This window comes from Nicotiana sylvestris, chromosome 9 (genome assembly GCF_000393655.2).
Source record: "Nicotiana sylvestris chromosome 9, ASM39365v2, whole genome shotgun sequence".
Classification (NCBI taxonomy): domain Eukaryota; kingdom Viridiplantae; phylum Streptophyta; class Magnoliopsida; order Solanales; family Solanaceae; genus Nicotiana; species Nicotiana sylvestris.
In genome coordinates this window covers 47,735,324-47,807,412 of record NC_091065.1, presented here as the reverse complement: position 1 = coordinate 47,807,412, position 72,089 = coordinate 47,735,324, and the positions used below count along the sequence as shown (strand labels likewise).

At 39.0% G+C, this 72,089-nt stretch overlaps 2 protein-coding genes across 3 annotated transcripts; one reads left to right on the top strand and one right to left on the bottom strand.

Annotated features, from left to right (window-relative positions):
- Positions 1 to 42,448: 42,448 nt before the first annotated feature.
- On the top strand, positions 42,449 to 60,093 carry LOC104237810 (uncharacterized). 2 transcript variants are annotated; one of them, XM_009792035.2, is made up of 9 exons: positions 42,449 to 42,673; positions 42,900 to 42,987; positions 44,262 to 44,341; positions 45,047 to 45,149; positions 45,247 to 45,403; positions 46,171 to 46,299; positions 46,460 to 46,546; positions 57,771 to 57,815; positions 59,447 to 60,093. In XM_009792035.2, the coding sequence occupies exons 1-9, from the start codon at positions 42,556 to 42,558 to the stop codon at positions 59,597 to 59,599; spliced, it is 960 nt and encodes a 319-aa protein (XP_009790337.1). In that variant the 5' UTR covers positions 42,449 to 42,555; the 3' UTR covers positions 59,600 to 60,093. The 2 variants fall into 2 exon arrangements, with proteins under 2 accessions (XP_009790337.1, XP_070012640.1); XM_070156539.1 differs by having other exon boundaries at positions 42,453 to 42,673; positions 45,042 to 45,149.
- A 1,317-nt stretch (positions 60,094 to 61,410) lies between these two features.
- On the bottom strand, positions 61,411 to 64,629 carry LOC104237809 (ubiquitin-like-conjugating enzyme ATG10). The gene is made up of 6 exons (XM_009792032.2): positions 64,441 to 64,629; positions 64,303 to 64,353; positions 64,118 to 64,201; positions 63,308 to 63,407; positions 62,667 to 62,764; positions 61,411 to 61,748 (listed from the first exon to the last, which is right to left on the bottom strand). Exons 1-6 carry the CDS (start codon positions 64,612 to 64,614, stop codon positions 61,515 to 61,517), a joined length of 741 nt encoding a protein of 246 aa, XP_009790334.1. The 5' UTR covers positions 64,615 to 64,629; the 3' UTR covers positions 61,411 to 61,514.
- Positions 64,630 to 72,089: the final 7,460 nt, after the last annotated feature.

Here is a 72,089-nt window from a genome sequence, read left to right as displayed (position 1 = left end):
AAACTTGATTCCAAAATAGGGTAATCAAAGAAAAATAACACAGGCTCAAAAAAGGGTAGCGAAGGATATAAAGTGTTTGGATAGCATAAAGAGGGTCTCCCAGCCTCGAGAATGCCAAACATAGTATCTTTCGCGATCACAACATTGACAAACATGGCTGTTCTCTTGGTGTGTCATGGTCATAAGGCACTTTCCATCCCTTAATGTCAAAATTTCTAACAAACTTCAATTGATTAAACATCCTCAAGCCCTATCTTCACAATGATTTGAAGGTAATTCCAAAGTATTTCAACTCTTTATTCATCCTCAAAAATGCCTTTTCCTCAGTTATCCAATTCAAACTTAAATCAATTTTCTAAGATCTGGCCAAAAATTCTACATGCATGGCATGTCATTAAAACTAGCGGGAAAAGAACTAAGCATGAAATGACACAAAAGGACAAACTGTATTTCATTGAGTAAACAACAAGACAAACAACCTAAAATCTGAGTTACAACCCTAAATAACCCGGCTAATGAAAATAGCAACAGAATAGAAAAACAAGACTCACACAAACAGAATGGAGGGATAGAAGGGTTTGACTAAATAAAACAAATAAAATATGGATCACAACCCTAAAATAACCTAGATAATAGAAAAACATCAAAACAAACTATCAAGATTCCTTCCTAGTGAGGAGGGAATGACTTTTCAATTGCTAGGCTTGACATTTACCTGCAAATTTGCTCATCATAATCAGCAGAGCCTTCTCCAATTTCAACATCATTAACTTCAGTTAGCAAGTTCCCGAGAGGATTCTCATACTCCATGTCACCAGGCATCATCCCCACAAAGTGTGCATCATGATGTGCAGGTAAAGGATTCTACGCGATATTCTAGGTGTAACTATCTTGGATCACAATCATGTTTTCCCGGATCATCCTTTCTATTTCTCTTTTCACATCCCGACAACTTTCAACATTGTGCCCCTGGGCATTGGAATGGTATTCACACCTTTTAGAATGGTCAAAGCTTCTTGCACGGGGGTCCACATGATTTGGAGGAATAGGTGCAATCATGTCATACTACTTTAATTTCTCAAACAAGCTTGCATAGGACTCTCCTATTGGTGTAAAATTATATTTCATCCTTTGTTCCCTTCTATACCTCTGGCCTGGATGTGGGTTATAGGGCATTTGAAAATTTGTGGAGGCTGGTGGAGATTTTGCGGTACTGGTGCTCGCCTTCTGGAATGTCTTAGTGGCTGGACAACATACTGAGGTGGAGCGACAGAGTATTGTAGGTTCTGAGGGGGATAGTAATGCTCAGGGGAGTCATGGGAAACCCAATGAGGCTGCGCATACCTTTGAGATGTTCTCCTGGAACTTCTTCTCGACCCTGTTGTCATCATGATTTCTTCATCCTTCTCATTTGTATCACTAAAATTATCAGATTCAGCCTGGACAGCCTGAGTTGTGGCTTTAAGAACTGCTTGACTTATAATTTTACCTGTCTTAAGACCATTCTCAATCATTTCCCCCCATTTTGATTGCTTCCGAGAAGGATTTACCCACTACTGACATCATGTTTTAAAAATAATCTGGCTCTTGAGCTTGAAGGAAGACAGTGATTAACTCGTGCTCATCCATGGGTGGCTTAACTCTGGCCGCTTGCTCTCTCCATTTAATGGCATATTCCCTGAAACTTTCAGTTGGTTTCTTCTTCAATTTTGAAAGGGAATTGCGGTCTGGAGCAATGTCAATATTGTATTGGATATGTCTGACAAAGGCCTGTGTCATGTCATCCCAGACATACCAGCGAGACGTGTCTTGATCCATAAACCATTCGGAGGCTACTACCGTAAGGCTTTCCCCAAAATAAGCCATCAACAATTCTTCATTTCTTCCTGCACCTCTCAGTTGATTGCAATACCTTTTCAGGTGGGCCATGGGATCTCCATGTCCATCATATTTTTCAAATTTGGGAGTCTTGAAACCAGGCAGCAAGTGGACATCGGGGAACATACATAGATCTTTGAAGGCAACACTCTTTTGACCTGCCAACTTTTGCATGTTTTTCAACCATTGTTCTAAGCTTTTCACTCTTTAGGTCATTTCATCTTATACCATCTTTCGGGCAGGCTTCTCAATGTTTGCAGGAATATCAAACGAGTACGAGTGGTACTCAGGATAGTGGTACTGCTCTTGCTATGTAGCAAATTGTGACTCATGACGAGGCTGTTCTTGACCTCTGGCCTATGCTCGACACATTTCGGTCATTTGCTGTTTCAGTGTTCTATTTTTCTCAAACACATCAAACTCTTGTTGAACCCTCTGACCCTGAGTCTTTTGAGCACTTGTAACAGCTTCGATGTCAGTTATCATTTTTCCTTGGATCTTGTGTTTTCAGCTTACCACAAACCGACCACCTCAACTTTCTTCACAATTCAAAACAAAACATGTTAGAATGGACTTAGTCGGTCCTTATTATTATCCATATTTTTTCATTTCTTCATTCTTTTTCATTTCTTTTTAATGGTGATCGAACCTGATGTGGGTTGCCTATGTATCATGTGGGAACATGAATCAGATCTTGCGTAGTTCGGGAAGATCATGAATAAAGTAAATAAACTAACTTTTTTGAATTTTTTATTTTATTTTTTCGAAAGAAAGACTTATAAAGAACAAAGGGAATATTTTTGGATTTTGATTTTTCTTCAGCATTTTTGCAAAGAAAGACTTCTAAAGAAGAAAGATTTTTTTTTGAATTTGTTTTCTGGAATTTCGAAAGAAAAACTTCTAAAGAAGAAAGAAAATATTTTGGAATTTTATTTTGAATTTATGAAAGAAATGCTTCTAGAAAAAGAAAATATTTTTGAATTTTGAATTTTGAATTTTCTTTTCAATTTTGAAAGAAGAATGAAAATATTTTTGGATTTTTGGAAGAAATTAAAAGAAAATATTTTTGAATATTTTTTTAAAAAAAACAATTAGGGTCTAAAAGAAAGGCTTTCTAAAGAAGCAAGTAATGAAAAATATTTTTGAATTTTTTGAAAATTGGGGTCTCAAAAAAAAACTTTTCTAGAGAGGAAGTAAAGGAAAATATTTTTGGATTTTTTTTTTAAAATTATGGGCTAGAACCAATGAGGTTTGCCTACTATCTCACATCCGGTGAGAATCAGACCCGCGTAGTTTGCCGGTTTTGACGGAACAGGAAAATACGACTTATTTTGAAATGACTTTTTCTCTTTTTTTCCTTTCCCTATTTTAGAAGCCAGTCAACATGCAAGCCGAAATAGATAAATACGCAAGTAGCATGTAAGATGCATCAGGATGGTCTTTTCATTTTGGGTACCCCTGTCCTAGACAGACCCAACCCCTGTGTCGAGTCTCCAAAGTCAAATGCACATGATGCAAACAAACGTTCCTACTAGGGATCTGGCATGAGGCTGAGTAATTCTAGATTTAAAACCTGGGTATATTGTTCTAGACCTGGCTTACCCGAGCGGACAACTCGAGCCGAGGGGGGCAGCGTACCGGTAACCAAAAGATCATCTGACTTTGCAACTTGTCCGAACCTCGTTCTATTTGGGATATGACACTAACAAAAAGAGAGGGGTTTCGTAGCAGTTTATATACAGTTTAAATAATATCAAAGCGGTAAAAAGCAACATTTAGCACATTAGGCCCAAACATGTAATAAAATCAGATAATAAATATAGCCAAATATAACAATTATTCTAAGCTCGAATTCTTGAACCCTGAACCAGAGATTCTAAACGATGAAATATGCAAATCAGTGATGTCCACCCATCAAGTAAACACATGAATATAAATCTTAACTCATACAATTTGTAATAATGCTCTTGGACAAAACACAGGCAACTAAACAATTTAATAAGCTATCAAAGGCATTCAAACAAGATAGAGCACTGAAAGACTAAGCAAACACATTATATTAAACCAAAAATGGATCAAATAAGAAAGTGACCTCTGTTGAGATGAACTTTTCAATTTGTTAATAAAGAACCTCCGAGTGTTGAATTATAAGTAAGAAAGATTGGTCAAACTCGCCCGCGGACCGGAGCATCAGCAGAAACGAAACAACAAACTTCTCCCTCGACTGAAACTCGTGAGTTTTAATGGGTAAGTGCTATTGCATTTTTGCAGCAATTTCAGCCGCGATTTCGGCTGATTTTCATGCATGTTTCTTAGATTTTTAAGAGTGTTTCAGGGCTGCTTCATTGACTGTATTTGGAGCTGATTTCGGGACTGTTTGATGCTGTTTTTCAACTGATTTTACAGCAGATTTTTTCTGAAAAACGAGCTGATTTTTGGACTGTTTTTGGACATTTTTATAGCTGTTTTTGAGATGATTTAAGGGCTGGTTTATGGGCAGTGTTTAGCCCGTTTTGGAGCTGAAATGGGATAGCGTTAGAGGTCGTTTTGGGTGAGTTTTGGTGCATTTTTGGAGATGGTTTAGCTGTCTTTCATGGCTGAAAACTTAGAAGTGAACATTGGCTTTTATGGTGAAGCTCGGTGAGGAAAACGAAGTTTCGGGAGGGGGGGAGGTTCTTTTGTCTGTGGCTGTCAGCCCTTTTCAGATGCCTCTTTCTTTTGATTTTTTCCCAGGCATATTTTTTGTGTCCCCCTTCTTTTAGACCTTACTTCCCCTACGTATAGGTTTAGGTCTAATGTGTATTTTTTGTTTATTTTGTTAACTAGTCCCTAGGTCTTTTTGTGTTAAGTCCTTAGGGTCTTTTTATTTATTTTTTATTCCAAAGAAGAGTCTAGAAGGGTTCCTAGGATTAGCTTAATGGGTATTGGATATTGAGCTTAAGGAATATGCTAGGAACTTGGGTCTTTATGACTAGCTATGTTTAAAATTAGCTTAATTAACTAAAAGTATTATCAAAAATATTAATTAGCTCTACTTAAGTAAAAATAATTATTAAAATAAGACCGACCATTAAAACAAAACTATTTTTTGATATTTTTTCAAGATTAAAAATGACACAAAATATTTAATGAACCTATTTTTTTGTAAATTTCGTTTTCTTGTAATAAAATAAAAGTAAAAGAGTAAAAATGAGTTGAAATAGCTATATTAGGCCCAAATTAAATATTTACGTGCTAAAATATGAAACAATTTGGGGATGGTCAAAAATCACATGTCTACAAAATGGAAACAAAGGTTTCACTATAAATTGATTTATTATGTGTGACTTCCTATTAATTTGCATTCCTAACCACTATTGATTGTTACATTTTTGTCTTGGGCCTATATTAGTGTCACATATGTTTAAATATTATATTGAGCCATGTATCTAATAAACTTTTCTTTTTTATGCATGTGTCTAAATTGGGCTTATCGAGTTCTCCAAAAATTCAGGCCCAAATTCTTGCCTGAATCTTGGAGTCATTTCAAGTTGTCATTGTTCGCTCATTGTGTGCTGGGTCTAATTCTTCTCAGGCCCAAACCATGAGTCCATTTCCTTTTTCCTATTGATTTTATAAGTCATTTGTTGTTCATATATGTATCAACACTGACAATATTGATTGAATATTTTACTTTTATTTTCTTTGAGTTATGTTAACTACCTAGGCAAGCCTTAAAGATGTAGGTAAAAACAAAGGTATTGTTAATTGTTAATCACTTATATTATTCAACTTTCGTTCTTATTCTTACTAACAATTTTCATGAATTGTTTGAAACTAAGACAGATTTGCAAAGTCAACAACCTTCTCTTTTTTAGAACAAAAAAACTGAAAACAGGAGAAAACAATTTTTCAAAAGTGAATTATTTCTACAAGTCAACAAAACACTACTGCAATTATAAGATCTTCAAACGATTTCTTCAAATTCGAATATGAGGTTAGAAATCAAATCGTCAAGTTATATCTAAACCCCGCTTTCTCAAATGGTTCTTACTTTATACAAATAACCATTTTATTTCAAAGTTAATATTTTAAAACTCAACTCCATTTATTAGTAGAGCAAGTGTTATAAACTCATTCTTCTAAACACTCTTTTAATTTTGTAGATATTTTAAAAGTTTTTTCTCTAAGATAAAGTTTACACCTTTTCAAAGAATATACATTACTTCTCTTTCAAAATTAATAGGTTTTAAAATATAACATAAGGTAAGTCGCACATCTTTAAGCACTAACTAAGTAGATACAAACATTTTAATTCTTTGAACCTAGTCTAAGTCTTATGGAGCTACCTCAGATAGATTCTAGGGGGTGCCTAATACCTTCCCCTTATAAGAACAAGAACCCATACCCAAAATCTCACTAGTTAGCAGACTAATAGGAAAATGATCTTAACAATTAAACAAGTATCCTAGTATACCTTTAAATATTAGGTGGCTACTCTCTTTTATCATCAACAGGGAAACCACTAGTTGAATCTTGTTTTGATTCGTGCAAAATAGGGTGCAACATATATCAGTTACCCACTTTTATTTGAAAGCTAAATTAGGTTATTTAGAGTTTTTTTCTTGAGTGTTTACCTTAACACCACTTTAAACTCCTTGTGGATTCGACCCCGACTCCCGTTGGGGTATTATTATTGTAATGACCGTTTCATGCTCCTTGGTTGGGTGTGAATTATACGTGATCAATTTTTGGCGTCGTTGCTAGGGAGCTTATAGTGTTAGCTATATACTTGAGTTTGTTTCTTGAAGTATCTTCTTTTAATTTCATGATTCTAATTTGTTAAAGTGATTGTAGGTTTCAAATGGCGAACAATGAAATTGGAAATTTTGCCATTGGGAGAGGTGGATGGAGAAGAGATCAACTTGATGAAATGCCTCAAGTTTCACAATAAAACCGTCGTCGTCATGGGAAACAAGACAATGTGCCTCCACCTCCACCACCACCACAAGCGGCGCACCATCCAATTTTGTCCAATGAAGGTTATACAAGTGCCATAGTCCCCCTAGCATTAGGACGGGAAGCTTTTAAATTACCAATGTGATGCTTACCTTGTTCGAGCAACGAGGTTTCATTAGGGCACCAAGTCAAAATGCTTACAAGTATTTAAAAGGTTTTGTGGATACGTGTTGGGAAGAAAACAAACAAATATTTCGGAAGATGCTTTGCGGTTAAGGCTTTTTCCCTTCTCACCATGGGGTAAGGCTTTGGATTGATTGGAACTCTTGCCTAATCATTCTATCCATACTTGGGATGAATTGGCACGAAGTTTATTTCAATGTTCTTCTCTCTCAGGTACATGGCTATTTTACGGGATAAAATATTGGCTTTTACGTAAGGTACCAATGAACCTTTGCATAAAATTTGGGAGCGATATCGGACAATGGTGAAAGAGTGCCCGAACAATGATATGATCGACAACATGTCCTACAAAATTTCTACCATGGTATCAATACTATGAATCAATTCATTGTCAATCAATTAGCTGGACGAAATTTTATGACAACACCTTATGCAGAGGCATGTGATATTCTTGATAAGATGGCAAAAATTTCTTCGATTTGGCAATCTCGAGCTAATGTTCCCCAAGGTTATCCTAACATGATCCATCTTCATAAAGAGTTGCAATACTATGGGCAAGCTATTGCCGAATTGACCACAACCATGACTCAACTTGCTAAGGCTCAACTTCATCAAACCCAAGCTCCTAATCAAGTTCATTCTATGGAGGGAGTGAATGTCTTGGCCAACAAGAAAAGTACTAAAGGTCCACAATTTTAATCCCGGGTGGAGAATTATGCACATGATGATGGTAGCTATGACCAAGATGACTCTTATCAAGATTAAGAAGAAGAGATACAATTTGTAAATAATTACCAAGGGAAATAGAGCAATTTTAAAGGCTTCAATCAAAATCAATGGCGTTCTCAAAATAACCAAGGAAATTGGGGTTCTAATAATCAAGGAAATTGATATAACACCAATAATAACCAAGGGAATTTAGGAGACAACAATAAAGGAAGTTGGAAAACAATAATAATCATGAAAATCGAGGTTCGGATTTTCAAAGGTCCCCAATGTACCAACAACTGAGCAACCCACCTCCTTATCCTTTCCACGGTTCAAGTTATTAAAGTAATGAAATGGGCCGTATTGAGAACATGTTCAAGCAACTGATGGAAAAGATTGCGGATTCGGATGCGCAACTTGCCTCACATATCACATCAATTCATAATTTTGAAGTTCAAATGGGAAAAATCTCTCAAGCTCATAATACTCGTCCTAAGGGCTCAATACTAAGTGATATAGTAGTGGACCCAAAGGATGGCAACAACACAGGGCATGCTATGACGATCATTACAAAAAGTGGAAAATGCGGGTATGCACCCACCTCAAACAAAAGGAAACTTAGGGATGATGACCAAATGATCCAAGAGGAGGAAATCCCCTGAAATGATGTTCAAGTACATGCTGGTATTTATATTGATATTGATGATAGCATGGATGAGACTCAAGAAGAGGTGAACTCTTCTAGGAAATAAATTATTGACATACTGGAACCGGTAGTGCAAAAGGCTAAGGCACTCTTGTCAAAGCCTCCACATCCCCACCCTCAAAGGCTTGCTAAGCAAAATGGTGAGAATTAATTCAAAAAGTTTATTCAAATGATTAAATGTTTCTCTATCAATGTGCCATTGGTGGAAGCTTTGGAATAAACACTCGGTTATGCCAAGTTTATAAAAGATTTTGTGACCAAAAATATGTCGATGAATTTTGAAACAATCAAGGTCACTCATCAAGTTAGTACAATTTTTCATTCCATAGCTCCTAAGTTGGAGGATCCGGAGCCTTCACAATTCCTTGTAATATTGGAAGTGTCGATTTTGCTAAAGCTCTTTGTGATCTTGGGGAGAGTATCAATTTGATGCACTATTCGGTTTTCAAAACTTTGGGGATTAGAAAACCAATCCCTCACCTATGAGGTTGCAAATATTCGATCGTACTATGAAGATGCCATTGTGGGTGATTGAGGATGTTTTGGTCTGAGTTGATAAATTTATTCTTCTGGCGGACTTTGTGATTCTAGATTGAGAGGTTGACTATGAAGTGCCTATCATACTTGAGAGGCCTTTCCTTGATACGGGTAAGGCCCTTTGTGATATCGAAGCGGGAGAACTTACTTTCCATGTTAGTGATGAACAATCGGTATTCCATATGTGTAATTCTATGCATCAACCAAATAGAAATGAAGTGTGCTCTTTTGTGTACTTGGAAGGCATTTTTCTCAACTTTGATGATGATGATATGGATGGTTTCATGGAATGTGTGAATTCTTTGCAATGTATAGGGTCTTACAACTATGCACCCCGAAAGTTGTCATTGGATCTTGAGAATAGGACGACTTTTCCTACAATGCCTTCGATTGAAGAACCACCAACCTTGGAGTTGAAACCATTGCCACCTCACCATAGGTATGAATTTCTTGGACCTTTTTCTACTTTACCGGTTATTCTTTCCTCTTGTTTGATTAACGTGCAGGTTGACTCCAGAATGGCAGTGTTGCAAAAGAGGAAGAAAGCTATTGTGTGGGCTTTGTTGGATATTCAGGGTATAAGCTCTGTATTTTGCATGTGTAATATTAAGTTGTAGGATGGTACTAAGACATCCATTGAACATCAAGAAGACTTAATGAAGCTATTCAAGAGGTGGTCAAAAAGGAGATTATCAAGTGGTTAGATGCCAGAGTGGTCTACCCCATTTTCGATAGTTCATGGAATTCTCTAGTCTAGTGTCCCAAAGAAGGGAGGGGCATGGTAGTTATTGCCAATGATAAGAATGATTTGATTCCCACAAGAATGGTAAGTAGTTGGAGAGTTTGTATGGATTATCATAAGCTAAACAAAGTCACAAGGAAGGATCACTCTCCTCTCCCTTTCATGGATCAAAAGCTTGATAGGTTGGCCGGCCATGCATTCTATTGCTTTCTTGTTGGGTTACTCAGGCTACAACCAAATTTTTATTGCTCCAAAAGATCAAGAGAAAACCACTTTTATATGTCAATATGGTAATTTTGCTTTCAAACGGATGTATTTAGGGTTATGCAATGCATTGGCGACTTTCCAATAGTGTATGATGGCTATCTTCACGAACATGGTGGATGACTACCTTGAGATCTTCATGGATGACTTTTTGCTGGTTGGAGATTCTTTTGATAATTGTCTTGCTAATTTGGACTAAGTCTTGGCTAGATATGAGAAAATAAATTTGGTACTCAATTGGCAGAAATGTCATTTCATGATTGAAGAAGGCATTGTCCTTGGCCATAAGATTTCAAAAAAAGGTATTGAAGTGGATAAGGCAAAGATTGAGGTTATTTCTAAGCTTTCACCTCCCACCTCGATGAAGGGTGTGCGAAGTTTCTTGGGCTATGCAAGATTCTACTGGTGATTTATCAAAGATTTTTCTAAAGTGGTGAACCTTTGTGAAAACTCCTTGAGAAGGATGCCAAGTTCCATTTCAATGATGATTGTATGAGAGATTTTGAATAATTGAAGCTCAAGTTGACAACTACTCCTATCATTACATCTCTAAATTGGAGTTTGTTGTTTGAGCTCATATGTGATGCAAGTGATGTAGCAGTTGGGGCTGCTTTGGGATAACGTATCAACAAAAAATTTCATCTGATCTACTATGTTGTAAGACTATGAATAGTGCCCAAGTCAATTATGCCATTACGGAGAAAGAGGTCCTTGCTATTGTGTTTGCTACTGAGAAGTTCTGCCCGTATTTCATGGGCGCCAAAGTTACTGTCCACACAGATCATGTGGCTCTTCACTATCTTATGAGCAAAAAAGAATCTAAAGTTCGGTTGATGATATGGTTGTTTTTGTTGCAAAAGTTTGATATTGACATCCAAGACAAGAATGAAAGTGAAAATCAAGCAGCGGACCACTTGTCTCGTTTGGAGAAGGAGGGGAGGCCACATGATGGCCTTAAAATCAATGACACTATCCCCGATGAGCAACTTTTAACACTTCCAATAAAAGAGGTACCATAGTTTGCGGATTTGGCTAATTTTCTTGTGAGTGGTATCATATCGGATGAGTTCTTTTCAAACCAAAGGAAGAAGCTCAAGAGAGATTGTCAAGACTGCTATTGGTATGAACCATACCTTTTCAGAATTTGCACAGATGGGGTAATTAGAAGATGTTTGCCGGTGGAGGAACAAAATGATATTCTTGGGGCTTGTCATTCTTTGACTTATGGTGGTCATCACGGTGGAGCAAGAACGATGGCTAAAGTCCTAAGTTGTTGTTTTTATTGGCCTACTCTCTACAAAGATGCAAAATGATTTGGTGAAAAGATGTGATGAATGTCAACTGGCTGGGGAAATTTCAAAGAAACAATAGATGCCCCTTACAACCATTTGGGGATTGATATCTTTGATTTTTGAGTTCACGGTGGATTACGTGTCTAAATGTGTTGAAATCGTTTCTTTACCCATTAATGAGGCGAGAAGTGTGGTGGCTTTCTTGAAGAGGAATATTTTTACAAGGTTTGGGACTCCGCGAGCAATCATACATGATGAAGGGTCACATTTTTGCAACAAAGCTTTTGACCCTTTACTTGGCAAGTATGGTGTCACTCACAAAATAACAACTCCCTATCATCCACAAGCTAATGGTCAAGTGTAATTCTCCTACTAGGATACAAAGAGTATTTTGTCCAAGACGGTGAATGCAAATCGGACGGATTGGTCTAAGAAGCTTGATGAGGCTCTATGGGCATATAAGACGGCTTAAAAAACACCTATCGGAATTGTCCCCATACTAGTTGGTGTTCAGAAAAGCTTGTCATATTTTGGTGGAACTGAAGCACAAGGCAATGTGGGCCTTGAAGAAATTAAATCTTAATTTTGGATGTAGCTGCTAACTTGCGGGTTACACACTTGAATGAATTAGATGAGTTCAGGTACCATGCATATGAAAGCTCGTCCTTGTACAAAGAGAAGATGAAATATCTTCATGACATATATTTGGAACAAGGAGTTCAAGGTTAGTGATCTAGTGTTGTTGTTCAACTCAAGGTTGAGAATATTTTTCGAGAAGCTCAAGTCAAAGTGAAGTGGTCCATTTGAAATTATCAGTGTGACACTCTTTAGTGCTTTGGACTTGAAGAACAAGAACACTGAAATATTTCGAGTCAATAGTCACCAGGTGAAGCATTATTTGGGGAAAGTTGATGAGAACCACGTAGTGGCGGTTCTTTACTTCATTTGAGGATGTTATGATATTGTGTTGTGCCATGATATTAAATAAGGCGCTTCTTGGGAGGCAACCTAAGTTCTTTTCTTTTTTCTCTTTTAGTTAGATGTTGTCTTTTGTTTTTAACTTAATTGAAGTATGATGTAAGGATTAGTGTTAGATATTGAAATGATAGCTAAAGTTATGTCATAAATGGCAAAATTTGGACCACACTTTCCTTAGTGCAGCCGTAGAAGAGGGAATGCGGACAACAGAATATTTTGCGTGTCCGCAAATTTCATCTGTGGACCACAATTGCAAGGATCAACTCAGGTGTTAAATTGAAGGTCCTCTGAACTTTTCTCTCAATAGTACGGAGTAAGTTTGTGGACCATCACAAATTGTGTGATCGCATAAGAACATTATCAGAGAAGTAGCTAGAACTAATTAAGTTGTCAGAGCATAACTACATACTTCCCTTCTTCCAAGGTAACAGAGTGCAGACCACACTTGTAATTGTACCCTCGTTCACCCTCACCATCATTTGAGTATAAATACAACAGTAACTCCACCTTTTATACTTTTCACCATTTTCACTCTCAAACTGTTACTCTAAGAGGTACCCTACTTGCACTTTGTGATTATAAACAACATATCACACTCCCATTGATCTTACCACTCTAGCACACTCGGGTATGCACCATTTCAAATCTTGTTGTTTTTATTTTTGAATTTATTTGGTCTTTTTAACTTCTTTTTAGGTCATCTGTTATTGCATCCCTTTAATGTGTCTATGTGGGGTAGTCAACATTGGGTATTTGTCAAAGCATGTATAGATAGTGTTGGGTTATTGATTATCATTCCCTTACCATGTCAGGCAGTATAATTAAACACATAATTGCATAACCTAGGTAAATAGACATGTTGTCCATCACTATTCTTAACTGTGCGGACCGCACTTGAAATTGTCTGGTCTACAAACTTCTAATTTGATAACTTGAATGCTAGTTGATTGTGCAGCCGTGCTTTAATTATGCGGACTGCTGTTTAATTTTTTGGCCACAAAGGGAGATCCGCACTGACAATCAGAGAACTTCTTCTCTAAGGTCCTGAGTACTTTTACTCAAGTGCGAACCACAAAAGTAATTATACGGACTACAATTGAGTTTTTGTGGCAGCAGATAGAGTACGCATTGTCCATCAGAGACTTCTCTCTGAGGACTTGGCACAACTGTGTTGAAGTGTGGACCGCACTTTAAATTGTGCGGATCGCACTTGTACCATGTCTACTATATACTGCAAACATGAAACCCTACTTCTCTATGGTGTCCTCCAATGCTTAAATGACTCTTAACTGCTTTGCAGCTTGTATATCAACTGACAACTCTCTTTGTGCATACACAAATAATGGTACGATTAAGAGGACGAGGAGAGTCTTCTAAAGAAAGGGGAGAACTAGGTAAAGGTAGAGGCAGGGGTTCCATGCACTCGAGTGCACAGAGGGCCATTATAACGAAACCAACTGCAGACTGCGGGAAAGGTAGCAGCCTCTCAGAGTCAAGTTCTTATGCCCCATATAAGGAAGCCTCGAAAGGGAATTTTGTGTTTTTTACCTGAAGAGAACAACGAGGAACAATCCAGTAAACATGGACAATCTTAGCTCCAAGCTATGCCCTCCACATCTCATAGTACCTCCCAAGGCTCAGGTAGCACAAGTCATGAGTCCAATGCAACTGCTCAAGACTCTAATTCTAATAATGCCCCAGATGTCGAAAGAGGGGAACAAATTCAAAAGTTAGCATGACAAGAACTAAGAAGAAGGTGGTATGGGAAGACCAGTTTTTTAGCCTGCAAGCTTATACAGACTTCTGGATATTGTGGAAGTAAAGATCGTTGACCCATGAAAGGCAATTTCTCCTTAAGGATTTAGACAAATACAATCCCCTTGTCTTGGAATAATTTACAAAGATAAATGGGTGGATGCAGTTTATAGAGAAGTTGGTGGATGTGAAGGAACACCTTGTCTGGGAATTCTATGCCAACACGACGCACATCGTTAAAAGGACAAAGGTTACAAAAGTGCACAACCTTAAAGTCAAATTTGATCAATGCACTCTAAATGCTTAGCTCGGATTTGAGGATGTGGATCCAAAGGAGTATTTGGCTAAGTTGGCAGAGAAAGAGGAGGCCAAACCATGGCTTAGAGAGATTCTTGCACTTGGGCCTACTCCCCCTTGGATAGGTCCCAAAGTGACAATCCTTCACAATACTTTGAGTTTTGAGGCAAAAGGGTGGCAGACCTTTGTGTGTAGCAGACCCATGCCTAAATGAGAACAACTTGCCTTTGCCAAGAGTAGTTCCGATAGCTTCTATTATGGTCGGGTGCCCAATCAATGTGGGTGCTTTGATGCCGGCCAATATCTTTCTTGTGACACAGCAGGGTAACACATCCTACCCCTACCCTAGAACCATCACTAAGTGACTGATGCCAAGGTGGAGTCCAGACCATTTGACACGAAGGTTAAGCCAGCTAGTCAAACCAATTGGTCTTTTTGAGTTGTACAAGTTGCAAGTCCCGAGGAACCCAATGAAGAGCATTCAACCTTCTATTTCTGTTGGCCAGTATGATGAACTGGTAGTCATAGCCCCTGGTCCCTTGGAGATCCCTTCCACTTCAGCTGAGCCTTCCACTAGTACCATAGCTGCCATTCCTGAGCCATCATCCTCAGCCCCTGCTCAAGTGCCTACATCAGCTCTGAGGCTGGTGCCTTTGCCTATAAGCCCATTGACTGCCTTGCGGGTATCTCAGAAGTAAGGGTATCTCAAACACTAGCGAGACTTAACAACTAGATGCAGATAACTACTTCAAAATTGTCTGATATTTCTAGTATAGTTGTAGTGCAAACATCTTTACAGACACAACCAGACCCTTCTGACATTGACAAGAAGCTCACCAAGGTCTTGGACAACCCGAAAGTGATCATGGATACATTGGTACAACATGGTGTAGTGATTGAGCGGTTGACCAAGCAGATGAAGAAAATGATAAAGACACATACCAGCAAGAAATCGGTTGATTCACTTTGAGTTGTTGAGGCCGGTGACTTGCCATTTCATATGCTACTGGACTCAAGCAAGCCTCACCTAGATTGGACTTCTCATGAGTATCCCAATGCTTAGACTGAGGAGCTTTGCCTTGCATCCAGCACAGTTGATGTGGTACATGATATGTTCAGCTCTCAAGCAACTCCCGCACAGGATGATGACATAATTCACTTAGTTGAGCTGGCTGTGATTGATGCTACTGGTGACACTGTGATGATAGAAGACCCTTAGGGAGTTTCTTCGCCCCTCTCTACTCTTTGATCTTATTTTTCTAAGCATTGGGACAATGCTTCTTTTCATTTCTGGTGGGGGTGGAGATTTCTATATTTGTATTTGACATATTTGATGACATTGGGATATAATAATTAGATGATTTTATTTTATCTACATTTAGTAGTTTGTTACATTTAGTAGTATCTTTAGTTTTGATTATATTGGTAGGTTTAGTTTTTATGCTTTTCCTTTTTTTGTTGATAATAAGCCTTTGGTTTTTTTTAATGCCACAGTTATTTCCAAAGGTGATTTTTTGTATGAACCGGATGACTCTTCCCGAGGATGGATAATATAACAACTTTCTTAAGGGAATGAGTTCGTTTTATGTTTAGGTAATAGTAGTAGTACGTAATAATGAATAAAAACCCTAATCAAGTTAGTCTATGAAAAAGAGTTATTTATGCTTCATGTGGCATCAACATACTTAATTGCATGCTTATGATTTAAGATAAGGTTTTTGGAAGAAGTAGCTATAGTCAAAGTGACTTTGAGGTTCTTCAGTTGTCTTTGATAATCTTTAGGTAGTTGAATGTACCATAGTGATCTTTAACTTGATTATGATTGTTATGGGTTTTAAACTCTATCCTCTTTTACGGTCTAGTTGCATGGGAGGTGAGATGAAATTTTGTTGCTAGTCCAAGTACTTGAGTGAATAGTCTAGAGCTTGCCCCGAATGTGCTTCAAGGCGAAATTCTAAGTTTGCTTGGTTTGAAAGATAATTGTAGGCTTTACTTGGACCATTTGAGTTTTCTATTACCACCCTATGATTGTCCTCCCTAGTCAACCCCTTTGAGTATTTATCATTTCTCTGTTGATAACCATGCTAGAAGCCTTTATCCATTTTGAACATAATCCTCTCTTGGCACCCGAATCTTCCTAAGTACTCATATGTAGTACATGGCTCAAGCCTAAGTTTGGGGGGAAATTTGAGGAATCTAAAAGAGGTATCAAGGCATTGAAAAAAGAAATAATCTCCAAGAAAGAGAAAGTAAGAAAGAAAGTGATGAGAACAAAAAAAACACAAAAAGAGAACAAAAAGGGAGGTTGATGAAATTGAATGTGGTAAGCACCTCTAGTATAAACATCAAGGAAGAAAAGACTAAAATTGTTAATAAAGAGTGATGACAAGTCTCTCTAGCCCTCAAGAAAAAGAAATGCCTCAAAGGGTTTGGAAAAATGTGAGCCAAGAAATGAGATGTGAAGTACTTAAGGAAATGTGTAACCATTTATATCCCATATGGTATCCTACCCCAATCCAAAAGCATTCATTACAACCCGAAAGAAGTTCTATTTGATTTCAAACTGAGTAAGCTTACCCGAAAGAAGTTCTATTTGATTTCAAACTGAGTAAGCTTACATTAGCGGAGATTTACATGAGGGGCAAGCCTATGGTACTTGAAGTTTTACTTGTGATATTCCTTTGTGAGAGAAGAGTGAAACCGTTATTGGTCTAGAAATCGAGTGTTAGATTGTGAAGTGAGCATGGAAAATAGAAGCTAGAAGAGGAAGACTTTGGAGTCCACCATAATTTACATGAAAATCAAGATTTCTTGATGAATGAAGTCAATTCTAGTATCTAAAATGTCACACTAAAGCTACATGCAAGTTGCACATGTTTGAAAAAAAATTGACACCTTATTTAGAATACATGAGTATTGTGGGTAATTGTTGGTCCCAATTGAGTATAAATGACTTATACGTGACTCGTTGAGATGAACTTTCATTGAGGGAAGGAGGGAACTAATGTAGTAGTTGGACAAGCAAAGACTTAAGTTTGGGGGAGTTGATAAGTGTAAATTTTAACCACTTATTAGTATCTTCTTGCTTTAGTGTTTAGTCCGAAAGTAGTGATTTTTATTTCTAAATCAAATGAAAATGTGTGAATTGCAGGTGTGATAGAGAATGTAAGCTCAACAAAGAAATCCAACTTAAAGAGAAGATGTTCCAGCTCAAAACAATCATGAGGAGAAGATCAGGAAAAAGTGCGGTCCACAGAACCACATTTGCGGCCCAAAAGCAAAATGTAGACCACAAATAATGATATGCGGTCTCATAAGAAGTTTTTAAACGTTTAGAGGATTTTTGAAGGATTGTAGTCCGCAAACCAAAAAGTATGGTCGCATTTGAAGTTCGCACTATCAAGACTGAGAGATCAGAGAAGATGCAATCGAACAAGCCTGAAGCCTCCTCAAAGTGCATTCTGCAGCAAAATTATGCGGCCGCAAAAGCTGAAGTGCATCCGCAAAAGCTTATGCCCAGCCGCAAGATCCCTCCAACCAAAAGCACTTGCAAGAGCAACTTACCAAAGTGCGGACCGCATATGTAATTGTGCAGCCACAGAACCCTCCGAAGGGCATATTTGTCAGCAAATTTTAGAGCACTATAAATAGACGAGGAACACTTTTTTAGGGCAACTTTTATACTGTAGCAGCAACTAGCGGTTATATTTAGCCATTTTGGGCAATTTAGAGCAACAATTAGAGACGACCCATTAATATTTCACTTTTATTCTAATTTCATGTCTTCAATTACTTTTTTTTATTTTTTTATGTCAATAATTATGAGTAGCTAGATTTTATCTAAGGTTGTGATCCAACTCTAGTGTGTAAAACTTACGGGTATTTAACATTAGTGCTTGATATTGATTAGGTAGATGTTATTTAGCCTTGTTTATGCTTTATACTTAGAATTAATGGTTGCAAATATTGATTCATGCTTATTTGACTTAGTTTTTATTTAAAAAAGAGGAATTTAGTCTAGGAAAACTAGGCTAACAAGAAATGGAACTAGTTGAAGTTTTGACTAGTTTTATTAAAGGATGTGAACTAGAGATATGGATAACCAAACTTGGATTCATATTCAATTGTTTAGATTGATACCCATTTGGTCTTGAGAAAACCAATTTGAGCATAATCACTCTTTAACTGAGAGGTATTAAGTGGGTACTTGAGCATTGGAAGTCATAACGAACCCCGATCTATCAAACAAGCATATATTTACTCTACCCGTTAGGTTTAGACCTAGATGAAGATTACAACCCTATGCCTTTTCCTATTTGATAAAAACATCAAAAATATTTCAAACATTATTTGCTCATTAGCCAGTTAAATCTCTTAAAAGTTAATATATTAGTTACCCACTTTTGTTTGAAAGTTAAATTAAGTTATTTCGAGTTTTTTTCTTGAGTGTTTACCTTAACACCACTTTAAACTCCTTATGGATTCAACCCCAACTCGCGTTGGGTATTATTATTGTAACGACCATTTCGTACTCCTTGATTGGGTGTGAATTAGATGTAATCACTGAGTCATAGTGTCCATAAATCACAACATGCGGCCCATGACCTCCTGAATGCGTGGTGGTTTTGTGAACTCTGTCTGGGCCTACTGAGCTGCAGGTATCTTATCATGCTTCTCAATAATAAGATTCTCCACTAGATCTATAAGTGGTGCCACTGGGGTTACTCTAGGACGCCCCCGTCCTCTAGCAGGAGCTCTGGACTTCTCTCGACCTCTACTTTACCTCTAACGGCCGAGGGTGCAACCTCTCTGCCGCCGGATGATTCCCTCGCATGCGTTTCTTGCCATTTGTGAGAGAATACAATAAAGATTTAGATTAGAACAACATCGACAACACAATAGGAAAATGAATAAAGAGAAACTTCCTATCACTTTATAGCCTCTCGAAGATAAGTACAGATGTTTTCATATTGATCCGCAAGACTCTACTAGGTCTGCTCATGACTCGTGAAGCCTATTTGAACCTAGTACTCTGATACTAAGCTGTCACAACCCATTTTAGCCATAGGCCGTTATGGCACCCAACTCCATTATCAGACAAGCCAAAGAAAATCAACACATTGATCGATAGTTCACAATACTTTTAAATCAAGATGAAATAAATAAGCGGAATTTGTTTTAGAAATCATGATAAAATACCAACATCTTTGCCACGATACAAAATATGAACAAAATAATAAGTTGAATGTCATAACAACTATACAACCATAATAACTATCTAAAATTCTCAAAATCTGGTATCACAAGTGCATGAGCATCTACTAGAATATACAAAAGTACTACAACTACTGCCTAGAATTAAAAGTAGACAGAATACAATATAAAGGAAGGAGATTTCATGTGTTGCGGGCTGAACATAAATGGCAGCTCACCATTAAGTCTCCCAATAAGTGCGTCTATGCGCCCGTGTGACCACCAAAAGCGACAGTCTTAGTACCTGCACAATTAATGTAGAAATATAGTATGAGTATGTAAATCAACACATATCTAGCAAGTATCTAGTCTAACCTCGAAGAAGTGGTGTCGAGGGATCGACATTGACACTTATTAGTGGTCCAATAATCAATGTACTTAAAAGATAGTAAACAGGTAAGAGACATGGCAAGTAACAACAGAGCAGGTAAATATATACAACATGTATTTTAATAAAAGAAACCGGTACAAATACGTCAAGATACTCAGGTATGTACAAACTACCTTTTTAGATATTTCACATAACCTTGCCGAGGTAAACGACCCGGTCCTATAATAATGGTATTATACAATCCTATCGGGGTGAATGACCCGATCCCATAAGAATAGTATTACATGATAGTTCCAAGGAAAATGACCCGATCCCATAAGAGTATTACATGATACTGCCGAGGCAAACGACCTTATCACATAAGAGTATTGCCAAGGCGAATAACCTGATTCCATAAGAATAGTATTTCATAATATTACCAAGGCGAACGACCCGATCCCATTCAACGGATCACTATCCCAACTCACGAAGTTATGTGAAAGTTTAAGTAGTCATGAAAGTACCAAACAAATAAGTACAACACGAGCATATGTACGCAAGAGAAAGCATAACTCTACTGAAAAATAACAATCCCGCCAAATTTTATAAAGTAATAAGGCTCGGTAAACTACACAATTCTAGTTTCAAGCCAAGTCATGAATTCCAATATTTAAATAAACAAAATTAACTCAAGCAGTATACTTAAAACATGGTGTAAGTCTAAGTCTACCTGTAAATATAAAGAGTCTAACATACGTACAGACTCTCGTCACCTCGTACGTACGTAGCTACCATAACATGTAACATGTAACAAATAGAATAACTACGGGAATAAGTTCCCTCCTACAAGATGAAAAGAGAATTACCTTGCTCCAAACTTTGATAATCGGCACCAACACCTCTCTAATACCTCAAACCAATGCCAACCAATCCTAAACTAACCAAAGAACGTGCAAACCAATCAAAATATACTCAAAACCCCGTAATTTAACAATTAGAAACAATTCTCAACTCCGCACGAAAAGTCAACAAATATTAAACTCGGGCCCACGCGCCCGGATTCCAAAAATTCTAAAAAATAAATATTATCCATAGCATCATGAACCCAAATATATAATTTGTTCCTAGTTCAAAGTCCAATTTCGTGGTCAAATCTAACTTTTATCAATTATAGGTTTTCTACAAAAATCACATTATTTCTACTAATTTGTATGTTAAAATTCACATATAATCCATGTATTTAACTCGCAACAAGTTGGAATTGCTTACATTGTGTTAGTAGATGAAAATGACTCATCCAAATTGCCCAAAATTGCTTTAACAAGAGAGAACTACAAAATTATATTCTACACAGGCATCCTTCTCCGCGATCACGGAAGCACCCCACGATCGCGAAAGCCAATTCTGCCACTGCCAAAATTCCCTTCTTCGTGAAAGCAAGGGACCACAAGCTATCATGACACTCCACCTGCCAAGCCTACACGAACTTTCTCATCCCCGATCGTGAGGGAATTTATTCAATTGCGTTGAGCAACTACCGACCTAGGACAACCCCCGCTAATACATCATGTTCGCGACCTTCACAATGTGAATGCAAGATACAACCAGTTCACCTTCCGTGATCACTAAGGGAAAATTTCCCCCAGCTCCACATAACACTACGTGATTGCGAGACCTTCTCCGGGATCGCGATGCACATCAGACACCAACAAAATTTGCCAATTTCAACATACTTTGGGTGGTCCGAAACTTACTTTGGGCCCCCTCTAGTCACATCAACAAGTTCATAAACATAATCTGGACCCACTCGAGGTCTCAAAACGAGTAAAATAACATCACAACAAAGAATCGTGCCCCAAACCAATCTAATCGACTTTTCAAACTCTCAACTTCTTTCAACAAACTCCGAATGCGATGAACCATACTTAGAAAAATCGGAATGGAACCAAATTTTACACACAAGTTCAATATAACGACAACAAACCTATTCACATGCCAAACGGGATCCGATATCACCAAAGTCCATTCCAAGTCAAACTTAGCAAATTCTAAAACCTTCAAAATGTCAAATTTCAACAACAAGCGCCGAACCGCTCCCGGGCCACCCCAAACTCGACCCGAACATACGCTCAAGTATAAAATTACTACATAACCTATTGTAACTTTCAAATCCCAATTCTGGAATCGTTTACTCAAAATATTAACTTAATTCAAACTTGGCCACCTTAGGCCACTACTATGGAACTAAATATTCCGAATTCAACCAAATCCTTCTAAAATAAAATCAATCAACCCCACAAGTTATAAAATTAAAAAAACACGTACAAAAAGTCTTATATAGGGGAATGCATTTCTAGAAAGTAAAATGATCGGTCGGATCCAAACAAATTTAAAGCCCAAAAATCATTCTTGGAGTTTGAACTTGTAAAGGTTCAGACACCAATTATCATTAATGGAGTTTGAACTCCAGCACATTTTACTGGGGTTCCACTTTTCAAAGCTTTGAAATCTAGCGTCGATTGTTGGAGTTGTATTCTGTATCTTAGTTAGGGATAAAAATATTAATTTAATCGAACCGATGATTACTTTGTCATTACAATTTAAAATATGGCTAAACTCTAATAGTCGGCTTAAAAATAGCTAACCAACTAATTTAGTTTTTTAAGTTCTGATTAAAATATCATTGAAAATCATAAAAAAATATTATCTGGGTTGGTTTGTTATGGGCCAAAATTTACAAAGTTAAGACCCCCAATGTCAAGGCATAATATTGATAGGAAATTATGTTAGGTGGATATTCATAAAACCACCATTTATCTTTTGACTCCATTAAGAAAAGCTTAGTCGTATTAGCCTTCCGCCAGAGTTTCTTCTACTCCTTCTCCATCGTCCTTCTTTTGCATCTTCTTTTTCTCCGTTCTTGCTTTCCTTATTCTTCTTCTTCTAATTAATTATGAGCATACAACTAAAATATTTACAAAACATAAAATATGTAATGTAGAAAATTAAAAATTCATTATTTATTTGTGATTAGAATTGAGTGGATAATGTTCATTGAACTTATATTATCTATCTTTAATGATTTGGATTAATTTGGCTGGAGAAAATTTAAAAATACTACTGCTAGATTTTATTTGAGCTTGAATAAAAACTTATTAAAATAGACAAAATGGATGTATTGATTTTTGAAGGTGTAAGTTGAATTTAACCAATGAAAATTTTTGAAATTGATATTAGAAGGTTGTATATCAATGTTGGAGTCAACTTGAGTAAGTGCCAACCAGGCAAAGGGGTTAGCCTGAAGTGGTGGTTTAGCCAAAGGGGGAACGTGCAATGGTTGGATTTAGCACGCTCTTAGAATAGCTGTGAAAATCCGAATACCTATCCCAACACGGAGAGTTGATTTAGATCAATTTTAAAAAAAATATGATGGTAAAATTTTTGTACAATAATTATAGCAATGGTCAGAATTTATGGTCAAATATAACAATTATCAAGATTTTTGCAAATCAGTTATAGTGATGGTCACAATTATGACAATTGGTCAGAAATTCTAACCATCGCCATAAGCTAAGAAATTCTAATGAGTATGCATCAAAATTTTGACCAAGTATTATTTTTCAAGATTTTTAAAATTTCAGGGGTGGCACCAAATGATCCTATTTGTGCAAATGACCACTATTGAATTGGGGAAAGTACACAGTTAGCCACTAATTAGAGATGTCTTTATTCAGTACCACCCCAAGGCCAATCCTCGAGGTATCGCAAATAGACAGTATAAGACCTCGAACCTGTAGGCAATATCAATACTGGGGTTGTAGTCAAAGTTGTCTTGAGCTTTTGAAAGCTCTCCTCACACTCTTTCGTCCACCAGAACGGAGCACCCTTCTGGATTAGCCTGGTCATAGGTGCTGTAATAGATGAAAATCCCTCAACAAATCAGCAGTAGTAACCCGCCAAGCCAAGAAAACTACGGATCTTTGTAGCTGAGGATGGTTTGGGCCAATTCTGCACTGCTTCCTCTTTCTTCGAATCTAATTTGATCCCTTCACTCGATACCGCGTGACCCAAGAATGACACGGAATCCAACCAGAACTCACATTTTGAGAACTTTGCATATAATTTCTTTTCTTTTAGTTTGAAGCACTGTCCTCAAGTGCTGCTCATGATCTTCCCGACTCCAGGAGTGTACCAGAATGTCATCGATAAAGACAATGACGAACGAGTCAAGATATGACATGAATACACTGTGTATCAAATACATAAATGCTGCTGGGGCATTTGTCAGCTCAAATGACATAACAAGGAATTCATAATGTCCATACCGAGTCCTGAAAGCAGTCTTCGGGATATTTGGCTCCCGAAACTTCAACTCATGATAACCTGAACGCAAGTCAATCTTAGAAAATACTCGAGTACCCTGTAACTGGTCAAACAGATCATCAATACGAGGCAAAGGATACCAGTTCTTCACCGTAACTTTGTTCAACTTGCGGTAATTAATGCACATACGCATAGAACCATCCTTCTTCTTCACAAACAAGACAGGAGCACCCCAAGGTGATTCACTTGGACGAATAAAACCCTTGTCAAGCAATTCCTGTAACCGATCCTTCAACTCCTTCAACTCAGGAGGAGCCATACGATAACAAGGAATAGAAATGGGTTGAGCGTCCGACAACAAATCAATGCCAAAATTAATATCTCTGTTGGGTGGCATACCCAGAAGATCAGTTGGAAACACATCAGAGAAGTCCTATACTACTGGGACTGAATCAACTATAGGGGTATCAATACTAACATCTCTCAGATAGGCTAGATACGTGTTACACCCATTCTCAACCATTCGATGAGCCTTAATGAATAAAATAACTCTACTGGGAATGTGATCTAAAGTACCCCTCCACTCTACTCGCGGTACACCTAGCATAGCCAGCGTCACGGTTTTGGTGTGACAATCAAGAATAGCATAATGGGGCGACAACCAGTCCATGCCCAAGATAACATCAAAATCTACCATGCTGAGCAATAATAAATCGGCTCTGGTCTCAAAACTACTAAGAGCAATCAAACACGACCGATAAACGCGATCCACAATAAGAGAATCTCCTACAGGAGTACAAACATAAATAGGGGAACTCAAAGAGTCCTGAGATACGCCCAAATGCGGGACAAAATAAGAGGACACATAAGAATAAGTGGAGTCTGGATCGAATAGAATCGATGCATCTCTATGACAAACCAGGACAATACCTGTGATGACAGAATCGGAGGCAACAACCTCAGTTCGGGCAGGTAGGGCATAGTATCTGGCTTGGCCTCTCCCTCTAGGGTGATCTCTACTCCCCGACCTCCATCTCGAGCTGGTTGGGTAGGTAGGGTAGCAACTGGTGCTGTAATCATAGCCTGGGAACTCTGCGGAGCACGCTGTGGTTGAGAAATCTGCGGAGGTGCACCCCTCCTAAGTCTTGGGTAATCCCTCACCATATGGCATGTTTTGACACACTCAAAACAAGCTTTGGGAGGATGTGGCGGTTGTGATTGGCTCGAGCCAGGTCTGCTAGACTGACCACTGAAAACACCCCGTGTAGGAGGCGCACTAGATACTGGAGGTGCATAATAAGGCTTCTGAGGTTTAGGAGGAGCTGGAATACCACTGGCTGCTAGAAGAGCTGAATGAATGGGGCGACTCATATAACCCCTACCATGATGAACCACAGCGGGAGCACGGGCACCAGAATAATGGCCTGACTCTCGAAACCTCTTGGCCTCCCTCTCTTCTCTATCCCAAGCAAGCATTCCCTCTACTCTCCCAGCAATGCTCACTATCTGTTGATAATAAATATCCATCTCCAACTCCCGGGACATTCTGGTCTTGATACTGGGAATGGGCCACTCAATAAACCGGCGAACTCTCTCATGAACTGTAGGAACCAAGGTCGGTGCATGTCTAGACAAGACGGTGAAACAGACAACATACTCTGAAATAGTCATAGTACCCTAGCACAAATGCTCGAACTCTGCACGTTGTACATCCCTAAGGCTCTGAGGAACATACTCCCTCAAGAACATATCTGAAAACTAGGTCCATGTGAGGGAAGTTGCCTCATCTAGACTGTCCAACTCAAAAGTATGCCACCACTGATAGGTTGCTCTTCGAAACTGGAAGGCAGTGAAAGAAACCCCTCTCGATCCCGATATACCCATAGTGCGGAGGATACGGTAGCACTCCTCCAGAAATCCCAGAGCATCCTCTGATACTAGACCCCTGAATGTAGGAGGCTTGTACTTCTTGAACCTCTCAAGCCTCCACTGCTCATCCTTCGAAGTTGTTGCCCTGTACTCAAGCTGAACTGGGGCTACAGGCAGTACCGGTATAACCTCTAGGATCTGATCAACATGGACCCGCTGCTCTAGGGTACAAACAGCGGGGGTCTGTGCTCCTCCCCCAGCCTAGGATGTGGCTGTAGCAAGGGGAATCAACCCTGCCTGAGCTAAAGTGGTGTACATGCTCATGAACTATGTAAAGGACTCCTGGAGAGCTAGAGTAGTAGTAGCAGTAGGCGTATCAGGTGCCTGGGCTCCGGTTGGAGCTGCTGGTGGCTTCTCTGTGGTAGCTCGCGCGGGTGCTCAGGCTACACCACGTGCGCGTCCTCAGCCTCTACCCCAGCCCCAACCTCTGGCGGCTCTAGTAGGGAGCGCAGGTACCTGGTCATCTTCGGTAGCACGTGTCCTCACCATCTGTGAGAGAATAAAGACAAAGGTTTAGAATTTTGATATTAAACATCTCACATGATAAGGAAATCAAATGAAGTGGAATTTTTCTAACAGTTACATAGCCTCTCGAAGATAAGTACAGATGTCTCAGTACCTATCCACGAGACTCTAATAAACTGGCTTGTAATTCATGACTAATATGAACCTAGAGCTCTGATACCAACTTGTCACCACCCAAGTTCTCCCTCCGTAAACTGTCGTGACGGCACCTAGTCTCTACGACTAGGTAAGCCTAACAATTTTCGAAAAAAGAAATTTAAAAGTACAAACTAACCATCTAACAGGTATATATATAGATAACGTGTTTAAGCTGCCGCTCAGCATATACAATTATAATACTCTCGACCAATAATAACACTCCCAAAATCCGAAATTTCATGAATCACAAGCTAAGAAAAAATACATAAGGTTTCTAACTCTAGAAGTCTAATAATAAAGGAAATACAGGGAAAAGCCTATAACTGAAGGGAGAATAGAGAGGGACTTCTAGGTCTGTGGCAGATATACCTTGAAGTCTCTGAATTGCCTCGCCTCACGGATAGTATGGCTGAGCAAAAGAACCTGGACCTGTACACGAAAAATATGTGCAGGAAAGTGCATGAGTACACCACAACGGTACCCAGTAAGTGCCAAGTCAAACCTCGGTCGAGTAGTGACGAGATCATGTCACGACCCTACTGGTTATATATATAACCAAGTAAAATAATGTGAAACGAGATAGTATAATTAAATGCTAACAGTCCATAAAGATAGAATCACAGAAAGAAATATCTCAATACACAGAGATAACAACAGGGGATCTCCCAGGATGTTGTCCCGTAGTCCCAAACATAAATGTGCAGAGGATCTCCCGGGATATCGTACTGTAGTCCAAATCGTAAATATTGTCACGACCCCGGTTCACCCTCCGTGCACCATCGTAATGGCACTGAGTCCTCTATGACTAGGTAAGCCTAAATTGCGGAAGATAACCAAAGTACGGAATAAAAACAAATTAAAACAGAATGAAGAGTGATAAAACAATGTTTAAAAGTGTCGCGCGACATACACAATATTTAACTCTCCACCAATACATACTTCCAAGACCCGGAAACCCATGAATCACAAGCTAAGGATCACTACACAGTACTCTAACTCCAAAATATCTAACAAGGAAAAGAAATACAGAAGGGCAAATGTTTAAAAGTTAGAATAGAAAGGGACTCCTCGGTCTGCGGACGCAGCAGATATACCTCGAAGTCGATGGAGCAGTCGCCTCGCCTCAAGGGTGATAGTACTGAGTCGCAGTACCTGGATCTGCACATGAAAAACATGTGCAGAATAGGGCATGAGTACACCACAGCGGTACTCAGTAAGTGCCAAGCCTAACCTCGGTCGGGTAGTGACGAGGAAGGCCAGGGCCCTACTGAGATAAAATAAAGAATATAAGACATGATAGTATAAGATAAGCAGTACAGTTGAAAACTAATGATAAGAATTTAATACAGGAAAATAAGGAATTCAATAACTGAAACAGAGGCAAAAACAATCATAAGGAAATAACCAGGGATATCTCAGTATCTCGAGGATCTCTTAGTACTAGACCTGTCAAACGGGCAGGGTCGACCCACGAACCGGCCCACATAACCCATTAAAATTGACCCTTTAATTGGCCGATGACCCACGAAACCCTAACCGGACCAACCCATTAATTTAAGGGGCCTAGGTCGGGCTATAATATTCTGACCCACTAAACCGGACCGGATCCGAATCGGTAGTTGACCCACAGGTCAACCGGCCCGGACCAGCTCATATATATATATGTATATGAGCTGGTCCGGGCCGGTTAACCTGTGGGTCAACTACATATATATATATATATATATATTGACAAGTGGTAAAAAATTAAATCCAAACATTAAAAAAAAGAATATAGTTCAAGACACTATGAGGCGTCTTGTCGAATTCAATATGTTTTAGACTATTAGTTATAGAAATAGTTGAATTCGATATGTTTCTCAAGTTCTAATGTTAATAAAGTATGATTTTTCATTCACTTTTATTCTAATTGGTTCAAGGACATGTAGTAATTTCAAGTTCGTATATATGTAAAAAGTTTGAATTTATTTTATCATTTATTAGTTTTTAACTTCTTTTAATTAAATTGGATTCGGCCCATAGGTCCCGGGTTAAGGGATTACGGGTTACGGGCCCGGGTTGGATCAACATATTTTGATTAATGGGTAAAATCCGGACCGACCCTTATAAAAAAGTGAACCGGACCAGCCCGGTTAAGGACCCATAGGCCAAGAGTCAACGGATTTGGGTCCGGATCAGGTCGACCCATATAATAGGTCTACTTAGTACCCTCAATATATGCCAGGGATCCCTTGGTATCCCGAGGATCTCTCGGTATCTTCAATATATTATAGGGATCTCTTTGTATCCCGAGGATCTCTCGGTATCCTCAATGTATGATAGGAATCTCTTGGTATCCCGAGGATCTCTCGATATCCTCAATGTATGATAGGGATCTCTTGGTATCCTGAGGATCTCTTGGTATCATCAATATACGTGCTAGGGATCTCTCGGTATCCCACACTTCATCTCAAATCATAAATGCGTACAGGGGATCTCCCAGGATGTCGTCCCGTAGTCCCAAAGTAAAACACACAACAATGGCACAAGGAATACTCAAATAAATTCAGCTTCATAACAAGGTAACACAGACAATTCTAATCTAGCATGCTTCACGTAATACAAATAAGACAGTTAAAGCAAATAAAGCAATTAAGTCAATTAGACATGCTTCTCTAACTAACAACAGGTTTAAAAGTGCAAGTAGAATAAATAGAAAAGGAAAACACAATTAAAGTTACTTAATGAAAACCGGATTTTTAACAAATAGCACAAGTACGCACTCGTCACCTCGCGTACAAGGCATTTCAATTATCACAATACCAATCCTAAGGGTAAGGTCCCCCACACAAGGTTAGATAAGCCACTAACCTCGAACCGGCTCAAAATCAACCCGAAACCACGCTCTTGCCATGAGTACTCGACTCCAAATGGCCCAAATCTATTCAATTCAATTGCATAATGTAAATAATACTTCAAGTAACTGATTCTACAAAGAAATTCTAAGCTAATACGCGAAATTAGGTAAAATGACCAAAATGTCCCTCGGGCCCACGTCTCAAAATCGGGTAAAATTTATATTTTTAGAATCCTCACACTCTCTCGAGTTCATGCATACCAACATTATCCAAATGTAAGGTCAAATTCCTAATCAAAAGTCGAAATCTAGGTCTAAGAACTTACTTCCAACTTTTCCCCAATTTTTATCTCCAATCCGAAATTAAATGATGAATTCATATTTAAATTAATGGGTTACAAGCAAAAAGGAGTTAAGAATCATTACCCAATAAATATCTCTGAAAATTCCTCAAAATCTCGCTCAAATCCGAGCTTCCAAACTCTAGTTTTGATAAAAATGGCTAAACCCCCGACTTTGAAATTTTATATCTGCCCAGGTAAATCCTTCTTCGCGAATGCGGAAGGACCCTCACGTTCGCGAAGCACAACATCGCTTGGACCAGATTTCCTTCATTGCGAACGCGATGCCCCCTGTCGCGAACGCGGTAGCAAACTTCCCCCTCCTATGCGAACTTGGGACCCTCTTCACGAACACGTAGGCATACGACCTCTCAGCTTCGCGTACGCGGGACCCTCTTCGCGAACACAAAGCGTTAAGCTTCCACCAGTCCCAGCTCACTCTTCGCTAACGGGAAACCCCAATCGTGAACGCAAAGAAGGAAACCAAAACTGGAGACCTGCTGCATTTTCTGCAATCCTCTAAGTCCAAAAATGACCCGTTGAGCATCCAAAACACACTCGAGGGCCCCGGGACCTCAACTAAACCTGCCAACCGATCCTAAAACATCATTCAAACTTGTTCCAACCTTAGGAATGCTCAAAACAATATCAAAACACCTATTTTTCATCGGATTCAAGCCTAAGAATTCCAAAAACTCTAAAAAATACGCTTTCGATCAAAAAGTCTATTAAACCTCGTCTGAATGACCTGAAATTTTGCAAACACGTCACATTAAACACTGAGGAGCTACTCCAACTTCCGGAATTCCATTCCAACCCTCGGATAAAAAATCTCACTATCGAACGGAAACTTCAAAAATTCAACTTTCGGCATTTCAAGCCTAAATTAGCTACGGACCTCCAAAATACAATCCGAACACGCCCCTAAGACCAAAATCACCCGACAGAGCTAACGGAACCATAGAATTTCTATTCCAAGGTCGTCTTTATATTGTTTCGACTACAGCCAACTTTCCAACATTTAAGCTCTCATTTAGGGACTAAGTGTCCCAAAACTCTCCGAAACTCAAAGCAAAACATCCCGACAAATCAAAATAACAGAAATAAACTTGGGGAAAGCAGTTAATGGGGGATCGGGGCATAAATTCTTAAGATGACTGACCGGGTCGTCACATCCTCCTACACTTAAACATTCATGCATCCTCGAACGAGCATAAAGACATACCTAAAGTAGTGAAAAGATGAGGGTAACGGCTGCGCTTATCCTGCTCGGACTCCCAGGCCGCCTCCTTGACCAGCTGACCTCGCCACTGAACCTTCACGGATGCAATGTTCTTTGACCTTAGCTTTCTAACCTGCCTGTCCAATATTGCCACTGGCTCCTCAACATAGGATAGATCCTTGTCTAATTGGACTGAACTGAAATCCAATACGTGCGACGGATCACTGTGATACCTACAGAGCATCGAAACGTGAAATACCGAATGAACTTCTGCCAAGCTGGGAGGTAAGGCAAGCTCATAAGAAACCTCCCCAACACGCCTCAATATCTCAAAAGGGCCAATAAACCTTGGACTCAACTTCCCTTTCTTCTCAAATCTCATAACACCCTTCATAGGCGAGTAGAAACCGCTCTCCAACCATATAGGAAACATTACGAACCTTTCGGTCTGCGTAACTCTTCTGTCTGGACTGGGCTGTACAGAGTCTATCCTGAATCACCTTAACCTTCTCCAAAGCATCCTTAACTAAGTCTGTGCCCAATAATCTAGCCTCACCCGGCTCAAACCAGCCTATCGGGGATCTACACCATCTACCATATAAAGCCTCATACGGTGCCATCTGAATGCTGGACTGATAGCTGTTATTGTAAGCAAACTCTGCCAATGGCAAGAACTGATCCCAAGACCCTCCAAACTCAATCACACACGCATGGAGCATATCCTCAAGAATCTGAATAGTGCGCTCGGATTGTCCGTCCGTCTGAGGGTGAAATGTTGTACTCAACTCTACCTGAGTACCCAACTCATGCTGAACGACCCTCCAGAACCGTAATGTGAACTGACTACCTCTATCTGAAATGATGGACACTGAAATACCATGTAGACGAACAATCTCCCGAATATATATCTCCGCCAAGCGCTCTGAATAATAAGTAGTACACACAGGAATGAAATGAACAGACTTGGTCAGCCGATCTACAATCACCCAAATAGCATCGAACTTCTTCAAAGACTGTGGGAGCCCAACTACAAAATCCATGGTGATCCACTCCCGCTTCCACTCCGGAATCTCTATCTACTGAAGCAACCCACCCGCTCTCTGGTGCTCATACTTCACCTGCATGGATGGAATACCGCGAACTATGGGCCTCTTCTAGGATCAACTCTCGAAACCCATCAACATTGGGTATACAAATCCGACCCTACATCCTTAATACCCCATCATCACCAATAGTCACATCTCTGGCATCACCGTACAGAACCTTGTCCTTGAGGACAAGCAAATGAGGGTCATCATACTAACGCTCCCTGATACGATCAAATAGGGAAGACCGAGAAACCACGCAAGCTAGAACCCGACTGGGCTCCAAAAGATCCAATCTCACAAACTGGCTGGCTAAGGCCTGAACATCCATCGCCATAGGCCTCTTCCGATGCTGGTAAATAAACCAAACTCCCCAAACTCTCTGCTCGGTGACTCAAAGCATCGGCCACCACATTGGCCTTGCCCGGGTGATACAAAATAGTGATATCATAGTCCTTTAGCAACTCTAACCACCTCCTGTGGCGCAAATTTAGATCATTTTGCTTAAACAAGTGCTGCAAGCTCCGATGGTCAGTATAAATCTCACAGGGAACCCCGTATAAATAATGGCGCCAAATCTTCAAGGGGTGAACAATGGCAGCTAACTAAAGGCCGTGAACATGGTAGTTCTTCTCATGTATCTTCAACTGTTTGGATGCGTAAGCAATCACCCTACCGTCCTGTATCAACACCGCTCTGAGGCCAATCCTCGAGGCATCATAATAGACCGTATAAGACCCCGAACCTGTAGGCAGTATCAAAATTGAGGCTGTAGCAAAGCTGTCTTGAGCTTCTAAAAGCTCGCTTCACACTCCTCCGTCCACTGGAACGGAGCACCCTTCTAGGTCAACCTGGTCATAGGGGCTGCAATCGATGAAAACTCTTCCACAAAACGACGGTAGTAGCCAGCCAAGCCGAGGAAACTGCGGATCTCGGAAGCTGAGGATGGTCTAGGCCAATTCTGCACAACCTCTATCTTCTTCGAATCCACCTGAATACCCTCACTCGATACCACGTGGCCTAAGAATGCCATTGAATCCAACCAAAACTCACATTTTGAGAACTTAGCATATAACTTCTTCTCTCCTAGAGTCTGAAGCACAGTCCTCAGGTGATGCTCATGATCTTCCCGACTCCGGGAATACACCAGAATATAATCAATAAAGACAATGATGAACGAGTCAAGATACGGCCGGAACACACTATGCATCAAATGCATAAAGGCTGTTGGGGCATTGGTCAGCCTAAATGACATAACAAGGAACTCGTAATGACCATACCGAGTCCTGAAAGTAGTCTTCAGGATATCTGGCTCCCGAAGCTTCAACTGATGGTAACTTGAGTGCAAATCAATCTTAGAAAACACTCGTGCGCCCTGAAGATGGTCAAACAGATCATCAATATGAGGTAGAGGATAACGATTCTTCACTGTAACCTTGTTTAACTGGCGATAATCAATACATATACGCATAGAACCATCCTCTTTCTTCACAAACAAGACAGGAGCACCCCAAGGTGGTACACTAGGCCGAATAAAACCCTTATCAAGCAATTTCTGTAACTGATCCTTCAACTCAGGAGGAGCCATACAATACTGAGGAATAGAAATGGGCTGAGTGCCCGACAATAGATCAATGCCAAAATCAATATCTCTATTAGGCATCATGCCTGGAAGATCAGTTGGAAACATATCGGGAAAATTTCGTACTACTGGGACTGAATTAATTAAAGGGGTATCAATACTGATATCTCTCACATAAGCTAAATACGCATCACACCCCTTCTCAACCATACGTTGAGCTTTAAGAAAAGAAATAACTCTACTAGGAGTGTGATCTAACGTACCCCTCCACTCAACACACGGTACACCTGGCATAGCCAGCGTCACGGTTTTGGCGTGACAATCAAGAATATCATAATGGGGGGACAACCAGTACATGCCCAAGAAAATGTCAAAATCTACCATGCTGAGCAACAATAAATCGGCTCTGGTCTCAAAACCACTAAGAGCAACCAAACACGACCGATGAACGTGGTCCACAATAAGAGAATCTCCCACAGGAGTATAAACATAAACAGGGGAACTCAAAGAATCCCGAGATACACCCAAATGCGGAGCAAAATAAGAAGAAACACAAGAATAAGTAGAGCCTGGATCGAATAGAACCGATGCATCTCTGTGACAAACCAGTATAATACTTGTGATGACAGAATCGGAGGAAACAGCCTCGGTACGAGCAGGAATGGCATAGTATTGGGCCTGGCCTCCTCCTCTAGGGCGACCTCTGCCTCCCCGACCTCCACCTCTGGCTGGCTGAGCAGGTGGGTAGCAACTGGAGCTGTAACCATAGCCTGAGAACTCTGCGGGGCACGTTGTAATTGAAAAGTCTATGAAGGTGCACTCCTCCCAAGTCTAGGGCAATCCCTTACCACACGGTGTGTGTCACCACACTCAAAACAAACTTTGGGAGGACGTGGTGGCTGTGACTGGCTCAGGCCAGGTCTGCTGGACTGACTTCTGAAAGCACCCCACACAGGAGGCACGCTAGATACTGGAGGTGCATAATAAGGCTCCTGAGGTCTAGGAGGAGCTGGAATACCACTGGCTGCTGGAAAAGATGAATGAACAGGGCAACTCATATAACCCTTACCATGATGACCTGCTGCTAGGGCACGGGCACCAGAGAAATGGCCCGACTCTTGAGACGTCTTGGCCTCTATCTCTTCTTTCTCCCTAGCATGCATGCCCTCAATCCTCCTAGCAATGCTCACCACCTGCTAATAAGAAATATCCATCTCCAACCCACGAGCCATGTTAGACCTGATGCTAGGAATAAGACCCTCAATAAACCGACGAACCCTCTCGCGAACAGTAGAAACCAAGGTTGGTGCATGCCTAGCCAAACTGGTGTAACAGACAGCATACTCTGAGACAGTCATAGTACCCTGGCGCAAATGCTCAAACTGTGCGCACCATGCATCCCTGAGGCTCTGAGGAACATACTCTCTCAGGAACAGATCTGAAAACTGAGTCTAAGTTAGTGAAGTAGCCTCATCCGGACTATCTAACTCATAGGTACGCCACCACTTATAGGCGGCTCCTCGAAGCTGGAAAGTAGTGAAGGAAACCCCGCTCGATCCTGATATACCCATGGTATGGAGAATGTGGTAACTCTCATCTAGAAATCCCAAAGCATCCTCCGATGCTAGACCGCTGAATATAGGAGGATTGTACCTCTTGAACCTCTCAAGCCTCAGCTCCTCCTCCTCGGAAGCCGCTGCCCTACCCTCGGGCTAAACCAGCACTGCATGCAGTACAAGAATAATCTCAGGGACCTACTCAACATGCACTCACTGCTCAGGAGTGCGGACGGCGGGAGTTTGTGCTCCTCCACCAGCCTGAGATGTAGCTGCAGCAAGGGGAAGCAACCCTGCCTGAGCCAGAGTGGTGTACATGCTCATGAACTGTGCCAGAGTCTCCTAAAAAGCTGGAGTAGTAGTAGCAATAGGCATGTCAGGTGCCTGGACTCCGGCTGGAACTGCTGGTGGTACCTCGGCGGTAGCTCGCGCAGGTGCTCTGGCTGCACCACGTGCGCGTCCTCGACCTCTACTCCGGCCCCGGCCTCTAATGGCTGCAGTAGGGGGCACGAGTGCCTGATCATCTCCGGTAGCACGTGTCCTCACCATCTGTGAGAGAATAGAAGATAGAAGTTTAGAATTGTGATGTCAAAATATCATACGACAAGGAAATCAAATAAAGTGAAATTTTCCTAACAGTTACATAGCCTCTCGTAGATAAGTACAGACATCTCCGTACCTATCAGCGAGACTATAATAAACTAGCTTGTGATCTATGACTCCTATGAACCTAGAGCTCTGATACCAACTTGTCACGACCCCGGTTTGCCCTCCGAGAGCCATCGTGACGGCACCTAGTCCTCTATGACTAGGTAAGCCTAAATTGCGGAAGATAACCAAAGTGCGGAATAAAAACAAATTAAAACAGAATGAAGAGTGATAAAACAGTATTTAAAAGTGCCACTCGGCATACACAATATTTAACTCTCCACCAATACATACTTCCAAGACCCGGAAAACTATGAATCACAAGCGAAGGATCACTACACAGTACTCTAACTCCAGAATATCTAACAAGGAAAAGAAATACAGAAGGGCAAATGCTTAAAACCTAGAATAGAAAGGGACTCCTCGGTCTGCGGACGCGGCAGATATACCTCGAAGTCGCTGGAGCAGTCGCCTCGCCTCAAAAGTGATATGACTGAGTCACAGTACCTAGATCTACACATGAAAAACATGCGCAGAAGGGGGCATGGGTACACCACATCGGTACTCAGTGAGTGCCAAGTCTAACTTCGGTCGGGTAGTGACGAGGAAGGTCAGGGCCCTACTGAGATAAAATAAAGAATATAAGACATGATAGTATAAGATAAGCGGTACAGTTGAAAACTAACGATAAGAATTTAATACAGGAAAATAAGGAATTCAATAACTAAAACAGAGGCAAAACCAAACACGAGGAAATAGCCGGGGATTTCTCAGTATCCCGAGGATCTCTTAGTACCCTCAATATATGCCAGGGATCTCTTGGTATCCCGAGGATCTCTTGGTATCTCGAGGATCTCTTGGTATCCTCAATATATGCTAGAGATCTCTTGGTATCCCGAGGATCTCTTGGTATCCTCAATGTATGATAGCGATCTCTTGGTATCAAAATGATCTCTTGGTATCCTCCATATATGCTAGGGATCTCTTGGTATCCCGAGGATCTCTTAATATCCTCAATATACGTGCTGGGGATCTCTCGGTATCCCACACTTCAGCTCAAATCGTAAATGCATACAGGGGATCTCCCAGGATGTCGTCCCGTAGTCCCAAAGTAAAACACACAACAATGGCATAAGGAATACTCAAATAAACTCAGCTTCATAACAAGGTAACACAAACAATACTAACCTAGCATGCTTAACGTAATACAAATAAGGTAGTTAAAGCAAATAAAACAATTAAGTCAATTAGACATGCTTCTCTAACTAACAGCAAGTTTAAAAGTGCAAGTAGAATAAATAGAAAAGGAAAACACAATTAAAGTTACTTAATGAAAACCGGATTTTCAACAATTAGCACAAGTACGCACTCGTCACCTCACATACAAGGCATTTCAATTATCACAATACCAATCCTAAGGGTAAGGTCCCCCACACAAGGTTAGACAAGCCACTTACCTCGATCCGGCTCAAATCAACCCGAAACCTTGCTCTTGCCACGAGTACTCTATTCCAAATATCCCAAATCTATTCAATTCAATTGCATAATGTAAATAATACTTCAAGTAACTGATTCTACAAAGAAATTCTAAACTAATACGCGAAATTAGGTAAAATAACCAAAACGCCCCTCGGGCCCATGTCTCGGAATAGGGTAAAATTTATATTTTCAGAATCCTCACACTCTCCCGAGTTCATGCATACCAAAATTATTCAAATCTTAGGTCAAATTCTCAATCAAAAGTCGAATTCTAGGTCTAAGAACTTCCTTCTAACTTTTTCCCAATTTTCATCTCCAATCCGAAATTAAATGATGAATTCATGTTTAGATTAATGTGTTACAAGCAAAAAGGAGTTAAGAATCATTACCCAATCGATATCTCTGAAAATCCCTCAAAATCTCGCTCAAATGTGAGCTCCCAAACTCTAGTTTTGATAAAAATGGCTAAACCCTCGACTTTGAAATTTTATATCTGCCCAGGTAAATCCTTCTTTGCGAACGCGGAAGGACCCTCGCGTTCGCGAAGCACAACTTCGCTTGGCCCAGATTTCCTTCATCGCGAACACGATGCCCCCTGTCGCGAAAATGCGGGACCCTCTTCGCGAACGCGTAGGCATACGACCTCTCAGCTTCGCGAACGCGAAGCGTTAAGTTTCCACCAGTCCCAGCTTCTCTTCGCGAACACGAGACCCCACTAGCGAATGCGAAGAAGGAAACCAGAACTGGAGACCTGCTATATTTTCTGCAATCCTCTAAGTCCAAAAATGACCAGTTGAGCATCCGAAACACACCCGAGGTCCCCAGGACCTCAACCAAACCTGCCAACCGATCCTAAAACATTATTTAAACTTGTTCCAACCTTCAAAACGCTCAAAACAACAACCAAACACCTACTTTTCATCGGATTCAAGCCTAAGAATTCTAAAAACTCTAAAAAATACGCTTTCGATCAAAAGTCTATCAAACCTCATCCGAATGACCTGAAATTTTGCACACACATCACATTAAACACTACAGAGCTAATCTAACTTCCGTAATTCCATTCCGACCCTCAGATCAAAATCTCACTATCTAATCGGAAACTTCAAAAATTCAACTTTCGGCATTTCAAGCCTAAATTAGCTACGGACCTCTAAAACACAATCCGAACACGCCCTTATGCCCGAAATCACCCAACGGAGCTAACAGAACCATCAGATTTCTATTCCGAGGCCGTCTTCATACTGTTCCGACTACGACCAACTTTCCAACACTTAAGCTCTCATTTAGGGACTAAGTGTCCCAAAACTCTCCGAAACTCAAAACCGAACATCCCGACAAATCAAAATAGCAGAAATAAATTTGGGGAAAGCAGTTAATGGGGGATCGAGGAGTAAATTCTTAAGACGACTGGCCGGATCGTCACAAATATGTAGGAAAATCTCTCGAAATACCGATCCGTAGTCCCAAAGTAATTACCCAGAACAGGGGGATCTCCCGGGATATCGTCCCGTAGTCCCAATTATAAATGTGCAGGGGATCTCCTGAAATACTAATCCGTAGTCCCAAAGTAAATATGCAGGGGGATCTCCCAGAATACCTATCCATTTTCCCAAAGTAAATACACAACAGTCTCAAGAAAGAATCCTACAATTCTATTCAAGTTCGTATCAGGAAAACGGGAAATTTCTACTCTAAACATGCTACACAAAATCTAAGTAAGCAGTTAAAGCAGGTAAGACAGTTAAGTCACGTAAGCATGCTTTCCTAAGCTAAACAGGAGGCTTCATATACTAGTGTTGCTCAGTTAAAAGAAAACGTAGATATTTGCTTAATAAAAATGGGGGTTTTCAACAATTAATACATGTACGTACTCGTCACCTCGCATACACAGCATTAATATAACAACAATACCAAAATCCTAAGGAGAGTTCCCCCCATAAGGTTAGACAAGCCACTTACATCGAACCAGCTTAAAAATCAATCCGATATCACACTCTTGCCACGAGTATCCAACTCCGAGTGGCCCAAATCTAATCAAATCAATTACATAACGTAAATAAAACTATAAGCAACTAATTTAACTAATGAATTTGAAGCTACGATGAGAAATAAGAAAAATGCCCAAAAATCCTCCCCGGGACCACGACTCAGAATCGGGTAAAATTATGGATTATGAACACCCATTCACTCACGAGACCACTCGTCCAAAAATCACTCAATTCCGACAACTAAAACCCAATCAAAATCCAAAAACTTGGTTGGGGAACTTTTCCCCCAAATCCCCATTCTTTCACTCAAATCTTAGATTAAATGAGGAAAATAACAATAGATTAATGTTGTAGAACTAAATTAGTGATAGAAATCGTTACCCAATAGTTTTCCTTCAAAATCTCTCAAGAAATCGCCTTCTCCCGAGCTCAAAATTGATTTTAGAAGTTATGAATTCAAATCCTTAATTTCTCTCTTTTCTGCCCAGCGATTTAAGCTTCTGTGAGGGAATAATCGCACATGTGGTCCCGCTCCTGCGGCTCATACTCCGCACCTGTGGAATTTCATTAAAGGACCAGATTCCGCACCTGCGCTCCTTACCTCGCAGATGCGGTTCCGCTTCTGCGGTCCTTGAGCTGCATCTGCGACCAACTGTCCTTATGCCTTAGATCGCATTTGCGGTTTCCAACCTGCTTCTGCAGCGCCGCACCTGCGGTCCAAGCTCTGCAGGTGCGAAACCAACAAGTTCAGCAAGTTCAGAAAATTGCCTAAGTCCAAATCCAATTCCGTTAAGCATCTGAAACTCACCCGAGGCCCCCGGGACCTCAACCAAATATACCAACCAATCCTAAAACATCATACAGTCTCAGCCGAACCCTCAAATCACATCAAACAATGCTAAAACCACGAATCACCCTCCAATCCAGCCTAATGAACTTGAAATCTCGAGAATTCTACAACCGATGCCGAAGCCAACCAAACCATGTCCAATTGACCTCAAATTTTGCACATAAGTCACGTTCAATACTACAAAACTATTCTAACTTTCGGAATCAAATTCCGACCCCGATATCAAAATCTCACTATCGATACGGAAACTTCAAAATTCAACTTTCGGTATTTCAAGCGTAAATAAGCTACGGACCTCCAAAACCCAATCGAAACACGCCTCTAAGCCCAAAATCACCTAACAGAGCTAACGTAATTGAGGAATTCCATTCCAAGGCTGTGTTCATACCGTTTCAGCTATGGTCCAAATTCTAAAGTTTAAGCTCTCATTTAGGGACTAAATGTCCCAAAACACTCCGAAACTCAAAACGAATCTTCCCAGCAAATCAGAATAGCAAAAACAAACATAGGAAAATCAGTTAATAGGGGATCGGGGTGTTAATTCTCAAAACGATCAGTCGGACCGTTACATCAACTTCATGAATGCTGTGTAAATATTAAGGACAAAGTGTCCTGTATTTGCACCTTCTGTTGTTAAACTTTAGGACTTTATGTGCAGTATAAATGTTAAGGACATGACATCCTTAACTTCATGTGTGTAGTGTAAATGTTAAGGATACCATGTTCTTAATATTTACACAGTTTCTTTTCGTATTAATTTTAATAGAGTAGTGGTTATTTTTGCTAAGCATTAAAATTACTAGATAAAAACTAAATACCATATTATAAAATGTAAAAATTACGGGGTAACCACTTGTTAAAGTGATATTTACTTTTTATCCAGCATTTTTAATGCTGAGAAAAAGTAGTCACTAGTCTATTAAAATTAATATGAAAAGACGGTGTTACCCTTTCTTCTATCTCTTTTCCTTCCCAAACGGAAATGCAGTGTTTATATCGGCGACTGCATTTCTTCTCATTCTCAAGTGGATTCAGTTGGAAGTTCTAATGTTAAAATGATTTATGTTCCAGACTGGTCTATACTCAATATGATTCTTTTATCTTTTTCTTAAGCTTGACACAAATGTTTATTAACAATCGCTTTTATTTAGGGCAAGTACTTCTATAAGATTCATTTTCAGGATGAGAAAATAAATAAATGAAAGAGACTGTGTCCTTGGTTATCGGAATAGTTAAGGATAGGTAGTCCTTAACTTAGACTTACAAGCTCATAAATTAAGGACATCTAGTTCTGAACTTACAGTAACAAGCTCATAAGTTTAGGACACTTGGTCCTGAACTTAGAGTTAGAAGTTCAAAAATTAAGGACACTTGGTCCTTAACTTAGAGTTACAAGCACAGAAATTAAGGACAGGTAGTCCTTAACTTAGAGTTACAAGCACAAAAATTAAGGACAGGTAGTCCTGAACTTCGAGTTCCAAGTTCAAAAGTTAAGGGCAAGTCGACCTGAACTTAGAGTTACAAGTTCAAAAGTTAAGGACAGGTAGTCCTAAACTTAGACTTATAAATTAAGCATAGCTAGTCCTGAACTTACGGTAACAAGCTCATAAGTTAAAGACACTTGGTCCTGAACTTTATGAGCAGAAGAGTATTTTCGTCCGAGTGGGAAATTTATTAAAGCAATGACTAAAGACAAGACATTTTAAACAATGGCTTAAAAGTAAATACATATTTTATTACGTTAAAATAGCACGGTCTAGCCAGTTTTTGAACTGGTCATTCAAAAATAGTCAGCGTTTACCAAGTCAATGAAAAATAACTACTATTTTGCTGCAAATGAGATCGGTCCAGCATAATATACTGGAGTTCGGTGCACCTGTATATGAACTTCCAACATATTATGTTGGACCAGTATATTTTGATATCTCTAGTATAATATACTGTGCTGTCTCTAGTATAATATACTGGAGACTAGAGCACCGGTGCTCTAAATTCCAATATATTATGCTAGAACTCCAGTATGGTTGACTATTTTTTCATATTGCATTTTTGAATTTCTCCCTTTTATTACTGCTGTCCACTTCCCCTTACAAAGTGGCCCACGCCATTTCTACATTGAACTGCTATCCAGTGGGCGCTAAACCCAAAAAGCCAGTCCTTGCAAAATCTCCGTCTCCTAATCTCCTCTTCCTTGCAGAGGTCAGAGAAAATGGCGCTTCAAATACTGAAGCTACCCATCATCATATCACGCTGTTACTGTTCTTGCAGCTCCAGCAATAGCTTCTTTTTCTCCTGCAAATTATCATACAGAACTCCAAAGCTTTCTGGTACTTTTAAATTGAACTCATTTCTTCACTTGTTTTACGTTACAACCCAAGTCTCTGTTGAAATTGGTTTTCAAAATATTGCATTTTTCGACGCTTCAAGTCCAGCTGCTACGTGGGGCTTAAATTCATATCCGTTTTTTGTATTGAGCTTATATTTTTGCTTTTTCTTGGTGGGTTTATACGACATAAGATTTTGATGATAAAATTCTGTATTTTTATTGATCAGCGAGATGGGTCGAGTTCAAAGCCCGCAATCATCCTTCTGTAAGAACCTTTGCTTCACTGACCACGGAGAAGGGTCAACCAAAGAAAAAGTAATATTTCTCACTTGTTTCTGGTTTCGTATTAATTTATTCTTCTTCAATCTTTTACCAAAATGTGCTTTCTTTTGAACACTATTCCAAGAGTTGGCAGATCTTTAAAAAAAGTACAAAAAACAAGAAAAAAACATGTGCTTATATACCAACTAAAATAACTGATGTCTGGAGGGTGGCCTTAAAGATAAATCACATGAGATAATATGTTTTATTAACCTCAAGTTAAAATTCGCCAGATGCATTTGTGTTTTCTTCAATTTTTATGTGTAGATTCCCTAACAAGTTTGGCAGAGAATTATTCAATTGTAGGAATTCTTAGGCGCTTTACAAAGCACTATTGTACTTTAGTCGCCTTTATAGTATGTATTTTCTTATTACACATTTTCTAAATTTGCTTTGATGTGTTCCCGTGTACGAAAGCAATCTCGTGATAGATAGAGTTCTATGTACTTAACTCACATTTGACGAATGAGATTTGCATAGTAAATATGTGCACAAACACGTATTTAAGCATGAGTGATCGAGGAGGATTCTTGTATCCATATAACTCTAACCATATAGATAGAGTTCTAAGTTGCGCACTATTTATGTTTAGAAGAGCGCACATTTTGGTCAAAGATGCAATTAACAATGTTATGTTGGTGTTTCGCCTAATGGCGTCCATCAATTTTGAGCTTTTAGCATTTTTTTGTAATATTACTCAGGTTTCATTTCACATATGCGATTTTGCATATTTTTGGTATTATCCTAAAAATAGCATACCACTGAATTGTTGAGTCCAAAGTACATGTTTTTGTGAAAAGGTCATTCTTTTATTCCTTATAGATGGGCACGAAATATAAGCAAAATGCAATAGTTCTTACTGAGGTAACAAACTAATGAATACTATAACATGCTATGAACCAACTGCAATATTAAAAGCAGTACTAGCAAAATTTAAAACATTAGATGTTAACTAAATATGCTCTGCCCAACTGCAATATTAAAGGCAGTACTAGCAAAATTTGAAACATTAGATGTTAACTAAATATGCTCTACCCACATACATGCCTCTTGGTTTTAATAACTACTAGGTGATGGCATCATCAACAGAGTTTTTTTCTTCTTCCTTTTGGGCTCTGAAAAATGTTTGTCCTTCTGCTCAGGACTGGTACTCTTTTAGCTATTTCCTCAAACAAAGGTCTAAGCTCTCTGTGTATGTTATTTTGTTGATAACTTTCGGTCTTTTTCCTACCATCATATTTGGCTAAGTGTTTGTCTGGTTTCATTAGGAAAAGGAGACTGGATGAACTGTGTCTTGAGAGATTTCAGCAATACAGCCGGACATTTATACAGTCATGGATTCTACAAGGTAGTTGTTATTCATCAAGCCTATTTGACACTTCTTTTTGATATTATAATAGAACTTCTGGATTGCTCAGTGACCTTGAGCTTCTGTAATCAAACCTGATTTTCGCTTAGCTCATTACAGAGTAAAGAGATTTCCTGTCTCTGTTCTTATAATTTGGTTTGAGCTATTTAGGGTTAGAAATTTATTCTTTATGGTACAGTTACAAGGTAGAATACCATTGCTTGAGTAGAGTCTATATAACAATACTTTAGCTATCATAAATCACACTAGTAGAGTAGACACTGAACGTTTCTAGACGCAATTTTTCAGGAAATGTAATTCTATAACAGATTTCTGATCAATGCTAAATTGTGGTATTTCAGATGTCAATAGTTGTACGTGTATGTTAATTGGTCTTCCTGAAGAAAATGTCTCTATTTCTTTTCAGACACTCTTTAATGATAGTTTCTCTCAATTTTTTGTCTTATGAGGTATCTCAACCTGACAATGTAAAACTCCTATTCAGGCTAGTTTATCTCCAATCATAAACTTCATCCAAATCATCTTATGGTGTTTTCGAATTCGTTCTCTTCTTGTCGGGGTGACAACTTATTGTAATTTCTTTGCTTCCACTTTGCTGTCAAGTTGATATATCCTAACTAGAGGTTGATTTGCTTTTGTCTCTCTGTCTCCATCTCCGTAACTCCTGACAATCTTCTAGCTTAGGCAAAGTGCTTGTGGACGGAAAAGTTGTTAATAAAGCAGGGAGTCAAATCTCCGATAAAGCTGTCGTGGAGATCATTGCTGAAGTTCCCAAATATGTCTGCAGGTGAATATTCCTCCTCTGAGCCTATATTTTAGTTTTTGACATCGTATTTTGCTGAGATCCCTCCAGCTAATTGACTTGCTTGTTGATGTTTACTCAGAGGAGGACACAAATTGGAGGCTGCTATTGAAAACCTGGGCATTGATGTTGCAGGGAAAGTAGCTCTTGATTCAGGCTTGTCTACTGGAGGATTTACTGATTGTTTACTTCAGTATGGTGCTTCATTTGTCTATGGAGTTGATGTAGGATATGGACAGGTAACATCATCAGAATTAAAAGCTGATGCTCATAGAGCTTCTATTGTTTTAAATTTTCTTTTACTGGTATATACTCTAATCAAGAATGCAAGTTAAGGTACTGACTGGCTCATCAAATTTGAGATGTCTTAGAGACCAAATGGATAAGATGCTGAATATAACACAGTGCCAAAGCTTGTTGGAGCAGCTTTAGCAAGCAGTGTTTTATTTGTCAAAAGATAGAAGACTAAAAGAACATTGTGTGCAAATGCATTGCCAAATTTAAGTTCACTGTGCAAGTTGGAAAAGGAGGGGAAAAACATGAAAAATCCATGTAACCTCTTATTATAAAATCAAATTGCAAAAATGTACATTGTTATTGGAAGTATCTTTCTACACAAAGCTGAGCCCTGTAGCTGGAAATGGTAACCTGAAACTACTTCTAGCATAAAATAAGCTAAGCAGGTGGAATAAGGTATCTATGAAACAGCTTTCTTTTCTCTTTTTGGAAAGTATACTAGTGGCAATGACTGCCCATAAAGAAAATCCTAGAGCTTTAAATTTGAAACCAGTAGAATGTACAATTAATTAAAAATCTTTCAGAATGCTCTGAATTTAAGTTCAACAGTTCACTAAATCCTGAATTATGAAATTGTCCTTGTTTTGGCAGCTCGAAAACATCTTTCACTTCTTTGAGTTTAATTAGTTGCCAAGTGGTCCTGGATCGATTTCACATTGGCTGACTATTTGGTTGTTTAAATTTGTAAAGACTTGCTGATTTTTTATAGGTGGCAGATAAAATTCGGCGAGATGAGCGTGTAAGTGTTATTGAGCGTACAAACTTGAGATACCTTTCTGAACTCCCGCAGAAGGTTGATTTAGTAACTTTGGACCTCTCCTTTATTTCGATACTTCTGGTAAGCTTTCTCATCCGAAAATGCTTCCAATGTAATTTCTTTAATGTAGCTTCCTAAGTTAACAGTTTAGCATATAAAATTAGGCTGTTCCACATCTGTAGATGGTAGATGGTCTTTGTCAATACCTAGTAATACTCACATGTTCATTCCCCCAATCCAGGTTATGCCTGCAGTTATCAATTTGATGAAGGAAGAAGCTACTTTAGTTACTCTAATTAAACCTCAATTTGAGGCTCGGAGATCCCAAGTAAGCATTTTTCATATATCATGCTTGCATTCCTGCCTGCATTTGTAAAGCGTTAGTATGCCGTGAGAAGTGACCCATTGCAGACCTAATATACATAAATAAAAGTGTCACTTTTTACCAACATTTTATAACTCAAAGCTCTTATTTGGATTGCTTAGAGATGCAATTTGATCAAGTCTTAAGGATTGTTTGTCTACATCTCTGATGTACCTCATCCGTGAATCTTTTTCATATCTTACAGTATATGGATACCATGTCTACGGTGAAGAAAGTTGAGAGGGACCAATTTTTTTTTTTTAGGTGTTCCATTAAAAAAGCATCAAGAAGATGCATAGTTACATAGTTACAGGAGGCCTAGTTACAAAGGCAAAAACAAAAAGGAGAAGCTAGGCCCTATACAAAGTGTCAATCTAGGACAAGAGTACTAACAAAGTCCAAAAAATGACTAGTACTAATTACAGGGGACAATTTTGTCCAGCAAAAAAGTTCAAATAGGCATTTTGCCTTTGAGAGAGTGATTTGAAGTTGAGATGCCATCAAAACATCTTCTATTTCTCTCTGTCCATAAACACCAAAAAATAGCTGCAGGAATCATCAACCAGATTTTCTTGATGGCCTTATCAACTTTCCCCAAACTCCAACTAATGTGTGCATGTCTCATATTTTGAGGCATAACCCAGCTCAGACCAAAAATACTGTAGAACATATTCCATATATCAGTGGCAACTGGGCAGTGCAGGAACAAATGACTGACAGTTTCGTGATTCCTCCTACAAAGGTAGCATCTGTTGACCAGCTGGAATCCTCTCCTGTTAGGGTTGTCTTGTGTTAGACAAGCTTCATATAATGCAATCCAATTGAAGCATATAACCTTAATAGGTAATTTGGTCCTCCATATCAATTTCCATGGCCAGGCATCAAGCACCTGATTTTGAGTGCAGTTTTGCTTGTAACACACTCTTTGACTATGAAGATACCCTTGCTGCCCCAACACAGTGTCTGAAAGATCTTCATCAATGTTGTAGCTTTCCACTCTTGCTAGCATTTCCATCAAACTTTCCATTTCCCAATCTTGACCAGACATTCTCAGATGCACATCCCAGTTGTTGTTGCTCCTGTTCTGAGCAATTGAGGAGTTCTTGTCCATGGCAATTTGGAAAATGTTAGGATAATCATCCATGAGGGCTGTGTTATTCAACCAAATGTCCTTCCAAAATCTGATGTGCTCTCCATTACCCGGTTTGAAGTGGATCTTCTGGAAAAAATCATTGTCAATTTGCTAATAAACTTCCAGGGACCAACACCATAAGGGGCATTTGCAATTTTAGTGCTCCAGTTGTCTCTTTTCCCATGTTTTGCATCAATCACTTTCTTCCAGAGACTTAGGCTCACCTGTACCATACCTCCATAGCCACTTCATCAGCATACTTTTGTTGTGGATTGCTAAATCTTTGACCCCCAGTCCTCCATTGCTTTTCGGCTGTATGACTTTATCCCATTTTATCAAATGAAATTTGTGAGAGCTGTTATTCCCTCCCCAAAGGAAATCTCTTCTGATTTTATCCAATTGCTTTAACACCTTTTTAGGGATAGGGAACAAAGACATATAATAGGTAGGTATGCTGTCAAGCACACTGCTGATAAGAGTTAATCTACCTCCCATAGATAAATATTGCATTTGCCAAGTGGCCAACCTCTTTTCAAATTTTTCTACAACACCATTCCAAATTTCACAATTCTTGAATTTGGCTCCCAATGGGAGGCCCAGGTAGGTGGAAGGAAGTGCCCCAATGCTGCAACCCATCGTTCCTGCCAATTCTACTATGTTGTTCACATTGTTGACTAGATAGATAGTGCTTTTCAGCTTGTTGATATGTAATCCTGACAAGGCTTCAAAGCGTAGGAGGGTGAGATTCAGGTATAGGAGCTGTGCTTTTTCTGCCTCACAAAAAATCAGAGTATCATGAGCATACAGTAAATGAGATATAGTAATTGTATTCCCAGCATTGGTGCCAACTCTGAAGCCTTGAATCCACTGCATTTGTCTGGCCTTTTCCAACATCTTACTTAGACCTTCCATGACTAATATGAACAAAAAGGGGAGAGTGGATCACCTTGTCTGATCCCTTTTTGAGGGGAGAAGAAACCCACAGGGGATCTGTTAATTTAAATTGAATATTTAACCGTAGAGATGCAATACCTTATCCATTTTAACCACTTTTCACCAAAGCCCATCTTCCTCAAGATAGATATTAGGTATGACTAATTCAATTTATCAAAAGCCTTCTCTATATCCAGCTTGCACATAACTCCAGGTTCTCCAGTATTAATCCTCCAATCCAAAACCTCATTAGCTATGAGAGCTGCATCAGTTATCTGCCTTTGTTTGATGAAGGCATTTTGATAGCTAGAGACTAGCTTCCCAACAACCAACTTCAATCTCTCTGCTAGAACCTTGGCAACTATCTAGTAAACACTTCCAATAAGGCTAATTGGCCTGAAATCCCTGAGTTCAACAACACCTTTCTTTTTAGGTACTAAAGCAATGAAAGGTGCATTGCAAGACCTCACCATGTAGCAATGTCGGTGGAAGTAGTTGAGGGCCCCCATGACCTCTGCCTTAATGAAACCCCAAGATTTTTGGAAGAATGCCATGGTAAAACCATTTGGCACTGGGGCCTTATCAGGAGCACATGATTGAATGACACTAAGCACTTTATCTTTCAAACCCTTTTTCTAGCAACTCCCTGTCTGCCTCTATGAGTCTGGCTACTTCCTCAAAGCTGGCAGTAGGCCTCCACTCTTCACTTTCTTTGTAGAGATTCTGGTAGTAATTCAAGATCTCCTCATTGATCATTTCCTTGTCTTCTGTGATCTCATTATCAATTTTGAGCTTGTCAATTGAGTTGTATCTTCTGTGAGAGTTGGCCATTGTTTGGAAGTATCTTGTATTCCTGTCCCCTTCTTTTAGCCATAGACATCTTGATTTTTGTCTCCATGAAGTTTCTTCAGCTTTAGCAATTTCCATTAGCTCCAATTTCATATTAAGAAAACTTTGTTTTTCAGGCTGAGTAGGAGTTTTGTTCTCTATTGCCTGTTCTAAAGCTAAAAGCTCCTCTAGAACTCTGCTTCTTGTCTCTAGCTTTCCATAGACTTCCTTGTTCTATTTGGAGATGTCTTTCTTCAGGTTTAAACCTCAGCTTCTGAACAAGTATAAAATCCGGGCTGCCACTAATCACATAACCTTGCCACCACTCCTTCACCATGTCCATAAACCCCTCTTGCTATAGCCACATATTTTCAAACTTGAAGTAGGATGGAGCTGAAGACCAGTCACCACTTTCTAACATTAGAGGCTTGTGATCTGAAATAGGTCTTGGCATTGCCAACTGTTTGATAGACTTAAAGCTCTCATTCCTTTCTGTAGAGATAAGGAACCTATCAATTCTTGAGGCCTGTAAATTGTTTTCCCCCTTTGACCATGTGTATTGTGCCCCGTGTAAAGGTAGGTCGATTAGTTAAAGATCCGAGATTATTTCAGAGAAGTTTCTCATAGCTTTGGTTCTTCTGTTGCAACTGTATCTCTCAGCCTCAAATGTGCACACATTGAAATCCCCTTTTATAACCCATTGATCATTCCAGATACCCCTTATTGCTCCCAACTCTTGCCAGAAGTCATTCCTGTCCGTGTTGTTGTGTGGGCCGTAAACTCCTGTAAAACCCCACCTGAAATCCTCTTGCAGACTCTCAAGGATGCATGTAATTGAAAAACAACCTTGGTGAGAGTCAATAGACCTCCACAATCTCTTGTCCCATAAGATAATAATACCTCAACTCTTGCGGTTTGCCCCCAACTCTACCAAATCAGTCCACCTATTCCCCCATATCTGAAAAATCATACCTGATGGTATGCCATCCATTTTGGTTTCTTGTAGACATAAGATATCAGCTTTCCACCTTCTGACTAGTGAAGCTAGAGTGCTTCTTTTATTCTTATCATTTAGCCCCCGAATGTTCCAACTGAGAATTTTGAACTTCATCTGGACAGTATCTTGCAATGCCGGTCCCTATCACTTTTCTTCCTCCCATCATAGTTGATGCCGCAAATTAGATTCTGAACTTCAGTTTCCCCTTTCTTTCTCCCCTTTCCTTTCTTATTGGAAGTAGAAGAAGATCCCATTTTTTGTAATTGAACCTGTCTCTTCTGGTCCATTCTTAGAATTAAGTCTAGAATTTCATGTTCAAAGCCGGCTATATTGATCCCAAAAGCCTTGCATGCCTTTCCCATAACTAGTTTTGTCCATTTAGAAGTCTCTATTGTTGTGGGTTGCTGAATTACTTGATGAATTTCTTGTAGCTCCAATGCCTCACCGTCATGCCAAGAGAGGGGAAGAGATTCACTGTGAGAATCAGTGTCAGAACATACCAAAGCAGTAGAAGCATATTCTGACCAATTCAACCTCTGTGAAAGACCTCTGAGATTGTTGATGAAAGTTTCAGCTTCGTCATCGGCATCATCATCGGCTTCTGAGAGGGGGATAGCTGTTGAGACCTGCGTAGTTGATTTCGTAATGACAGGGTTGACATGGGTCTGCTGAAGATCACCAGATGAGAGAGGCACATCGTTACTGCGAAGAAGACGAGGGTGTGGTAAAATTCTGATGGCACGCCAAGACTGGGAGCTAATGGGTTTATTTGTCTTTGACTTAAAATGGGCCTTTTTGTGTGGGCCTTTTGAATAAAAGTTTATATTTTGGCCAAACTTCCCTGGTACTCGAGTAATGTCTGAGCTGCTGGCTTCATTGGGCCTAATTATAAAATTCCCTTGCTTGGCCCATGAATTAATGAGACTGGGTAGAGGGCCCGATATTTTTGAATTAAAGTGCCCTATGTCCAGCTGTCTGTCTAATGTAGCTTTTGAATTAAAGTGCCCTTCCACGTGCTGTGATTTGACCTGCCTGTCGACACCTTTACCCAAATTCACCGCTGCTTTGATTGATAAAATCCCCAACCCTTCTTCTCCGGCCTTTCGAGCTAGTTTTGGTGTTGCTGCCACATCCTTCAAAATTGAGATTTCATATCTCCAACAGTCCAGTTCGAGCTCTATCTTATCTGGGCATTTAGCACTATTCTTGCTAACACAAATTCTTTCCCAAAGATAGTGGCTCCGATGCTTCGTGTCCTCATCAATACCTATGAAACCACCGCAAAGATCTCCAATGGTTCTGAATGTATCAAGTTTCCATGCGTGGACGGGGATTCCAAAAGCTTTAATCCATTTCTGGTCAGATTTCTGGCAAGCAATTTCAGTGCAAGCCACCGCCGACCACCACTGTAAAGAGAGACACCATCCATTCCAGAATCAATCCCCTGCATGGACTCTCACAACTTCTTGCCTTGAAGGAAGTTCGAACAGGAACTGATTATGAGACATCGGAGTCACTCTCATATCAGCACAGATCCTCCATCTATTCACAAACCATTTCTGGATAACTTATTGATTTGGACTGTAATTGAACGGATCATTGAAGGTACCTACCAAGCACCTAGCAAGAAAACGATGACTCTCACCACCCGAGTCAACTGAAGTAGCATTGTCCACCTCCCTCGTTGTAGCCTTTGTTAACACCGGCCACTGAGCAATCTTAGCCGTGTCAATATATGACTTTGTCTGGTGAGTATAAGTTGGCCTATATCTGTTTGTGGACTGCTTCCCCAGAAAGTGGATGATTTTATCGGCTATATCTCCCCAACCCATGTTGAAAACAGCTTTAGGGATGATTACAGATTTCTTATTGTCCCCAACCACGTTTCAATGCGAATGAATCGCCCATAGTAGTTGAAATTAACAAAAATTCTGTAATAGTATGCTTGTGATTTCCACCCCCATCGTCTGTAATAATCTGCCCTTTTAGATGCTTGCTTGAGTGCTTCACATACCCGCCGGAGGTTCTCCTCATCTATTCTGATTTTGCATGAAAATCTTTTGCCCCTTTCGATCCAATCGAACCACCCCTCGCCTGAGTTGATAAGCTCAAAAGATTTAACGCCTGGAATAAAAAAGATCTTGTCCTCCATGATGAAAAAGTAAAGAAGATTATCGGAAGAGAAATATGCCGGAACATGTTTCAAAGAGAGAGAATATGGCTGGGCACATTTCCCAAGTCATTTCCCAAGTCAGAGAAAAAGTAGTAGTTGGTTACCTCCCAATAGTTCTAGGTTCAATGAAGACAAAAGGCTCGTATGAACTTGACTTGTTTTGATAATCCATGTTGAGATGGACCAATCTTTTAACATTGTTGAATTGTGTGACTATTCTATCTAAAAGCTTAGGCCATTCAGAAAAGTGATTATACTGTTTTTTTTTTTACTTTATAAAAAAAAAGCTACCAGAGAAGTGACACTTCTATTTATTTATATATTAGGTCTACAAGACATCACTTATGTGTGGGTCCGATTTTTTTTTCCCTGGACCAAGCATGTGGAAATAATTTTGGTTGATGGTGCCCGTGAAACTTTAACACAGAATCTATGCCTGCTTTTGGTACCATGTCAAATTGTGTGACAACCTCATCTAAAAGCTTAAATTGTTAGTATGGAGACACTTTTTATTTACTTATACAAGTCTGCAACAAATATACTAAAATAGGCGATTTTGAATGGACAGACTGGTAGAGTACTTTGTTACAACAACCGCAACAACAACAAACCTAGTGTAATCCCACAAGGTGGGGTTTGGGGAGGGTAGTGTGTACACAGACCTTACCCCTACCTTATGAATGTAGAGAGGTTGTTTCTGATAGACCCTCGACTTTGTTGACTTAAAAAGTGGACCAATTTCGCTGAAAGTTTGATCATAATTGAAAATTTCCAGTTGTCTAAAATTGAGCTTACTCACTTCAAACAAATGCAGTTAAATGAGTTTCTTGAGGTGGTGCTCCCGTTTGTGTTTGGGCATGAAGGATTTTGCGCATATAAAATATAAGGTATAAGTATCAGCTTATCAATATCCTTTTCAGTCCTAGTGTTGGCTCAATCAGATCAACTGAAGCTCAATTGTCACGACCCCAAAATTCCACCTTAAGGATCGTGATGGCACCTAGTATCTAAAACTGGGTAAGCTGATCACTTACAACAATCAAACCAATTAAACATGATATAATGAAAATAGGGTTTAATATAAATATAGAAATAAACGTGATACAAGCCTAAGCTGCAATAATCACAACGAATTCCCCAAGACTAGGTAGTACAGAGTCACGAACTCTACTGAATACATAGAAAACTCGAAATACAATACTGTTCGGATAAGAGAATGGACAGTAATAATGTAAGCAAAGGACTCCAAGGGACTGCGACGATCAAAGAGCTCTACCTTGCTCACGATCAAGAAGCTCTCACTGCCTGAATCCGCTAGCTCCAATACCCGGATCTGCACAAAAATGTGCAAAAGTGTAGTATGAGTACACCACGGTCGGTACCCAGTAAGTATCGAGACTAACCTCGGTGGAATAGTGACGAGATTCAAGTCAAGACACTCACTAACCAAGTAACATGTACAATATATGAATATAAAGCTAACAACGGAAAACAAAGCAAATAAATGGCAACAAAGAGTAATTATGTGATAATACAACAAAATAATCAAAGCACAAATAAAATAGAAGTGAAAGCAATTAAGGGAAAACAATGACAGTTCTAACCATCAAACTGCTCCACACAAGATTTACCACGAGTCACCCCAAGGTACCACACCTCATAATCACAAATCTCAAGTTACAAATCATGAATCATATACACATGGCACCTCGTGCCCACATTATCAATCATAACTGCACGGACAACTCACGTGCTAATATCACAATCCGCTCGGCGTGGTCACGGGCTCAATATCACAATCCGCACGGCATGGTCACCCAAACCGCAGAGAAAGAAGATATACAAGAATATATGTACATGATCAATGAACATCAAGTTTCATGCTCCTGGACTGGTTTAAATGACATGTTACGGTCTATGCATATGCAAGTGAACTATCACAGGGAAACAACACAACAAACACGTAATATGCATGACACACACAAAGAAGTCAAACCACCACACAAATATCATCAATAATACGCCCCCAAGCCATCACACATCATCCCCACGTAGCGCCCCTTGTCTCGCCGCGTGCGCAACAATAAAGTATATGCCCGCCTTGTCTCGCCACACGTGCATCAACAATTATCCCACCTTGTCTTGCCACATACGCAGACCCAATATATATCTGTAGCCCACCTTGTTTTGCTGCATGTGCAATATCAATAATAACAATAGCACGGTAGAACCTCGTGCAAATATCCCGACAATCCACTCAACAAGTCCACGTGTGCCAAATCACAACAGCACAACATACCAACAATTGTCATCAAGACATCAACTCACAAATCTGCCAACGCAGTGCACACGGACAATAAATAGGGGAAGCAGATGGGTGTTCAACATATAACATGAATTCAGCTAACCGAAATAGCAACAATTTCACAAACGCCCAATTTGGCCAATTAAGGAAATAAAATCCTGAAACATGATCTCTAACAAGGAATATGAACTCAAGTAATCATCCGCAACAGGAAACATGTAGTGTAGAGTACTCACAATCAAAACAAGGCAATAAGAGCAATCTCGGGTCATATCCGGTCAAAACCAATACATATACATCCGTGTACAAAATCATCTTATGTACATGTCGTTCACACAGTACAAATAATGCAATTAGATCAAATCCTACAGTATAGTTCCCCCCACAAGGTTAGGCAAGATACTTACCTCAAAAGCCCTCAATCAATAATCTAAAAATGCTTTTCCTCACCTCCGCTCGACTCAAATCTAATCAAAATCGACTTAATAACACCTAACGATGCAAGAGAAACCAATTTCAATTAATAAAGTTAAGATCTTTGCACAATTCCTCAAAGGGGCGATCTTCCCGGTGAAATGACCGTACCCCAAACCGACACAGGTGAACAAGTAGAGTATACTAGGGCGTTTGAGAGAACCATATCGAAGGAACTCGGCAAAGGGGTGCTCTCCTATCTTTTGATTAGGAAAGCGGTGTTAATAAAAGTCAACCCCGAGCCTGCCCGGTCAAAACCCAAGTCAAAAGGCAGATCTTGACTACCCATAGCCCCACGAGCCTGAATATGTGTTTGATTTTCAAATCTGAGTCCAATTCGACTCTCAAATCACAAATTTTCATTTTTCTAAACATAGACAAAAATACCCAAAATTTATCTTCAAATCTCATGATTTAGATGTTAAAACTCATAAATAATCACATTATATAATTAAAATTGAGTTAAAATCCCTTATCCACTGATTGTGTGTGAAAATCTCTCCTCAAAATCGCTTCATGCCGAGTCTAGGGGCTCAAAATGTAATAAAATGAAGCTAAGTCCTGAAATATCCAGCTATAAACAAGCTGCAGATATCGCATTTGCGACTTAGGGTTCGCAAATGCAACCCTCGCAAATGCGGAATAAAGATCGCAAAAGTGACCCATGCATAATGCTGCAAACGTCGCAAAAGCAACAAAATATTCGCAATTGTGAACCCTGACCCCTTCGCAAGACCACCAGATCGCAAATGCGCAAAGCCCTAGCCCAGTGCCCCATCGCAAATGCGATAAATGAGTCTGCAAATGCGAACTCTCCGGCCTCCAACCCGCTTCGCAAAAGCGATCAAACCTCCGCAAATGCGAGCAGACCTATGCAATTGCGAGGTCTGCAACACCAAAAACTTGAAGCAATGAACAAAACACCCAGAAACACGTCTGAAACTCACCCGAGCCCCCGGGGCTCCACAACAAATATTTACACAAGTACATAAACAAAATACAAACTCGCTCGTGTGATCAAAACACCAAGATAACATCCAAAATCACGAATCAGACACCAAAGCACATGAAAATCACAATGAAACTCAAGAACTTCTAAAAACACAACCACGCGTCCAATTCCTATCAAACCAACTCAGAATGACGCCAGACTTTGCCGACAAGTTCCAAATGACAAAATGGACCTATTCCAAGTACCGAAACCAAAATCCAAACCCGATAGCCACAAAGTCTAACCATGGTCAAACTTAGGAAAATTCCGAACCTTCAAATTGCCAACTTTCACCAAAAAGTGCCAAATCAACCTAGGAACCCCCGAATCCAATTCCGGGCATACGCCTAATGACCTGTTTGGCCAAGTTTTTTTCTTGGCAGAAAGTATTTTTTTTTTTGGTCAAAAGTACTTTTCTTAAAAAAAATTGAGGTGTTTGGCCAAGCTTTTTTAAGGAAAAAAAGTACTTTTGAGCAGAAGCAGTTTCTAAGAAGCAGAAAAAAGTATCTTTTCCCCTGAAACACTTTTTTGAAAAACACTTTTGAGAAAAATACACTTAGAAGCACTTTTTAAAAGTTTGGCCAAAACACTAATTACTGCTCAAAAGTGTTTTTCAAATTGATTAGCCAAACACAAACTGATTTTCACCAAAAGTACTTTTTTGAAAAGCACTTCTCAAAATAAGCAGATTTTAGAAGCTTGACCAAACAAGCTATAAGTTCAAAATCACCATCCCGACCTAACAGAACCATCAAAACTCCGATCCGAGATTAAATATGCAAAAAGCCAAACTCGATTAACTGTTCCAACTTAAAGCTTCTAAAATGAAAATCATTCTTTCAAATCAATCCTGAACCACTCGAAAACCAAAACTGACGATACACGAAAGTCATAATACACCATATGAAGCTTCTCAAAGACCTCAAACCACCGAACAAAGTGCAAATGCTCAAAAGGGCCGGTCGCGTTGTTACATCAATCATTTGTGTTTTATCCATAGTCTTGTATTATATTGCTTTCAAGATTCCTTGGCTTATATTGTGCTCTTCAGGATGATCTTTATGTTAAATTTGTGATTGATTTTGCATGCTACGGATTCTTCATGTGGATATATAGGGTATAATTATCGGCTTAGTCAATATCCCTTTCAAACCTGATTGGATTCAATTAGATTAATAGTCATAAATTTTCAACTGATAGCTCAATCATTTGCGCGTATCTGAAGTCTTGCATCAGTATTGCACTCAAGAGGAGTTGGCCTTTATCTTGTTCTTAAGAGTTAGCTTGTGTTAGTATTGTGATTGAATTTGCAAGAAGATGATGTATTTTGATGTATAATTCTTTATGCATGTTAGGTTGGAGGAGGTGGAATTGTAAGAGATCCCTTAGTCCATCAAGAGGTATGTATTTGCCCAACTTTTTCGTTTGCTTGCTTTTGATGCTTTATGACTGACTTAAAATCTGATTATTATCTTGGCTACTTTGAGGGATGATGGGCTATAAAGCAACTGATTTTCTTTCCGTCTTTTATAAGCAGTCAATAAATATGAAAAGTCAAGAAATGCATTAGAAATTTCTTTTAGCAAGAACTGACATTTGAATTTGTGCTTTAATAACGGAGCACTTTATCAACCACAATTTAGACAAGTAGCTACATACCTTTTGAAAATTCTAAGAGTGCATTGCTTATTTTGTTAATTGAATGTTAAATATGTTAAGATCTCTCATTTTCTTGTTGATTTATTCTACTAATGTCTTGTCTTAACTTGATACATTTTTAAACAAATACTTGTTATAGTATGCCCTTTTCTCTATATTTATTACATAGCAATTTGATGTTATAACCATTTCCTGTGAAATTTTTGTACTTATTCTACGTATTTTCCTTCAGTTACCACAAGAAAATTAAACCTTGTATGAGTTACACTTGGGGAAAGCAGTAGATAAGCTCGGCACCAGTCTAGCATCCTAAAAATTGACACCTTTTGCATTTTGTTGAATTGAGCTTGACAGCTTATGGACAGAATGCATAACAGTTGCCACTTCTATGGCTAGGATTCAGTAGCCCCTTGTTTATTAATCTTTCTCCCTACTTGACTGCTCAACCAGAAACTAAGTGGATACCACTCACAAGGCTGAATAAGTAGGTCAATTGGAGGGAAGTAGTCCGTTGGACTGCTTTACTCAATTTTGTTCAGGGCTATAATGATTTTTGTTTTTTTATATAAGATAACTACTTTTGGTGAGGTCATAGTAAGGTAAAACAAATTAAAGTATATTGCAACTTAAAGTAAATCCAGTATCTTGATAATTCTCTTCTTTCCCTCCTTGACTCCCATAAATCTTTTGTGGATGCATAGATTGCTGGAGGATGGGAAGTAGGTCTCCAGACCTTTTATGTTTTCTCTAACTCTGATGGATGCCAACTGACTAAGGGTGAAAGAAAGTGAGAACTTAGATTTTGGATAAAGAGAATGGTGAGTTTTGTCAACTTGGGTAGGATGGGAAAGCCAGTGAAAAGCTAAGTAACCAGCAAAGAGGAGAGCTGTATATATAGAGAATTGCAGAATTGCATTTGATTGTACATCTAGCTGTTTGGGGTTATGGAACAGAATAGTGTCACGGGTATGTTGCTATTGCTTTTGATGTCTGCTTGTTTGTGCTCTGGATGTGCCATATGGCTGAACTCTTGGAGAAGTCAATTTTGGTTTGAGCTAGCAGTTCTCAATCTTTTTAGTAGGTTTGTCACTGTTTATGGGGTCAGAGCATTTTGTCATCAAAGGAGGTAGTAGAAATCTTGACTGTGTGAAGTACGACGAAGTTGATATTTGCACTGTAACCTCACATGATGGTAATCTGGAGATGCTTAATTCTATTGTTCCTTCCTTTTCCCACATCAAGTCATTTTTAGTGTTTGAAAATAACAGGAAAAAAGAAGTTAATGCTCCTAGTCACATATCTTGCTTATAACAGAAATTCCTTGTTCTTACTGTTATAGCTGTCACAATATATTTCCTTTATTGTTGTACAGGTGATTGAGAAGATCATAAATGGAGTTCAAAACCATGGGTTTCAATGCAACGGTTGGATTGAATCACCTCTAAAAGGAGCTGAAGGAAATATAGAGTTTCTGGCTTGCTTCAGTCGACAGGCAGTCATTAGTGAAGAAGTCGAAAGACAATGAGCCTACCTAACATCTGGATCAAACATGTATTGTACTGGCATGCTGGATATGTTTCCGAAAACATTAAAGAGCACAGCTTCTAAAGGGCTTGGAGGTCAAGTCAATTACATGGAAGCATAATTCTTAAGTAGGAATTCCAGATGAATGGCCTTCTGAGTTTTTGGTCCTTTCGTCACTATGTCTATAAACAGTGAACATCTCAAGTTTTGGCGACGTTCGGCATGCCACCAACACTTGCAGCAAGAGGATGGTGGTTGGACTTTTAGTTCACGTCGTGTAGCTTCTGGTTTACGACTGTGAATTTCGAGTCCAATTACCTGTTTATACAATAGTCAGCTGGCAATGGAATGTAATGCATGTTCATACTGCATTTCCAAAAGGCAAAACTATGGGTTACTGAAATGCCTTTGTAAGTGCTACATAACTACTACTACTTTTTAAAATATTGGAATATGGGTTTTAATGGAGTGACATGGATAGTCATAGTTCATATAGCTGATCCATCTTTCTTGGGTTCGAGGCGTAGTAATTATTATAGTACTGAAATAAATACCTTTGCAAAGGTTATAATGGCTGCTCATCAATGCTTACTAGCACAATGGTATATTTTAGTAAAAATAGTACGAGATAGCCAGTTTTCGGACTAGTCATTCAAAAATAGCCAGCATTTGCAAAGTCATTAAAAAATTGCCACTATTTTGCTGCAACAAGGACTGGTCCAGCATAATATACTGGAGATCGGTGCACCTGTGCATGAACTTCCAGCATATTATGTTGGAATTCCAACTGCGAAAAGTTCCCGCATAATATACTGGAGATTGGAGCACCTGTGTATGAACTTGAACTTCCAGCATATTATACTGGAACTTCAGTATATTATGCTAGAGTATTTTTCGGATTTTGAACAGTGTTTTCGTTCAAATTTATCTTTACATGAAAAGTGACTAAATTTCGATTACTTTTGAAACTGTGGCTATTTTTGAATGACCACTTGTAAATATGACTATTTTTAAATTTCTCCCTACATTTTAGGCCCCATTACCTTTAACAGGGTTAAAATAATACAGGGTGTACTAGGGTATCCTTGCATGATCCTCTTCCGTTTTCGGATTGGTTCTAGTTTAATGAGAAATTCGTGATCATAAGTATTGCTCGATGACTTTTATCTTGGGCCTGTTGATTTTCTCCAAGCAAATGACCTGTGCGGTATGTCAAAAATGAAAGCTTCCACGTTCGAAATGTACAGAATCGCAAAGCTTAACATGAACTCACTTTGGAAGTCAGATATTTTTATCTGATCCTTGGTGTAAACATTCAAAAGTTGCTAAGTTTCAGCTTGGAATACAGATAGTAAGCATATCAAATTAAGTCAATCCAAATTGCCAGATGACAGAACCTTTTTGGCAGCCTAATTTAACATAGTATTAGAGCTTCTGAGTTCATTCTCACTTTGTCTCCCTCACTGTCAAAAAGAATTTCCACATAAGAATTAAATTCACATGTTAGAAGACATGTTGAAGATATAATTAAGTAAATAAATGTCCCTCTAACAACTAAAACTTTTAAATGAGATGATCAAACACTTAAACATAAACCATTGTACTGTAGTATGATGTTTTGAATCTGAATGCACTCTTTACCAACGTACATCTTAGGAGCCATGAAAGTGAGATAAGCCCCTAGAAGAAAACGTGACATGCTTAAACTCTAATAGTAGAAACTAAAATTGAAAACTTGATCGGCCTAGCCATGTTAAAGGTTGCATTTATGTAAAGAACCAATAGTTCCTAACATAAGACATAAGATAATAATTAATAAACACTACATAATAGCTTATATTTTGCATTTTGGCAGATGGATTCATTTTTGCTGCTGTGTTCAGAAGAACATTTACGTTGAGAAGATAACACTAAATCTATGTTACATAAGAAACATTTTCAGACTTGTTAGACGCATTTACAAACAATTTTAAGGGGATTTTAAGACCAAAGATCGGACATATAACTGAAAACCATGGGATCAGATATTTCTCAACTGCAACTCCACCTTGAGACACCACTGAAGGTTCATTACTGAAAAGTAGCTTCATCCAGTCACCAGTTCCACAAGGATGTAACGTGTACCATGGCCGATTCAGGTAGGGGTGCTCCTACAGATAATTCAGCATTTGAATTTAAGGTGGATCTAAACATGGTGCACATTCATTAACACACATTTTTATGACAAACTTCACGCTAATTGGTAAAAGGAGATACAATGAGAAAAGCAAACTGCACTACCAGGAAGACAAACAAAGCCTAAGATATACCTTAGCTTTAATTGTAGTTACTCCTCTTTTACTTTTTACTGGCGAAGAAGGGTTAGGGAAGAAACAAAGCAAAAAGAAGCAGAGACACTAATTGAGAAGCATGAAGATATGTCAAGGATCATCCAAGCAGATTTGACATCTACTAGAAAGGACTGGGGATATAATTTGAAGAGAATTTTGCCAGAACCTTGACATTCAGATAGTCTCAACCAGAAAATAAGGATTCCACTAAGAATACTTGAGAATTAGAAATTGGCAGCAGCTATGATTGTTGGCTGCAACTAAATGCCACCAAACATTCTTAAATACTACTAATAGCATACATATTATCGACCAGGGATTAGTAAATCATAGATATATGTTGCAGTTCTTCCCAGTTAGTTAAAATGCAGCAATCTGTTTCAATATTCCTCCGCTTCATGAGGAAAGACCCTGATATTTGAGGTCATGCATGATGGCAAGAGGCTAAAATGCATTGGCAAGTGAGATGGATATTGTTACTAGTCTGGTAATTAACATAGATGGATTATGTGGCGAGATACAACGGTGTGAGGCGTTGATAGGTAAGTGAGTTGAGAAAGAGGAAATATATCAGAATTGTTCCACAAAAGCTGGCTTGGTTGAGATAATTTTTTTTTTTTTTTTCATAGAAGGTGAAGCCATGCAAACATACCAAGTGCTAATAGAAATCACAAGCCAAGAGAATGTATTCAGTTTTCAGAATATATAAAAAGCACAAAAAATGAAGAAGCAATATACCTCCTGAGTTATAAAGGTCCATTTAGATATTGCTAATTCTTGTGTAGTATAGGCAGGAAACTCTTTTTCCAGGTCTTCTATTGCCAAGGGTTCTCCATCTATGGATGTAGCACAATCAGAACAATGTTTATGCTGGCATATAAGTTATCATACATTAGGCGAGAAAGAATAGCAGATCAGAAACCAAATCCAGACTAGCTTGCTGTTTGATTGAAGTGATTAATGAAACAAATAAACTGATGACAATGGATTACGACGTATACAACAGTAGAGGCAGAATTTAAAACTACGCAGAGCATTGGATAGACCCGAGACTAGTATTCGTCATCATCTTTTCCACACGTATCAAGCTCATCATGATTTGTCTAACCAAAATTTTCCGCTTTACTTCAGAATTAAAATTTTATAAACTAGTGTCTCGGTGGCACAGTTATGAAGCTGCTATTGTTTTTAATTACTAGTGTTGCTGTAGCAATCAAGTCCTAAAGCATGGTTATAATATCACAAGACAGATGCTCCTACAAACTGTGTTGCAAGAATTCTCCAAAATACCGTCGTACCCGTGCAGATACTCCAAAAATAGCAAGAGAACTAATTTATTCAGTTTCTTTCCGGCATAAAATGGATACGGACAAACATACCACTGCAGTATGCACGGAAATATAGCACGGGAACCCTGAAAGAGGAACTGTAGACGACATGGAAGTCATAGTGATGTCTTTCTTGGCTGTGCTTTTGAACCTTAAAGGAGAAACATCACGTCAATTGTTAAACCATTTATTTTTCAACAAAAGATAGGAGGAAAACTGAAACAGTAAATTGCTATTTACTGTATCACAACTAAAGTATGTGGCATTGAAGATGGAGCATGGATATGTGTAAATGTTGACAACTACATATTGCACATGAAACTTTAAAAAGCAAGGAATCTATAACTGCATCAGACACAAAGTCATTGATGCATGCCCCCACCCTTCCAAAAGTAAGACTGAAGGCAACAGCTACATACTTAGCAAGTGAAATTTTAGTTCTAAAAAGAGGAGCAACTATTGACAAGACCACCAACATCTACCAAATTAGCACCCGTATCAAATTGAAAGTTTTTTTTTTTTTTTTTGATAAGGCCAATTGAAAGCTTTATAAAGATGCTAAGGATAAGAATACATGAATTCATGAATCTTAGTTGCCTGATTCCAAGAAATTAACGCGTGAACTAAGAGATTGGACAATTAGTTGTGTTCTACTGAAGACTCAAATGTTAATCCCAAAGGAAGCACAAAACTCTGGAAGTTGAGTTTGCTATAATTCAGCAGTTCAAACAAGAAAAAGTCCCTGTTAAAATCTCCAACACGTGAGAAAAAGATAAATATTTTGAAACTCGAGCACTCCATAAAATAAATTTTTTTTCCAAGTAAACGGAATTAATTCAAGAAATAAAATGTGCAACATACCAATATAGCAGTATCCGTATATACATCTTCATTAGCGCAACTCAAATCTTCTATTCCAGCAAGACCACAATGATTTCGATCTTCCTATAAGAAAGACAAACAAATCAGCAAAGTCTTACAGGTACATAACATTTTATGCTAAATTTTCTCAATAATATAGCTCCACTGAAGTTCCAAGGACAGACCTCAGTGGATCCTGGAAGAATCATATTCTCCAATGATAAATATCCTTCTACCTGCCCAATTGCAGAATACAAGTAGTATTAATATATATATATATAACACGCCGAAAGCATATATAAAGCAATTGCACAAAGACAAACCTTGCTAGCAGCAAACAGTGGTCCCTTTGGACAGTTGATCCATGACCAGTGAGGAAACCCTAGATCTAAATTGTTCCATTGCTCAGCAAAATTAGAAGCAGCAACGTAAAAATCAGTAGATGTAATGGTGCCATCCCAAGTGGAGATGTTAATTATGGCCTTATCTGATGACATTTCTGCCCAAATGGACAAAAATACATATAATTAAAGACTCGGGCAGCAGTAAAAAAAGATATAATGAAGCATAAAAAAAACAATTTGTTATAAAATAAAAGCGATTTAGTAAAACATAAACAAGAAATATAAGCAATTTAGTAAAACATGAATAAGAAATAGAGATAGAGAGAAGGAAGAGATTTTCTTCTTCAATTGTGTGTATTTTCCTATCTATTACAAGACCTTTATATAAGCATAAAAAGTGAAGAAAATATGTTATTGAACATACAAAATATGTCATTGAATATGTCATTAAGCATTTGAGATGAAGATCATGGAAGAAGAGTAAACATCCACCACAATGTGGTATTTATCATAACATTCCCCCTTGGATGTCCAAAGATAATGTATCTCGTTAAAACCTTACTAGGAAAAAACCCTATGGGAAAAAAAATCCTAGCGAAGGAAAAAGAGTACACATGTTTAGAAATACGCCTTTTGGTTGCCTCATTAAAAACCTTGCAAGGAAAACCCAGTGGGACAAAACCTTGTAAGGGAAAAAGAGTACAACGTGTATTAACTCCTCCTGATAAAAGCATCAATTCACATCCTTGATCATTCACATCCCAATCTTGTACACTAGTTTCTTGAAGGTTGACGTCGGTAGAGATTTGGTGAACAAATCAGCCATATTATCACTTGAAAGAATCTGTTGCACATTGATATCACCATTCTTTTGAATATCATGTATGGAAAATAACTTTGGTGAAATGCGATTTGTCCTAACTCCTTTTTATGAATCCTCCCTTTAATTGGGCTATTCATGATGTGTTGTCTTCATACAAAATTGTGGGTAGTTTGTAACACTTCAAATCATTTTTGGCTCGAATAAGATGTATTATAGACCTCAGCCATACACATTCTCGACTTTCTTCATGAATAACAATTATCTCAGCATGATTAGATGAAGTAGCCACGATTGATTGCTTGGTCTATCGCTAAGATATGACAATACCTCCACATATAAATACATAGCATGTTTGAGATCAAGCCTTATGTGTGTCATATAAATACCCCGCATCGGCATAACCAACATGATCGGAATTGCAATCATTGCCATAAAATAAAGCCCACATCGGTAGTCCTTTTTCAGTTAACGCAATATGTGTTTGATTTCATTCCAATGTCTCCTTGTAGGAGCAGACCTATATCTTGCTAAGACATTAACTGAAAAAGTTGTGTCACGCCTTGTAGTGTTAGCAAGATACATTAGTGCATCAATTGCACTAAGATATGGTACTTCAGGATCAAGAAGTTCTTCATTATTTTCATGAGGTCGGAATGAACCTTTATTTATATCAAGTGATCATACAACCATCGGGGTACTCAATGTATGTACTTTATCCATATAGAACCGCTTTAAAATATTTTCAGTGTATGTTGATTGATGGACAAAAATTTCATCTTTCATATACTCAATTTGTAGACCAAGATGAAATTTTATCTTTCTAAGATCTTTCATTTTAAATTTTTTCTTTAAACAGTATACTGCTTTATGAAGCTCCCCGAGAGTTCTAATGATATTTGAATTGGCACACCTCCTTTTTCACCTACACCCCGCAAAGGGGCGTAAAAGAGAGTTTTTCCAATTAAAGGACAATCGAAACGAGATTTATTATTTAATTCAGAGTCACCACTTGGGAGATTTATGGTGTCCCAAGTCACCGGTTGAATCCCGAATCGAGGAAAAGATTGACTCTGTTTAACAGTCCGCGAACCAGAAATCCGGATAAGGAATTCTGTTAACCCGGGAGAAGGTGTTAGGCATTCCCGAGTTCCGTGGTTCTAGCACGGTCGTCAACTGTCATATTCGGCTTATTTATCTGATTTCAATACATGTTGAACCTATGTGCAAATTTTAACTTTTTACCGCTTTCATTATTATTATTTTTTAACGAGGATTGCAACGTCATGGAAACACATCTTGAACCACGTCACATCAATGCACCCGTGGTTATTGACACATTTTGACTCCGTGGAGATTTGGATTTGGGTCACATAAATGTGCACCCGAGTTTAAAAAAGTAAATTATTAAAGGCGCGCCTAAAGCGACTAGCGTATCATTATTTTGGGTAAGGCCGTGAAATTTTGCTAAACGGCCCATCCTGAAATCTAAGTAATTTTACCAACCCATATAGAGGGCCCCGTAGCTTGTGTACTTTTGTTTGTCGAGGCTCGTCTCATTCACTAGTTTTAAAGGAATTTGCAACGTCGTGGAAATGCATCTCGAACCACGTCACAATCAATGTACCCGTGATTAGCGACACATTTCGACTCCGTTGGGATTTGGATTTGGGTCACATAAATGTGCACCCGGGTTTAAGAAGGTAATGTTGTTTAAAGTACGCGCCTAAAAAGACTAACGCGGGGTTATTTTGGGAAATGGCCGTGAAACTCGCTAAACGGCCTGTCCCGAAATCTAAGTATTTTAATATATACAATTATCGAGGGCCCCGCAATCTAGGTGCTTTATTTGGTGAGGCTCATCTCGTTCGTTAATTAAAGGGCAAACCTAAAGTAATCTATAGTGTTCTACTAAGTTCGTTTCTAAAATAAAAGGAGGAGTCCTGGTTAATTATATGGTTTAAGAGCTTTTATAAATGGGTCATGAACACCACCCGTTTAAAATCAGAATCTAAGTACGCCGACGGGCATGGCTATTCACCAACCTGGGCCCAGGTCCAAACGAATGTAGTGTTAAAAAAACAGGACCTGGGCCATCTTATTCAAGTGCGGAGGCCCAATCCGCCTAAATACGGGCTATCGATCTCTTTTCGACAAAACACATCACTCTTCCGATTTTAAACGAACTAAACACTTAATGAAACTTACTTAAGTTATTCTACACATATTCAACAATTTGCCACGCAGAAATGTGAAGTGATTATATCTAATTAAGTATATTACTACAGGTTTTAGAAGAGCAATAGTTAGAAAGAGGTAATTTAGATGTCTATTCCTAATCCTAAACTCAAGCCATTGATGTTACAATTAGATTGCTGTATTAATTAAATGGTCTATTAGGCCGGAATCTAACGGACATGCATTTGAAATACACTACCTAATAATCAAGCTAAAGCAAACCAAATATTATTGACTACAGCTATACATTCGAAATAGACAAGAGCAGATACATGATATAAAGTTCATTCGAAAGTTCACAAATTAAATCATTACAAGAACTGTCCAGTTATACATCCCGCACGCATTTACATGATATTAGTGAGTGAGATATCCTAATATACAAATCAGTAGAAAAGCTAGATCAAACTTAAAGTTTCAAATCTTCATGTATATTCATGCTTATGTTTTCAGCTTACAAATGACCAGGGTTACAGCCGTGTACCTGGAAATGGCAATATAATGAGAAGAGAAAGAGGTCAACAACAGACTAGTAGCAGTCAATACAACAGCAATACACCAGCAGCAGTGACTCAATCAATGCCCCAGAAAAACCCAGAGAAGTTGTAAACCAACAACAACATCAAACCAAAATCAGGAAAAGAACTTCCAGCAATGCAGCAGCAAGTTAAACCCAAAACTCAGACCAAAACCAATCAACCTCAGACCATGGGATGCAGTTCTTTGAAACAGAATCTAGTTCCGGATTCACACTTAACTAAACAGATACAGAACAGAATCTCAAACTACTCAAAATACTCCAGATTTGAAAGTGAACTGAAGGTTTGCTCAAAGGGTTGATGAAACAGTAACCTAACACTCTAGATTCAGATTCAACACTCTTAGAATTGAATCCTTACAAGCTTTCTGAGCTGTTTCTTTTAACTAACTAAAAAACCTAACCTCAAGATGCTCTCAAATAGTGCTCTCATAGATTGATTAAAGATTCACCAACATGGATTTTCCGGACTCTCCTTTCCAACTGCCTAAAGAAACTGTTTTCAAGTTTTCAACAACTGCCTCCTATTCTTTTTTCTTTCCTTTCTCCTCCCTCCTTAGATTGCCCAAAAGAAAAACCCAGACCAAAAAAGGATCCCTCTCTGTCTAAAGCCCCTCTCATTTATAGCCAAACTTTTTTTAACTTTTTCAGCTCTTAGGAGTATTAAGCTCATTAAGAAAGTATTTCTGCCCATGATATTCCTCCTCAACTACTACATGTTTTGTTCTCCTTTTAATTCACTTGTTCCCCACTACCCTTGTCTTTTCTTTATTTAAGTTCAAATAGGTATGGGCACCTATTTCTTAATCCACTTCCTTAAAACCTTCCCCTACCATTATGTCTTGTTCCCCATTAGCACTAAACAAATACATTAGTTTAATGTTAATTAGTACTTACTGGACAGAACACTTAAACTGGCCATTTTTAAACTTTTCAATTCCCAAATTACCCTCTTAACCCCTGTGTATTATCCTACCTCAACCCCTTTCAATCTGTACCAAATCCATCAGGTATAACCAATTCAACTTATCTAATTCAATCAGTAATTCAAACTAGAACTCAGGTCAGATCAAATAGCATAAAAATAAAGACCAATGAATCCAAACAAAACCATATTGAACTACGAAGGTCAAATTTCAGACCATGATTGACACCGATACGCGAGAATGACTAACTACATTCTCAATTCTAAATTAAACTTAGACCAAAATGAATGATCACTGTAAACGCACTGAATCGACAAACAAACTGAACTCATATGCAAAAATAATGAACAACAAGAAAAAGGTCTGAGGGAGAAGAGACAAAATAACGGACCTAATTTAGGCAAACGAAGAATTGATTGAACTACTCAAACACACATTGGAATATTTAATCTAACCAGAATCAGAAAAAGAAGCAAAATATATACTGGATTAACTTAAACTGAAAACCTAAAGAAGCGACTAATTACACAGACAAACAAACACATAGAAAAAAGGAAAAGAAGAAGCTAAGAAGAATTCACTGTTCTTTTCTCGGATCTCACCAATATGCCCTTTCGAACTTGAGTTCCAGTTAGTATTATACGTCTATTTCATCAGAAATAGGCTTATAATACTAACTAGAACCCGTTCGACCCTGACAGCTTCGAAACAGTCTCGAACTGTCGAACCCTAGATCCGCCATTTGACGAGTTTTACTCGGATTCGAGCCAATCTGGTTAGGGATTAGCGACGAGGAGGTCAAGGGGATTATTGGGTGTGATTTTGGGGTTAAGCGGACAAGCTAGGGTTTGGGACGGGGGTCTTCGATCGAAGATTCAAGAAGTTGTAGTATGATTCGAGGTTAATGGAGTATGGAATCGTGTTGAGGGTGGTTAGGAGGTTCAGGGGTGTTATTTTCATGGCCATCGGAGCCGGCGCCACCGGGTTTACGGTGAAGGGATGAGGTGGCGGCTATTAGGGTTCCTCATCTCTGAAAGAGACGAGGCTTGGGAGAGAATGAGATGGGGGGCTTGGTTTGAACCGGGTAATGGGTCGGGCCAGGGAATGGGTAAGGGAGACGGCTTTTGAGCCGTTGGATCACGCAAGACCAACGACTGTGATTAATTGCCGTTGAAATGACGTCGTTCGAACGTCTGTGAGATTTGGACCGGTCTGGGCATCTGTTTGGGCCTGATTTCTGGTCAAAATATAACGGTCCAGTTCCGATTTGGTCCAATTTTCACTCTTTTCTTTTCTTTTTCATTTTCTTTTAATTCCTTTTCAACTAAAAGTCCTAATTAAATTATAAAATCGACAATTAACTAAAAACATTAACTCTTAATAATAGCTATCACACGAAATTAAACATTAAATAAAGATAAAATCACACAATTCGGACATTAAATGCAAAAATGCAAAGTATATATTTTTGTGATTTTTCCATTTTGTAAAACAAACTTGATTGTTTAATTAATTCCTAAATTGTAAAATTAAATCCTAAATGCACATGCAACACATATTTTTGTATTTTTCTTAATTAAAGTAGAAATAAACATGCACAGACAAAATACAAATAAATCACAAACAACACAAAACCATTTTATTTTGAATTTTTGGGAGTAGTTCTCATAGGGCAAAAATCACGTGCTCACAGCTGCCCCTCTTTGTCCGAAAACACAAAGAGTTTTCGTGCAAAGATAAAGTGAGCGGATACGAGCGATTTTTGCCCGTTGGAACACTCCGTGTGAAGCATTTTTTGAGAAGATTTAACCGAACCTTTGCTTCAAAGATTTCCTACATATCCCTGGCTAGAAGGGAATCAGGTTAATGTAGTTCGGGAAGTTTTGGTAGCTGGGACTACCATGGGACTGCAATGTTGCTGCTACTGTTGTTGCATGCTGTTACTACTGCTTTCCGACCTCCTTATTACACCGGGACAAAAGAAAACAAGAAGCTAGACTAAACTGGGGATTACAACATCTTATCTATTTTCAACTTGCTCTTGTAGTCTTCCTTCCGATTTCTGCGATGGGATTCATGCTGGGGGGTATTTTGTTGTAACCTTCTGCATTACTGACCTCTGATTTGATCTTGAAATGTATACCTCTGTTCTGCAGGCGGGCTCCTGACTTTAACAACTTAAAAAGTAATGCCTCCGTTCTACGGGTGGGCTCCCAAATGCAATAACTTTAAAATTTAACAACCTCCGTTCTACGGGCGGGCTCCTGACCTCAATCTTGAAATTTATTCCTCTATTCTACAGGCGGGCTCCTAACTCCAACTTGACTTTAGAAAAGATAATACGACCTCCATTCTCCAGGCGGGTTCCTGACTTCATCAACTTCAAATATAACAAACTCCGTTCTACAGGCGGGCTCCTGACTTCTTTGACTTAAAATTATAACAACCTCCGTTTTACAGGCGGGCTCCTGACTTCGACAGCAACTTGAAATTTAACAACCTCCATTCTACAGGCGGGCTCCTGACTTCTTCAACTTAAAGTATAACAACCTCCGTTCTACAAGCGGGCTCCTGACTTCTTTAACTTAAAATTATAACAACCTCCGTTTTACAGGCGTGCTCCTGACTTCGACAACAACTTGAAATTTAACGACCTCCATTCTACTGGCGGGCTCCTGACTTCTTCAACTTAAAATATAACAACCTCCGTTCTACAGGCGGGCTCCCGACTTCAACAACTTAAAAATATAATACCTCTATTTTTCAGGCGGGCTCCTGACTTCAACAACTTCTTAAAAATATAATACCTCCATTCTCCAGGCGGGCTCCTGATTTCGTCTGCAACTTGCAATGATAACAACCTCCATTTTACAGGTGGGCTCCTGACTTCAACAGCTTCTTAAAAATATAATACCTCTATTTTTCAGGCGGGCTCCTGACTTCGACAGCTTCTTAAAGATATAACTCCTCTATTTTTCAGGCGGGCTCCTGACTTCAACAACTTCTTAAAGATATAACTCCTCTATTTTTCAGGCGGGCTCCTGACTTCAACAACTTCTTAAAGACATAACACCTCCATTCTCCAGGAGGGCTCCTGACTTCTTCA

Excerpts from the sequence above, each read along its gene's own strand:
- LOC104237810 (XM_009792035.2), top strand. The coding sequence starts at position 42,556 with ATGGCGCTTCAAATACTGAAGCTACCCATCATCATATCACGCTGTTAC. Across the intron at positions 44,342-45,046 it reads ACAGTCATGGATTCTACAAG|GCAAAGTGCTTGTGGACGGA; the intron begins GTAGTTGTTATT and ends CTTCTAGCTTAG. Across the intron at positions 46,547-57,770 it reads TTGAGGCTCGGAGATCCCAA|GTTGGAGGAGGTGGAATTGT; the intron begins GTAAGCATTTTT and ends TATGCATGTTAG.
- LOC104237809 (XM_009792032.2), bottom strand. The coding sequence starts at position 64,614 with ATGTCATCAGATAAGGCCATAATTAACATCTCCACTTGGGATGGCACC. Across the intron at positions 63,408-64,117 it reads ATACGGATACTGCTATATTG|GTTCAAAAGCACAGCCAAGA; the intron begins GTATGTTGCACA and ends TTCTCCTTTAAG. Across the intron at positions 61,749-62,666 it reads GGACCTTTATAACTCAGGAG|GAGCACCCCTACCTGAATCG; the intron begins GTATATTGCTTC and ends AATTATCTGTAG.